This window comes from Ziziphus jujuba, chromosome 2 (genome assembly GCF_031755915.1).
Source record: "Ziziphus jujuba cultivar Dongzao chromosome 2, ASM3175591v1".
Lineage (NCBI taxonomy): Eukaryota > Viridiplantae > Streptophyta > Magnoliopsida > Rosales > Rhamnaceae > Ziziphus > Ziziphus jujuba.
This window is the reverse complement of record NC_083380.1, coordinates 5,691,976-5,763,139: the sequence shown is the minus strand read 5'-3', so window position 1 is coordinate 5,763,139 and position 71,164 is coordinate 5,691,976. Positions and strand designations below refer to the sequence as shown.

Sequence of the window (71,164 nt, the reverse complement as noted above, 5' to 3'; positions counted from 1 at the left end):
AAGGAAAGGGAAAGGAAAAAAAAGAAAAAAGAAAAAAAAGAAAGTGTTTTCCCACGTGGGGAAAAGAAAAGAAAAAGAAAAAAGAAAAGAAAAAGAAAAAGGAAAATAAAAAGAAATGATTTAAAATTAATTAAATAATATTAATAATAATATTATTATTTAAAATAATAATAAAAATAATTTGATTTTACACATGGTTGACATGTGGTATTTCACCATGGTGACACATGGTCACCTTCATTAAATCACACGTGGCACCTCGTTACGCGTTTAAAAATAATATTAAAATAATACGGTGTTTGAAAAACTCTACAGGTCCATAACTTTCAAACCACATGTCCAAATCGGACGTGCCGCTAGTCTACGGACTCGTATCGACGAGCACTTCATAACCATGCATGAGTCAAAGCTCAACCTTGCATGAATAAAAAGTCAACTCGGGCACCCCTTGGACAGTTTGGACCTCAACTTGTTTTGCTCATAACTTTCAAACCGTAGCTCCGTTTTTCAACGTGCTACTAGTCTACGAACTCGTGCCAACTTGTACTCCGTAACCGTACCTCAGTCAACCTAGAATTCCAACCGGGTTAAAAAGTCAACTTTTGACCCCTTCGGTCAACGATCAACAGTCAACCTCTGTCAATGTGCAAAAATTTCCGACATGATTCGGGACGGGGTGTTACAATCATTGCCAGTATCTTCAACATTTTCACTAAGGAGTGGGAATGTTTAGGGGATGCTGGCACCAATGATCTTTATTCTCTTGGTGATGGCTATTCGGTACTAGCAATGTTGATCTCATTGGCTGAGGGTTCTTTGTAGGGTCTTCGGCCTTCTAGGGTGGGCAGATATTTCAGTGAGGAGCGTGGATAGTTTCATTTCCAAATCAATAAAATTATCCACCCGCCTATTTCCTGAATTCCAGCACGACTCTTGGTGGAGTTCCCACTCCTCAAAGTTATTCTAGAGGAGTTCTTTTTTTATCGTGGGGAGCAGCTTTCATCTTTTGAGGGATTTCTTCTATGAATAACTTCCTAACTCGTCCTAGGGAGAATGGAAGTAGTAGAAGACATTGTGTTCCACTTGAAGAAGAATTCACAGTTATATATATATATATATATATATATATGTATCTCGAAAAAATATCCAATGTATACCCAGTACTTTTTGGGTTTTGTTGCTATTGTAAATTTTGCTAATAATCAATGAAAATTTTTCTTTACTCATCTTCTGTTATATCTGAATGACTAGTGTTGTTGCTTTTATTGCTTTAAATGACTTTAAAATAATGTATGTACATCGATTACATTTTTTTTCAATTCAATTTCATAAAAAAGACGTCGAGTGATATATCCACAAATTATCTGAATGCCAATTTCTCAGAATAGTTTTGCCTCTAAGATTCTAAATATTGTATGTTCCTGGCCGAACGATCGAGATAAATTTGTAGGGCCCTTCCCAGTGTGGTCCTAACTTCACGACATTGCATTCTTCTCCTCCAAGAAACGATCGAGATAACTTTCTAAGGCCCTTCGCAGTTTGGTCCTAACATCACAACATTGCGTTCTTCTCCTCCAAGAAAAATTTAGGAAGGACTAAATCCCCTACTCGAAAGATCAGAGGTTAACTTTTGGATTATCATGCTTCGCTACTATTTGCTAATATATTGCCAGTCTGATGGAAGCAGCTTCTCTCATTTCTTTAGTCTCGTCAAGTGCTCGTTTCATTAAGAGATCATTAATTTTCTGAGGTATCCTCTCGTGCATAAACTCCTTGTGATATTTCAGCAGGAGTGACTGCTTCATCTACAAACAAAAGGCAGAATAGTGATTGGTTTGTTTGGGCTCAGATTGTTGTCCTAAATGGCCAAAGGACTCTAGGGAGTTCTTCGGCCCATAAACCTTTTCCATCTTCAAGTCGCTTTTTCAGAGTATTCAATATACACTTATGTCATGCTTCAGCTTGGCCATTTCCTTGACGATGTCTCGAAGAAGAATATCGGAGTTTGATTTCCATTCTTTGCAAAAATTCTTGAATCCTTCGCTGATGAATTGGGACTCGTTATCCAAAATCAGTACTCTCGCGGAACCAAATCTACATATAATGAATTTCCATACCAAATTTATCAAATGGGGCACCTTGATCTACGGATAATCTTCGGCTTCAATCCATTTTCAAGAAATAATCAGTTGCTACCAGAATGAATATCAGTTGTCTAAAAGCCATGGGGAATGGACAAATAATATCGATTCCCTATAGCATGAAGGGCCAAGGACTTGATATGCTCGTGAGCTCGTTTGCTGATGCATGGTGTAAAGGTGGAAACCTCTGGCATTTATCACATTCTTTCAAGACCTTTCACAATCTTTCACTAGAATCGGCCAAGAGAAACCATGTAGTATTATTTTTCGAGACAACGATTTCATCCGGTGTGATTGCCACAATGGCCTTCATGTACTTCGACCATTTTTTTCAATGCTGCAACTGGTCCCAAACACCTCAACAAGGGTCCTTGATAAGATTTTCGATGAAGTTTTTTTTCGAGGATACAATATCTTGGTGACTATCCTCAATTTCCTTGCTTCGGATTTGTCCAAAGGTTGACTACCCCTGTTAATATATTCAATGATTGGCATCATCTAGCTTTTTTCATCAATCTAATCACTGGTCGAAAGACTTTCTCCTTCGGATATGCTTTTATTCAGAAGAAATTCTATAGGAATTGTTCCTTCCTGATTGGACAAGACCGAAGAAGCTATGTTTCTAGTGCATCTGTAAGATTATTCTGATCCCTTGGCAATTGCATTATTTCGGTATCTTCGAACATTTCTAACAATTGTCTTATCTTCTGCAATTAAGCTGCCATTACAGGATTAGTAGCCATAAAATTCCAACTTACCTGGCTTACTACTAATGCTGAGTCACTCTATATATTCAGCTTTCGTGCTCCTAATTAGTAGGCTAAATTTAATCCTGTAATTAAAGCCTCATACCCTGCCACGTTATTTGTGCACTAAAATCTTATACGAAGAGAGTGTTCAACAAGTTCTCCAATTGGAGCTCCCGACACTTTGTCATTTGAAGATATGTCGACGAATAGACTACATGACTCGATCCTTTCTTATGAGGTTCCTATTTGGGATTCAACTTTAGGCACTGCGAGTTCTGCTAAGAAATCATCTAATATTTTAGATTAACTGGCCGATCTTGGGACATATCAACCCTATAGTTTACTAACTCTGCTGCACAAACCGCCATCCTCACAGTTATGCCGATGGCTTGTTTAAGACAGATCGTATCGGATATGCCGATACTACATCTTTTTTGTTGCTTTGGAAATATAGCTTGATTTTCCTAACTATCACGACCAGTGCCAAGACCAATTTCTCCATGCTTGTGTATCTTGTTTCAATATCCGACAATATTTTACTCATTTAAAAGATCCAGTGTCGTTTTCCTCCCTTGTTTTTTATGAGAACCAAACTAACATCCTTGTTTGATACCGCAACCGATGTAATCCATCAACTCTTATAACTTCTATCAGAGACCTTTATATAAATCGGCTTAAGGCTGCAATTGTGTTGTTTAATTTCATTTTTTCTATTCTCGTTCAGAGAGAAGGCATATTTACAAAGGCTTTGATTTGTTTCGAATTTGCTTCGATCGCTCTTTGAGTGACAACATGTCTGAGAAACATTCCTCCTGGAACTCCAAAACTACACTTCGTCGTATTAAGCTTCATCCAGTATTTCTCTAGCACATCGAAAGTTTGCCCCAAATGGTCTAGATGATCCTCCGCTTTAGCTGATTTTGTGAGCATGTCATCTATATAGATCTCCATGGTTTTCCCAATTTGATCTTTAAACATTCCTCCTGGAACTCCAAAACTACACTTAGTCATATTAAGCTTCATCTTGTATTTCTCCAGCACATCGAAAGTTTGCCCCAAATGGTCTAGATGATCCTCCGCTTTAGCTAACTTCATGAGTATCTCATCTATACGGATCTCCATCGTTTTCCCGATCTGATCTTTAAATATTCCTCCTAGAACTCCAAAACTACACTTTGTCGTATTGAGCTTCATCCTCTATTTTTCCAGCACATCGAAAGTTTGCCCCAAATGGTCTAGATGATCCTCCGCTTTAGCTGATTTCACAAGCATGTCATCTATAAAGATCTCCATCATTTTCTCGATCTGATCTTTAAACATCTTTTTCACTAACCTTTGGTAGGTTGCACCTGTATTCTTAAGTATGAAGGGCATTACCATGTAATAGTAGATTCCTCGATCGGTCATAAATGAGGTCATTTCTTGATCTTCTGGATGCATCAGAATTTGATATATCCTGATTACGCGTCCAGGAAGCTTAACATTTCATGTAAAGATGGTGCATCCACCAGGTACCATTCTTTCACTTCTTCGGATAGATTTGCTCCAATTCTAAACTTTTGGTTTGGCTTCTCCTCGTCCAATACTACTTCTATGACAGTCTTAGGACTTTCAACTTCATTTACCTCTTCGGTTGAGGTCTTAAGGTTTCTTGATTGCTATTTATCTCCATAATTTTTTCCTTTCATGGTCGCCACGTAGCAATTTTAGGCACTAACTTGATCATTCTGCACAGCCACAATCTGATTTCCAATGGGGAACTTTACAACCTGACGGTAGGAAGATTGTACAACTCCCATTGAGTGGATCCAAGGTCTCCCAGAATGGCGCTGTACGCTAAATCTGCATCAATCACCATCATTTTCAAAAGCATCGTTTTGCCTTTTGCTAGGATGGCACGATTACTTTTCCCATGACTCGGCTTGTTTTGCCATTGAATCTGACAAGATTCATAGCATTGACCTTCTCTATATTGTTGCTTTTCCACTTCATTTTGTTCAACATTGACAAAAAGATGATGTAGACCGAGCTTCCGTTGTCTATGAGAATTCTTGAAACCAAATTGTTTGCTATGTCCTTTTTGATGATTAGTGCATCATTGTGTGGCATATGCAACCTTTTCGTGTCATGATCCGAGAATACAATCTGGGGGTTGATTCCATCCTTAGGGCTTTTCTGTTAGGGGTACTTACCGAATCTTTCCTCCATCTCGGTGACATGGATCTGTTGTCATCTTCTTTGGCCACTTTACATACTTCTTCCCTTCCAAATGTTCGACCAAGCATTCAGGAGAGACTATCAGAGAATAATGTTTGGGGGGATCGCTAACCTCATCTTGCCTTCTTCTATCAGCCTTTGTTTCTTTTATCTGAAGTTTGAAGGGTCGAGCGGGTTGCTATCGAAGTATCATTCTTTTTATCTCCACCACCGGCTCGCCCTTCTTGACTCTTCTTGCGCTGTCCCTTTTTTTCATCTTTTGGTCATCTTCTAGGTTGATATACTTCGTTGCTTGACACATTGCTTCAATCATGGTCTCAGGGACTCTTTTCATGAGCGACTCGTATAACCAATTTTCCCGTAGTAACCATTTCCTGAAGGCTTCAATTGCAATTAATTCATTGCAATCTAGGATGGTGACCTTTTCTTTATTGAATCTTTGCGTATAAGCTTTCAAAGATTCATTCCTTTCGGGAGTTATGGTGAAAAGGTGATTCACTTCTCTCTTAACTTTCATGCTGAAGGCGAATTGTGCTCCGAAATGGTTCACGAGCTCCTCAAATGAATGAATTGATTCTGGTTTAAAACTATCAAACGAGGTAAGTGTTGCTCCTTTGAGACTAGTAGCAAAGATTTTGCACATTATAGCCTCTCTTTTATAATGGGGCAGTCCGAGTGGGAACATGGCTTGGTGTTTGTGCGTTAAATGGTCCAATGGTCAGCTGCACCATCATAGAGGTCGAATTTTGGTGGGACAAACCGAGATGTTTTAGCTATCCATTTGGTGAATGGTGTATGTACCAGATTTGAGACCCATCGTTGGTTAAATTGGGCTACTCCTTTCTGTCTTTTGACTTCCTCTTGTACAATCTCTCTCAAATCTTCTTTAAAATCTTCATGAGGTGGTTTCTTCATGTTTGAAGTTCCCCTCAACCTGGCCATGTCTCCTCTTCCGTTCCTTGTCATTGTGACTTTTTAAAGCTATATTGTGGAGCGATTAAGATTTTGATAGCCTATCCTAGGGTGACTTGTCTTGGCTTACATCCCTCTTATGCTTTTCCACCACTTCTTCTCTTCTTACTCCTGGAAGAGGGAGAAATTGTTTCCATTGCTGCATCAGTTCTTGATTCGCCTTTTGGGCTTGGTCGTGTGTTGCCACCATCTCCTAAATTTGTGTTTGAAGTGTTTCCACTTCAGTTTTCAAAGCAAGGATTTTTCCCTACCTGGTGAGCTAAACTGTTGATGTCGAAATTCGGTTGGCTTCCAATTCAACAAAATATGGTCACATGGATTGAGGATATGGCAGTAACAGTACATCTGCGAGACAGAGAAATGAAGGACAAGTCACCTAGGCACCGGTGTATTACTGGCCCAAGGCACTTCGACCCTCAAGTCAGACAACAAACAAAGGAAGTTGAAATTGTTTAGAGTTGGTCAATTTCTCATACCTTGAAACGGGATGACTTTGTATCCTTTATAGCAGTTAAAGTTAGAATATATTTAGTAACATAATTAAGGAGGATTTTTTGGGTTCTGTTGACCCGATTTGAATTTGAATTATCTCAGATGATCTACGTTGGATGCTTTTTCTCAGACACATGGCTCTTATTCCACTTGTTGGATCCGAGTCATCTACCTCTAACCAAGCCATTGTAGTACTACTGCTGATGTGTCACTTTTTTGTTCATACGTGGCAATGTTGTCGCTATCCATTTGGACCAAAATTTTGTGACGTGTCCTTGGTTCATTATTTTACCTATACACACACCACCTAAATAAAAAACATCAAATTGATCATAGTTATGAGACAGATATATAGAACCTTCGACCAAAGTTGATCTAATTCTAGCTGAAAGTGACTTTGATCAGTATCAAATATACATAACAATTGACCCAAAGGTATACTATCTGGTCAAGCACCATTTTCAACTTCACAATACAAACTTCTTTTTTATTTATCAAATCTTATGAAAGTAGTTATGCAAATCATCGATTTAATTGCAATAATAATTAAGCAACTCTTTTTTTACGTCAGGAGACTCATGACCTAATATAACTAAGAAATTATACACAATTAGTTTGTTCAAGAGTCATTATCTTTTCAAAACATCACAAAATTTTATGGAATTTGGCTCAATACCCACTCAAATAGGTGTTTAATGATACATACATCCTCCTTTGGATGCTTTTTTTCTTTATCTACCCATATTTTTTGTATTATTTTAACTATACCCTTACTAACAACTTATCCACCACATTCAAGTTCTTTCTGTCTCTCTTTATTATCTTATCATAACTTTTTGCCTTTTTTTTTTTTTTGGGGAACCAATGATTTGAATAAAAATTGTATGAAGTGAGGGGATATTCATCGTTGAGGTCATTTTTTTAACTTTTGAAAAATTAATAATGTTACAATCAATTTGTTTGCCTAAATATTGGGTAAAGGTTGCTATTCATTCAATGATACTATCCACTTTGTAAGTCCACTTGCATTGGGCTGGCCTAAAATTTTGGGGCCTTGGTCTAATTTTATAATTTATCTTTTTATTAACATTTAAAAAATAATAATAAATAAAATAAGCAAAAACAATAATTTTTATTAAATAAAAAGAAATCAAAATTACATGTTTTAATATTTTGACAATTCTAAAAGTTCATTTAAAATTTGCTATTCTAGTATTTTTAGATGCAAATCAGTAATCAAAATACAACAATTAAGTTGTTCTTTCATTAAACTACCAAAATTGTAGCTTTATTGGAAGGAAAAAGAAGAAGATAATTATGATCTAATTTTTTGTTTTGAGAAATGACAATATCATTTAAAAATATTAATGTCTAATTAATAAAAACAACCTAAAATAATAAAAAGGCCTATCTCTTATGATTATTTTTACTAAAACATTTTAATATTTCAATGTTTTAAACGATTTTAAATATTTAAAAAATAGAAAAATTTAAAATATATATTTGTAAACTTGGGGCTGGACCAAAGTGGGGCCTTGTGCCACTGTACACCAAGCCCATGGTCAAACTCCCTCGTACAAATGCCCGAGCCCTATTTTGCTATCTTCATCTTCTTCTTCCATCCCATCTGCTTTTCAAGAACCCAAAACTATATATATATATATATATATATCAGAAGCGAAAATGGCGACTCCACAGCTTCGAGTTATCATCGTCGATTTCATGAAGGATGCTGCTGATAAGCGCATTACTGATCTGTGTTGACACGTGCGAGAAGTGAGGACTTAGCACGGCATCAACCGAAAGCACAATGGCAGGGATTGCGTCAGAAGGATCGTCATGGATGAGCTGAAGGAGCTCGAGAAGGTTGGGGAAGTAATCGTCAACAGGAAGCGCCATACTTGCACGCTGGTGGTGAGGGAGGCTTCTCCTCTCCGTGAGGCCAACCTAGATGGATTTGTTACGTATGGGGTGAGGGTGTTATTTAATTATTTATTTTTAGTTATAGAATTTTAGCAATAATTACTAAATAAAGAAATTGTTGTCTGTTGTCTAGGTCATCTTGGATCTTTTTGGGGACAAGAAGCCTGGAAGACTCGCACAGACATCCCTTTACTACGAACTGCGCGAGAGAAATCGGGATCTGCAACTACGTACCGCTGAATCGGTCGGAATTTTCCATTCGCTCTTTGAGGCCTCGAATGGTAAGATTACACAGTTGTTTAATCCTTGCTTGGATTATCTTTTCTGGCATGTATTTTAGATTTTAGGTCCTAAATATATAAAGTGGATGATCTTTTCTGGCATGTATTTTAGGTCCAAAATAGTAATATAGAATCAAGCTTATTGTGGCTCTATTTTATTCTTGACAATTCTATTTTTTATCTATATAATCATCTTCTCATGGACACCATTGGCTAGTTATACCATATCTGAATTTATATTATGTATTCTTTTCGATAATCTTTTTTAATGTAAATTTTATATTCTCATACATTTCTATCTATGTTGATAATTACTGCATGCGTATTCAAGTCGTTTATCAAATTAGTGTTTTCTAAGGTATACCCTAGTTTCCTATTTATATAGTAATTAATGGTGTGTCTTTCATCCATTATAATGCATTATTTTTATCTATGTTGATAATTATTACATGTAAAAGCCTTTTATCCAATAACTGTTTTTTAAGGTAAATCTTAGTTTCAATGTACTGTTAAATTTATACTTGAATATATGATAATTTTTTTTTTGGTTAAATAGTACTGGAAAAACTGAATAAAAAAAAACTTAAATATTAAATTATCTACTAGTCTTAAACTTTTTAAGACTATCTCCTTAATAATTATTGCAAGTAATTAATTTTTTTCTTTTTAAGTTTTTTAAGTATATTAAAATTGTGTAAACTATACTTAGATGAAGAATATTTTAAATTATGTTCTTTATAAAAGCTGTTTTTAGTGAGATAATAACAATATATATTAAAACTTAACAATATAAAATTAAAAACAATATAAAAATTTTGTTAATTTCTTATTTGAGCTAAGTTTACTAATTTCATTACTTTTCTTAACGTGTATTTCAAATTTCTTATTTTGTTTTTTTTATTTTGTTTTTTTAGGCCTATTTTAGGCTGTTTTACTAATTTACTTTTTTTTAATCATTACTAATTTACTTAAATGTTCTTTTTGCACATATAATCTTTTACTAATTTCTTATTTGTTTAATGGTTGGTTTCTTCAATGCGTTTCATTTTATGTTTTTTTTTTTTTTTTTTGTGTATATATTATTTTATAATAAAAGTATAGCTCCTTTCTTTCTGTTTTTTTTGTTTTTTTTTTTTTTTTTTTTTTTTTTTTTTGGTTTACATTTAATTTTTTTAAGGACATAGGGAAAGGAAGCAAATGAGAGACAGAAAGAGAGACACGCACGGCACTCCAACAAGAAGGAAGAGAACCTCGGGCAATTCCCGCATGATTCTCTTCACCCAACCGCCAAAAATTTCATATTTTTTTATTAACAAAGAGTACAGAGGGACTCAACCTTGCTTTACAAATAATATACATACACCCCTGACATTTTCTTATTTACACATCAATGAAAAGTCTTTTATTGTGTATAGAGGGAAGCCAAAGACCAGCTGTAATTACTACAGAAATAAAAAATGAAAATTATCAGCAAGACTATCATCCAAGTACATGTACAAGTGATTTACCAAAAAAAAAAAAATACATGTACATGTGCAGGTAAGCAAGTCTGTCATGGAAATATACATATCGTAAGATAAACAAAACCAAACGTAATGAGCAAAAATATAAAACTGATAAACTATTGAGGATAAACTGTAATGTCATGGCGGTAGGACTTTAAGCAAATGTCACATAGATCACCACTTACAGTTTTTGAACATGACTAACTAATAAATACGAGAATTTTATTTTTTGAGAGGTAAAAGATAGATCAATTGAGAATGAGGTACAAAACGACAAGAAAAATTATTTATACCTTTGCAAAGTAAGCATGCATTAGGCATGCTTGAATGTAACGTTCTCTCCTTGCCAACCAAAATGCAGACACTTTCTCTGGAGTTAAACAATCCCTATTCCATTCAGATGCCTTTCTGATCGTTACATTAGTTTCCCCATCCAAATTTGAAGTCAGAAACTGAGAATTAAGGAAGACGAGGTTGATTTAATCATGGAATACATCATATACTCTTAAGAATATTAAAAGAGAAAAAAGACAGAGGAAACTCAATGTGGTAGACACCATCCGGGGGATTTGGACTAACAAACCAGCAGGGAAGCCTGCAACCATTTGCAAGTATTTTATTCTTGTTTGGGAATATGAATAACAACCACTTGCAACATGACACAGTTGCAAGCACCATAGTTTTGGAAATCTTTGTAATGGTTCGAAAATTCTAGACCAGAATGCCAATATGCCCGAAAAGCACACATAACTAATGCAATAATGTCATAGTTAGCAGTTGGCAAAGAGCATAACCGTTTTCACATCTTAACATTCAGAGGAAAAACAGATATCATGTAAAGTCCGTTTAATTATGCCTCTTACACCTTTTTAAAATAATAAAAAATCAATTTTATTGTCAACTTTTATTTAAAATTATTTCTACATTAATAAACATTGAAAAATCTGATCATGTTTTGGAGGTTAACACAGTTACGTAACTTATGTTTAAAACATGGATGGAATCAGAGGTCCAAATGTTTTAGGATTTCAATACTACATAACTTTAGTTTTTAAACTTAAACTGATTCATAATAGTTTAAACTCATTCAATCAATAACAAGATACCAGCACAAGATGCAAATTATATTAGCTAATACTTGGTAATGTAAGGTCTTACTTGGATCATGCCAAGCCTTGTCAGATCCCATGCATTAGATGGTGTCTATTATAAACCCCAAGTGGCACCTTCTTTATGCATTTTCACCACCCCTTTTGAGTCACCCTGCTACTACCTTACCTAAAAATTCACATCATTTTTTACGAGTCACCTGCCAAATACCAAGAAGAATGAATTTCCTTTCAGATTACCACCTCATTGTGTTTTTTCTCCTTTAAGTCTTTAATTTTCTTTAGTTTTGCTCTCCTTTTTCTTTTCTTGTTTGTCCTAACTTCAATGACGTTACATTTGCTGTTGGGTCGTTTGTTAAATATTTTGTATACTTGAGTAACTATTTGAAGGATATTCAACATTGACTGGTGTTTTTAGAATTATATATTTGGACAGCAAGTAAAGCTTTGGAATTGGTGAAGAAAATATCTAAGTTTTGCTCCGACTTTGAAGAGAAATCCAGAAGGTTTGAGTGAATTTAGCAACCCATGCGCATGCTATAAAAAGGGAAGCTAGGGTGCCATGTAATGTGAGTTACTCATTGAGTAGAGTAGGCTCCTAGAGAGAGAGATCTCATGTTAGAGTTACTAAATAATGCGAAGTGTTTATGTGTTAGTGTCCCAAAGGTTATCATGTGTGTGGATCCCGCTGCATGTATGGATGTTTTATGCTGTGTCCATGTAATTGTTTTCTATAAGTCATTAATCTAATATAAATGATTTATTTTCCTCCTAACACTGTTCAAGTATTTTATGAAAAAATGACTTAAAGGGGAAACAACCAAATATACAAGCACACTTGGAAATGTAATTTTATTGTACAAACAAATCTAACAATTTTACTGCACAAACAAATCTAACAACATTTACTTCTCTGAGTTACATGCAAATCAAAATTGTCTAAATAATTAAATCACCCATCAGACTGAATCCAAAAGCAAAACCCATGTGTGAAAATTACATGATTTTATGTGATTTTCGAAACCATTACCTGGTAACCATGATCACCAGCAATCTCAATGATGCTTCTTCAGTTCAGTCACTCCCAAAACAATTACCCGGTAACCACAACCTGCAAGGATTCAATCAATAAAAAAAAATAAAAATAAAAACCAACCATCAGACCCCATAAAAAAGCAAAACCCATACATCGTAAATTACAAAACTATGTGATTTCCAAAACAATTATAACCAGCAATTCCAATGTTGGTTGTTCGAGTCAAACCCACAACCACAATTATAAAACAAGAAGAAAATTACAAGAAAAATATGCTAAAAATCAAGTTATTTTCTTTCCTTTTCAAAACCCAAACGGCAATTAAGAAAATTACTCACCTTTACCATTAAACATTTGGGAATCCTCTGATTTGTGCTTTCAAACACCTGCACACCAAAGACAAAGTAGAAGTTAAGATACACAGCAGAGAGTGAAAACAAAAAATAATAATAAACCCTAAAAAATGAGACAAAAGCCCTAAATAGTAATCAGAGGGTAAGAAAAAGTCTCTGTCTTGCCCAATTTCTCTGGGAACGCCGATTGATGGCGTCGCAGACACCTGCCGATCTCATCACCTTTTTCAACAATCTCTGTTCCTCTGTCTGACCCATTATTATTATTATTATTATTTTCCTTCCAGAGAAACAGAAGGGTTTCAGCATGAGAAGTTTCATAATGTAGAAATATAACAAGGGCTAAAAACCAGGGAAAGAAAATATTGCCGTTCCTAAATTCGAATTTTTCTTACCGTTGGTTTTTCAAAATTCAAATTATTGTCAATATTATTATTAATTTTCTCTCTCGCTTTCCTAGCCCAACTAGCATGAGGGTCAGCTGAAAATTGGGCTTGACTGATGGCCATTATATGCCTAATTTCAGCCCAATTTAGTAAAATTTTACATTTGGGATTTTTTCTTTCTTTCTCTTTTTTTTTTTTTTTTTTTTTGGGTGAAAAAGTTTACCTTTCTAATAAATGGAATATGAGGAGGAAGATCCCTTCACTTTATAATCTCCATATTATGCTGAACACAAATTAATATCAAAAATATTTTTTTATCAATTTAATTTTTCTTGTTTACAATACCCCTTATTTGTGATTTTCAAATAGATATTGATATAACCATTTTAATTTTTTTGGACGAACATTTCGAAAGTATGTTTCATAATTGTTTGTTTATATAAGAAAATTACATGTTTATAAAAATAAATAAACAATTAATACACAAATACTAAGTTTAGTGTTAAAACCTCTCAAATACTTAACGATACACAAATACTAAGTTTAGTGTTAAAACATCTCAAATACTAAGTTTAGTGGTGCAATTCATCTTTATTTAAGAAACCTCTCTAGCTTGCGCTAATCACTCTGTGAAATATAATTATTGATGTAAGCCTGTTTTGTGAAAAAAAAAAAAAAAATTTGCAAGAAAATTTGGCAAAATGAAACTGATGTTCAATATCTTTTATGCTAAATAAGTAATATATATATAAACTTGCTAGTAACAATTTTTGTTATTCTTTATTCTTTTCTGCATAAAAGCTGACAGAGAACTTCAAGCTACGGATAAAATATTTGACATCATGATCAGGTAGCAGACACAATAGCATTATCACTTGGAATTTTCTCAATGGCTTCCTTATTGACTTTGTCACCTAAAGTAAAATTGTCCAAGTGACAATGATGATGTTTTAGATGGTAGTGGTGACAGCTTCAATGTTGGATTCGGAATCTCTGCAGGATCCTTATTCATATTAGCAATGAGAAAATCTTTGAATGAAACCAACTTCAGTTAGTTGAACTGAAATACATGTGAGCCACATAAATATAATAATTAATTCTTTGATTTTCATGTTTTTGCAATAATTATAAAATCACAAGTTTAAGGGCTATCCTCTCCTTGATAATGCATTCTTTGTTGGGTTTGCTATGTGTATATGTAGGCTTTATTAATTTGTCTACCATTTTCACAGAGAGAGAGAGAGAGAGAGAAGGTTTTTGTATACTATTTTTATTTCATCTTCAGAGGAAAAAAAAAGACTTTGTATACTTTTTTTATTTTGATTATTTAAATAATCTGCTTAGCTTGAATTTTATTTCCAGAGTGCATTATAGCAAAATTATGACCTGTAGAAATAAAATAGTAATACACACTAAAATGAATCATTCAATTTTCAAAAATTTCAGAGATGCTTTATTGTGGTCTATTTATAAATTATAATTGGAAGGGGTTATGAAAACGAATAGTTTCATATATATGTTAAGTTTCAGAGATCATGAAAGGCAAAAGCTAGATGATTACGATCCAACCCAACTACTGAAGAAACACGCTTCAATTCTCTATTTGCCCTTTATTTTAATCGAATTAATATTGTGCCAATTTTCTCCCCCACAAATCACTATGTGGGGCTTTCAAATTTCATCTCTTTGCAGATAAAGAAAACAGAGAAAGCAGGATTGAAGAAACAAAAGGCATGAAAGAAGCAACAAATTCCAACCATATCCATAACTTCATTATTAAAGTGGGTCTTTTTGGTGGAATAGATTCCAGCAAATTTTCAAAAATGAAGCTGATGATCATTATATCTTACATTAAGCTAATGATATATATTACTGGCTTGTGGTCTTTTTTATTATAGTTTATTCTTTTATGCATAAAAGCAGGTAAAGACATTTTCTCAGTGGCCTCTTCATTCTCTTTTGGACAAGACCAGTTTGTCTTCAAAGTCGGTATTGAGTCTATACTACTATTAATTGTCATCATCACCGTGGAACAACAATGGAGGAACTAGCTTTTAACAATTTTATATTATCAGCACTAACTTTTTCATTCATAAATATATCCACTATTTAATTAAAAAGAAAACAATAATGTATAGAGCCAAGTACTATGTTAAATTGTTTATATATATTACATTGAATTCAAAGTTTCTTCATCCTCTTATAAAAAACGAAGCTTATATTGAGATTTTGTTTTTGGTGTGGCATAAATGTTGTACCTCATGGAAACAATTACATGGATTCCATTATTAACGTTACTGATTCTCTGCTTTATGGCACGAGAATTTCTTCCCAGAATTGATGCTGAGATGGTGAATTGCTTGGATTCAGACAAAGAAGCTCTTATGGACTTTAAGACTGACCTTCATGACCCTGAAAACCGGCTTTCTTCATGGAAGGGAAGCAACTGTTGTCAATGGCAAGGAATAAGCTGCAACAACACTACTGGAGCTGTTATTGCAGTTGATCTCCATAATCCACATGGTTCTTCTAGCAGGCATGACTTCTGGAGCCTCAGTGGAGAAATTAGACCTTCATTGACAAAACTGAAGTCCTTAAGACATTTGGACTTGAGTTTCAGCACATTCAATGACAATCTGATTCCTGAATTTTTTGGATATTTGAAAGATTTGCAATATCTAAACCTGTCAAATGCTGGGTTTAGTGGTGCACTTCCTCCAAATTTAGGAAACCTCTCTAGCTTGCAGTATCTTGATATCGAGTCGTTGGATTTACTTGTTCATAATCTTGAGTGGGCAACAGGTCTAGTTTCACTAAGGCATCTAATCATGAATGAAGTTAATCTTTCAATGGTAGGATCAAACTGGATTAGGACACTTAACAAACTCCCATTCTTAACTGAGTTGCATCTATCTTTCTGTAGTTTATCCGGTTCCATTCCACCTCTTACCTTTGTAAATATAACTTCTCTTGTTGTATTAGATCTTAATCTTAACACCTTCAATTCAAAAATACCTGATTGGCTTGTCAATATTAGCAGCGTTGTTACGTTGGATATAAGCAATAGTGACTTGTTTGGAAGAATTCCACTTGGTTTTGGCGAGTTGCCAAATTTGCAGTTTTTAAATCTTGCTGAGAATGACAATATCAGAGGAAATTGCAATAAATTGTTGATGGGACGATGGGAGAAGATAGAAGTAGTCAATTTATTTTCCAATAAACTACATGGGGAACTTCCCAGTTCCATTGGAAACATGACATTCCTCACTCTCTTTGATCTCAGAAAGAATAATATTGAGGGAGGGATTCCAAGATCCATTGGCAAACTTTGCAACCTGATGCTTTTTCATATGTCAAGTAATAACTTGACTGGAACTTTACCCGGGTTACTTGAAGTAACAGAAAATTGCCTTTCCAGGCGGCCACTACCCAGTTTGCAGTACTTGGATTTGTCGGACAACCACTTGGTTGGTAAGTTACCAGAGTGGTTGGGCCATCTTGAGTGTCTCGTACATCTTCATTTGTCCACTAATTCTTTATATGGTCCCATCCCAGATTCTTTAGGATTACTGCAAAACCTTGTTGATTTGTGGCTACAAAGGAATGAATTAAATGGGACACTCCCAGAAAGTTTAGGACAACTTCCTGAGTTGGATACCTTTGATGCTTCTTCCAATCATTTGATGGGTATAGTCACTGAAACCCATTTTTCAAAACAAGGCAAGCTAAGTTATTTAGCTCTGTCTTCAAATTCTTTCGCCTTGAATGTCAGCTCCAACTGGGTTCCCCCAATCCAACTCTTGTATCTTTTTATGCGTTCATGCCATTTGGGTCCTTCATTTCCTCATTGGCTTAAGTCACAAAAGGATATCAGGTATTTCGATTTGTCAAATGCTAGAATTTATGGTACCATACCCTTTTGGTTTTGGGAAGTTTTCCCTAATGCGGTACTGTTGAATGTTTCCTTTAATCACTTAGAATGTCAGCTACCAAGTTCATTACCATTTCCTAATTCTTAACCAGATATTGATTTGAGTTCAAACCTCTTCGAAGGTCCCATTAGTCTTCCAATTTTCAGGAGTGACTTACGTGATTTGTCCAATAATAGATTTTCTGGTCCTATGCCAAGTAACTTTGATGGTTCAGTTAGTTTTCTCTCTATTTCGAACAACCAGATAGATGGAGAAATCCCAGCTTCTATATGTAAGAGATTTGCCCAAGTCATTGATCTTTCAAATAACAGCTTAACAGGAAGTATTCCATCATGCAAAGGGGAAAGTTCAATGCTCCAGGTATTAGACCTCAGTAAGAACAATTTATCTGGGAATATTCCTGGATCCTTAGGTCAGCTAAGTATGCTTCAAACATTGCACCAAGATGACAACGAGTTCTCAGGAGAGCTCCCATCATCTTTCCAAAACTTATCAAGTTTGGAAACTCTGGATCTTGGAAACAACAGATTAATGGGTAGAATTCCACTATGGATTGGAGCAGGTTTCCAAAGTTTGAGGATTCTCATCTTGAGGTCGAATGCATTTTTTGGAGAACTTCCATCGGCGCTATCAAACTTAAGTTCGTTACAAGTCCTGGACTTGGCAGAAAATCAGTTGAATGGCAGCATTCCTGCTTGCCTTGGAGATTTCAAAGCTATGTCGGAAGTCCAAACCAATAACATTTATTTATTCTATGGGGCACTCAACTTACAATCGGTATCTATGATAATCAGCAAGTATTATGAAGAAAATGTTGTTTTGACTATGAAAGGCCAGTCTCGAATATTCAACAAGATCCTCAACCTTGTAGTTTGCTTAGATCTCTCAGGAAATAATTTGACTGGAGATCTTCCTGGAGAAATAACAAAATTATTGGGATTAGTTTTTTTGAACTTGTCCAGAAATCATATTAGTGGACACATTCCCAAGAGGATTCCGGAGTTGAAGCAATTGTCATCACTTGATCTCTCAAGTAATAAGTTCACAGGTGCTATTCCTCAAAGTATGGCATCACTCTCATCTTTGGGCTACATGAATTTGTCAAACAAGAACTTCTCAGGTAGGATCCCTTACAAGGATCATTTGACAACTTTTGAAGCATCCTCTTTTGCTGGAAACCCAGGACTTTGCGGTGATCCACTTACTTTAAAATGTCCAGGCGATGATCCGGATAAGTATACTACAAGTGGTGAGTCTGGTGACAGCTTTGTTGATAAGTGGTTTTACTTCGAGTATTGGATTGGGATTTGCGGCTGGAATTCTGATAATGGCAATGAGAAAATCTTGGAGTGTTTTCTACTTTGATGTTGCAGATGATGTTGTTGAAAGGATTCTATATCTGTGGTTGAAAGATAGAACCATACAACAGAGGACAAGAAGGCATCACCAGGGAAGATAGAGTTTCTTGATTATCAGGCTACAGAAAGAAGGGCGATCTCTGTATTCAGATTTTCCTTCAATTACTGGAAGCTTAAAGAGCTATGCATATAACTTCCTCTTGCTTGAATGAACAAATAAATCTTTTATTTACTTTGAAGATGATCATTCAAACCAAAAAGACTTGGTTTTGGGTGACAACTCTGTATTTTGTTTTTGCAATTTAAAATTTTGCATCTGCTTCACAGAAAAAAAAAAAAAAATCAATATCTCAATAAAAGCAGAGGAGTATAAAATTGTATGATAACTATATCTATATATTGGTGTCCCAAAAATAAATTGGAGTATATGTACACAAGCCTGACTAGAATTTTGTAGTCCAACAAATTTTCTATCTCTGTTTAGACTTCAGAGATAACTGGCCTTACAAACAGCTATTTTTGATGGGCTACAGAGTGAGTGCAAGTACAGAGTGCCTGATAAAAAAAATAAATAAATATAATTTGCCAGTTTAAGCATTCGTTAGCATGTTATGATCATTCCCTTAACAATACTAGTATATATCAGGTGTTGACATACTTTGTGTTACTTATAAAACCACAAGTTTAAGGACTAACTAGTTTTTTTTTCCCCTTAATAATGTGTTTTTACTTGGATTTACTATGGTAGTATATAGGCTCTGTTACTTTGTCAACCATTCTCAATACCACTTTTATTCATTTATTTAAATTAAAATCTGCTTAGGTCTAATTTTCGTTTCCAAAATAAATTTATACGGATTATGTTATTCTACCAGGTGAAAGTAGAAATTAAGTATTTATTAGTTAACATGGATGATGGATATAAATATATATATATATATATAGCTTTAGATCAATCATTTTTTAAACATTTCCACATATGTTGAACCATGACAGATTGTAATTGAAGGGGGTGGAAAGGAATAGTTTTTTATGTTAAGCTCCGGCCATGACAAGTAAAACATAGACGATTATGGCCCAACAACTAAAAAAACAATTTTCAAACGTCATAGTATAAACTACAGAATGGTTTAAAGGGTCCATTTAATTACCTTTTATTTTAATCAAATGCTGTAACGTCATGTCCCACTAAATCACTCTGTGGAATGTCATTATTAAAGTAAGCCTGCTTTGTGGAATGAAATTGCAAACAATTTGCAAAAATGAAGCTGATCATTATTATCTATATTAAACAAGTAATATATAGTCTTTCTTGTATTCTGCATAAAAGCTGGCAGGGAACTTTGTCACCAAGAAAGCTAAGAATAAAAAAATTTACACCGATATCAGATAGACTCAATTGCATTATGGCTTCCTTATTGATTTGGTAAGAAGATATGATAATAGAAGATCGTCTGAGTTCTACTCCACCTACTGTAAATTGTCTAGGTGATGATGATGATGATGTTCTACATAATATTGGTTACATCTTTAGTGTTGGATTGGGAATTTCAGTAGGATTTTCTAGTTCCTTATTCATATTGGGAATGATAGAATCTTTGAATGAAGCCTATAAAATCTTTGAGCGAAGCGTACTTCAGTTTTATATTATATCAAAGACTTAAGCCATTGAAAATAAAAAAGCCTACTATAGAATGCTTTAAAGGTTTCTTTTTTGTACCTTTTATTTTAATCAAATGCTATGCCCATTTTCTTCTACTAAATCACTCTGTGGGGCTTTCCAAATCTATATTCCATTTGCAGAGAAAGAAAAACAGAGAAAGCAGGTTTGAAAAATCAAAAGGGTATTAAGGATGCAACCAATTCCAACTATATGCCAAATGTCATTATTAAAGTAAAAGCCTTTTGTGGAATAAACTGCAACAAATTTTTGAAAAACGAAGCTGATGATCATTATTAGATTTAGTTGTAGTCTTTTTGTATAGTTTATCATTTTCTGCCCAGAATCTGGCAGAAACCACTCACCAACAGAGCTAAGAAAAAGAAAAGGAAGCGATTTCCTCATTGGCTTGGAAAAAGAACCTGCTTGTCAACAAATTCATAACGGGTTAATACTATTTGTCATCACCACGTAATACCGAAAGTGAATTGATCGGAACAACAGAGGAGAACATAGTTTTTAAAGGTTTCTGATGGAGTTAGTTAGAGACAATGCTTTTGGCAATTTTAAATTATTAATCACCACTAACTTTATCATGGATAAATACAGCCACTACTTCACATTGCTTTATATGTTACTTTGAATGCAAAGTTTCTTCTTCCTCTTCACCAAAACACCTTTTTTTTTTTTTTTTTTTTTTTTTTTTTTACATAAAGGTTGTTCCTATGATGGGAACAGTTGCGGGGCTTCCATTAATGTTACCGATTCTCTGCTTTATAATTATAGGAGAATTTCTTCCTAACACTGATGCTAAGTTGATGAATTGCTTGGAGTCAGACCGAGAAGCTCTTATTGACTTCAAGAATGGACTTCATGATCCTGAAAACCGGCTTTCTTCATGGGAGGGAAGCAACTGCTGTCAGTGGTGGGGAATAAGCTGTGAGAACACTACTGGAGCTGTTATTTCAGTGGATCTCCATAATCCATATCGAGAAGCTGAAGCTGGTTTGGATTCTTCTGGCAGGTATGCATTCTGGAACATTAGTGGGGAAATTAGATCTTCATTGACAAAACTCAAGTCCTTGAGACATTTAGACTTGAGTTTCAACACATTCGATGACAACCCAATTCCTGAATTTTTTGGATCTTTGAAAAATTTGCAATATCTAAACCTCTCAAATGCAGGGTTTAGTGGTGCAGTTCCTCCAAATTTAGGAAACCTCTCTAGCTTGCTATATTTTGATTTGAAGGACTCTAGGAGATTACATGTTGATAATCTTGAATGGGTAACAGGCCTTATATCTCTAAAGCATCTTGTGATGAATGAAGTTGATCTTTCAATGGCAGGATCAGACTGGATTAGGACACTGAACAAGCTTCCATCGTTAACTGAGTTGCATCTATCTAGTTGTATGTTATCTGCTCCCATCCCACCTCTCACCTTTGTAAATTTAACTTCTCTCGCTGTCCTAGATCTCAGTTACAACTCCTTAAATTCAAAAATACCTGATTGGCTTGTCAATATTAGCAACCTCGTTTCCTTGGATTTAACATTAAATAACTTTTATGGAAGAATTCCACTTGGTTTTAGTGACCTCCCTAATTTGCAGATTTTAGTTCTTAATAGTAACTACAAGCTTACAGCAAGTTGCCATCAATTGTTTAGAGGAAGGTGGGAGATGATAAGAGTTCTTAATTTAGCAGGCAATAAACTTCATGGGAAACTTCCTGCTTCCATTGGAAACCTGACATTTCTCACTGACCTAGCCCTTGGTGCCAACAATGTCAGGACCCGTTCAAAATTCCTCACCGGAACCCTAGACAACCCCTGATCCAAGGGAAACCCTACCGGACCCTCCAATGGAAAATTTGGCAGAACCTCCCCTAAGGGTTGGACTTACCAACAATTTCCTGCACTGAAAACACACTTCTATATACATCCTCTTATTACTCCCACGTTACTGCAATATAATTCCACAAATTTACAGCACTCCAAATGAATAACAGTAAATCAGTGCATAAATAACAACTACATGTCCAATACAGTATACAGAGCATTATACAAATAAATGTAGAATTAATACAATGACAGATGAAGCAATACAAGATGAAGAGAAAAAAGGAAAGAAATGCTTCTTGGACTTCTGGTAATGAACTGAGACGTCAGGCTTGCCCCGAACAATCAACGTCTCCCAACCTGGACCTAGGGGAACGAAATTTTAAAAATATGAGATGCTAATCATCTCAGTGAGTGACCCTAACTACTGTACAATTATAATATTAATAATAATTATAGTACACTTGATTAATTAAGAATATAAAAATAAATAGATAATAATTAATTGAAGATAATATTTCTCTCAAAACTCTCACCATTCACTCGGTTGGAAAAGTTCCCCTTTTAAAACATTTTCGCAAAACCCGATTATTCTTATGCCCAAAAATTAAGGAATCGTTAATTTAATAAATAATAATTAAATAATCCAAATATAAATAAAATGTAATAAAACACAATAAATAATTTTAGAACACTTTAGGGTTTGAAATTTCTATCCGAAAATTTATACTTGACGCACTACACCATATACCAGTGATGCTCTCCGATACTCAGCGTCCCGAGCACCGACTGGCGGAGGGATTAAAGAGAGAAACTTGCATACGGTCGCTTCGGCGTCCCGACAGCGCCGCTGCTGAAACCGTCATCCCGGCCACAGAGGGGGGCAGCTATGGCCAATATCAAACTTGCCTACCCTCGGTCCAATGGCAACTCACAGGAGACATAAAACTTGCACGCTAATCCACATATACAGCCAGAACACCAATACTGTATGAGTGCGTCTAAAACCAATTATTAAATTTATTATTAAAGTACCAATTTTCCAAAATTCACCGTGGGAATTACACCATTTTTCAAATTCACAATCCCACATTTTCCTTTAACATTTCCGGTATAAAACCACCGATAACAATATACAAATAATTTTTCTCGTATCACAAAGTCCACCAATTAATATTTCACGGGCATAATTATAAAATTTGAAGCCACCAATTTAAACAAATATTTTCCTTGAAATATTTAAACCAATCATGCCCAAAAATAATATTAAAATCTAGATATAATTAATTAATGAAAATACCTTGCTCATGCGTAATAAATACAATTAAATCACAATAATAATAATCGAAAATTTCTTAATAACCCAAACTTCCGTTTAGCACCAATGGGTATATATATATATAAAATAATATTTTTTCCACAATTATATTTAAATTCCACCACATGAGCATAATTCTAGATACCAAATTAACACCAAATAAATATAATTAATCACCCCAAAATAGTTTTAAATGTGGATCACTCACCTGGAACACGCAATTAACCCACGATCCACCATAGGACCAATTCGTCAATCCACACGTGCTCCTAAAATAACAATTCACACACAGTCAAATAAAATAATATTTTATTTGGGTAAATAATACCCGGTACCCCGGGGGTTAAACACAAACGTTAACCAAAATTGATGAGTAATATACCGAATCAAAGCTTGAGTGACGAGGATTATGAATCCGGTCTTACTTCCCGGAGATCGGACCGGTGGTGGCCGAAATCTTGCCAGAAAGCTCTTGGCCTTTAGAGCCTTGATTCTCCCAAACCGTCACGAATTGGAGGAAAAGGATACCGGATCTGGGTTCAGGGGGTCGGAATTAGTGGGGAAGGACCGGCGGTGCAACTGGGTACTTGCCAGAATAGTGATTTCTTCGGTGAGCCGTCGAGGTCACCGGCAACCGTCGCCTGCGGCGGCTCGTCCGGTGGCCGATGGCTGAGATTTTTGGGAGTTTTATAGATTGAATAAAGAGGGTTCCAACGGGACCGGCAATGAGGCAAACAGAGGCCGGATGGCGAAGAGATTTGGGTTTGAAGATTTTCGGCCCCTCGCCGAAAAATACTCCGATCTCGGCACGTCGGAGGTCCGGTAACCGTGAAATTTGGTGGGCCGGCCGGAAATGAGGAGATGGTGAGGGTTGGCTGGCGCGTGTGGGCTGAAAATGGCCAAAAATGGGTCATACGGCAGTGGCCGGTGGTGGAGGGGAAAAATCGCCGTCGCCAGAAAACGCTCCGATCCGGGCGCATCTCCGGTCGGTTGGCCGTGAAATTTTAGGGGTTGGCCGGGAATGGAGAGGTGCTCTTGCCTGGCTGGCGCGTGTGGCAAGATTCAGCCGGAAAAGTTTGCAACTCCGGCGGCCGGTGGTTTTTTCTCTCCCTCTCTCTCCTCTCTCTCTTTCTCTCCCCTCCCCCGCCGTTTTGCCAAAATAAAAGCCACCGTGGGTGACACTATTCATCCACATGGACCTCTCAGATGTCGACACGTGGCATCAATGTTTACTTAAGCCAGATATATTAAAATATTACGGTATTCGAAAAACTTCACATGTCCATAACTTTTTAACCAGGTGTCCAATTTAAGCGTGCCATTAGTCTATGAACTCGTATCGACGAGTACTTTACAACCATACAAAAGTCAAAGCAAAATTCTACAACCATAAAAAGTCAACTCCCAGCACCTTTTGGACAGTTTGAATCTCGACTTGTTTTGCTTATAACTTTCAAACTGTAGCTCCGTTTTCAACGTGCTACTAGTCTACAAATTCGTGCCAACGTGTACTTCGTAACGGTACCTCAGTTAACCTAGAATTCCATCCAAGTCAGAAAGTCAACTTTTGACCCTTGGTCAATGGTCAACGGTCAAAGTCAACAGTCAACGGTCAACCTTGGTCAAAGTTGGAAAATTTCCGTTGTACTTTAGGATGGGGTGTTACAAACAATGTTGAGGGTGAGATTCCAAGCTCAATTGGAAAACTCTGCAACTTAATGTATTTTAGTATATCAGATAATAACTTGACTGGAACCTTACCAGAATTCCATCAAGGCATAGAAAACTGCCTTTCTGAAAGTCTATTGCGCTTGAAATTGTCACAAAATCACTTGTTAGGTAGCTTACCACAATGGCTTGGTCATCTTAAGAATCTTGTCCATCTTGATTTGTCGAATAACTTTCTATATGGTCTTATACCAGATTCTTTAGGATCACTACAAAAATCTTTCTGTTCTGTGGCTAAATGGGAATGAATTGAATGGTCCCCTCCCAGAAAGTTTGGGACAACTTTCTAAGCTGTCTTCTTTGGATGTTTCTTCCAATCAATTGACGGGTATGGTTACTGAAACACATTTTTCAAATCTCAGTAAGCTAAAATATTTATGCCTATCTTCAAACTCTTTCACCATGAATATTAGATCCAATTGGGTTCGGACATTCCAAGTCTGGCGTCTTGACATACATTTTATGCCATTTAGGTCCTTCGTTTCCTGCATGGCTTAACTCACAAAAGGAAATCAATGATTTGGATTTGTCAGATGCTAACATTTCTGGCTCCATTCCAAACTGGTTTTGGGACATTCCTCTAAGCTATCATCGTTGAATATTTCTTACAATCGATTAGAAGGTCATCTGCCAAGTCTTCTAAACTTGGCATCAAACGCAGTGGTTGATGTCAGCTCAAACCTCTTCAAAGGGTCCATTCCTCTTCCAAGTGACGATTTTTACTTTCTCGATGTATCCAAAATTAAACTTTCTGGTACTATTCCATATAACATTAGTGGTTCCCTAATTTTCCTCTCGATTTCCGACAACCAAATAACTGGAGAAATCCCAGCTTCTATAAGCAACAATCCTAGTCTTCAAGTCATTGATCTTTCCAATAACAACCTAATAGGAAGTATTCCATCAGTCTTTGTGAATTGTTTTTACATTAAAGCACTGGACCTTAGTAAAAACAATTTATCTGGAAGTATCCCTGTTGACTTAGGCTTCTTAAGTATGCTTCAAACATTGCACCTAAATGACAACAACCTCTCTGGAGAGATCCCATCATCTTTCCAAAACTTAGCAAGTTTGGAGACGTTGGATCTTGGAAACAACAGATTAACAGGTACAATTCCAGCATGGATTGGGAAAGGTCTTGAAGGACTAAGAATTCTCAGATTGAGAGGCAATGCATTTTCGGGAGAACTTCCACCGGTGCTATCAAATTTAAGTTCAATGCAAGTCCTGGACCTGGCAGAAAATCGGTTCCAAGGTAGCATACCAGCTAGCTTTGGAGATTTCAAAGCTATAACACGAGTCCAAAACATAAACCGCCATCTACTCTATGGGATGTTTGGAAAACTTTATGAAGAAAACTTGGTTGTGAATATGAAAGACCAGTCTTTGATTTTCAGCAAGATCCCCTCCCTTGTAGTCAACATGGATCTCTCTGGAAATAATTTGAGTGGAGATCTTCCAAAAGAGATAACAAAATTGTCGGGTTTAGTGTTTCTAAATTTGTCAAGAAACCGTATCAGTGGACACATTCCAGAGAGCATTTCAAAGTTGAAGCAATTGTCATCACTTGATCTCTCAAGTAATAAGCTCTCAGGTTCTATTCCTCGAAGTTTGGCATCACTCTTATTTTTGGGGTTCCTGATTTTGTCAAACAATAACTTCTCTGGTAGGATCCCTTATACAGATCATATGACAACTTTTGATGCACCCCTTTTTGCTGGAAACATTGGCCTTTGTGGTATTCCACTTGATGTAAAATGTCCAAGTGATGATGAAGATGATGTTGATCCAGAAAAGGGATTGAATACTTCGAAGAATAGTAGAAGTGGTGACACTTCTACCGATAAGTGGTTTTACTTGAGTGTTGGATTGGGATTTGCAGTAGGAATTCTTGTTCCTTATCTGGTAATCGCGATGAAAAGGTCTTGGAGTGTAGCATACTTCAATGCTGTTGAGAAAGTTGTAGATAGAATACTATTCCTGTGGTTGAAGTATAGAACTAGACAGCAGAGGAACCAAAGAAGATGAGAGTATGCTTTCTTTCTTCACTTTGTTATCTTGAAATGCATACTCTGCTTTCTTTGTCACTAGTTTATGTCAACTCATGTTACTCATGTTACTTGTCAAGTTCCCTTTTCACCTAATAGCTCTTATAATTTCATTTATAAATTGTATTATGTTTATTTGACTCTGTTTCTCATCTATTAACCGTCACTTCTGTATCTATATTTCAATCTTCAAAGTATTGTTTTCCTAGTTTATAATTATTATTTATTTTTCTATTTTTATGTAGAAGGGAGAGGGAAGTATGTACTGTATTATATTGGAAAATCTCAATTTTTATGCAAGTACAAATTGTGAAGGTTCAGTGATATGATAGAGCTCTAAGGAAAAGGTTGTTGTTCCTCATGACTTCAAGATGGGAAAGTGAGAAGCCTCACCAAGTATCCAGAGGAGAAAGCAGTATGAGTTTAGGACACTGTTGATAGCCTAAAGGAATAAGATAATGTGATATATATATATATATATATATATATTCTGTTGTTTCTCTATCCCAACCTCGTTGTAATTTGTTATTATAAAATAGAAACAGAAAAAATGTGAATAATGGGATATTTTATTATGCTTCTGTACATTAGGTTTTATAACCTTTTCTAGGATACATAATAGGTAATAAATCCCCTAATTCTAAATATAAATAAAATAAAATAAAACTGATTCCTAAATATCTGTACAGCTCATAACTACCTAAAAAAAAAAAAAAAACACATAATCAAACACATATGTACAAAATCTTCCAACACTCCCCCTCAAGCTGGCATGAATATATCACTCATGGCAAGCTTGCTAACTAAGTTCTCATACTGCCCTCTAGGAATTCCTTTGGTAAGAACATCCGCTACTTGGCTCATGGTGGGTATGTAAGACATACATATCACACCGCTGTCTATCTTCTCCTTGATGAAATGTTTATCCACTTCTACATGTTTTGTTCTATCTTGTAGAACTGGATTATGAGCTATGGAAATAGCTGCCTTATTATCACAATAGACTTTAATAGGTGCTGGTGTAGGAATCTTCAATTCTTCTAGGAGTCTTTTGATCCATAACACTTCACAAAACGTATGTGCAACAGAGCGGAATTCTGCCTCTGCACTACTCCTTGCTACAACATTCTGTTTTTTGCTTCTCCAAGTGACCAAATTCCCTCCTATCAAAGTGCAGTAGCTTGAGGTAGATCTTGTATCATTTATATCACCTGCCCAATCTGCATCTGTGTAGGCTTCAACTTGGAGATGACCCTTACTTTTGAACAAAAGTTCTTTTCCCGGAGTTCCTTTTAGATATCTCAAAATCCTGATCACAGCTTCAAAATGAGTAGATCCAGGTGAATGCATAAATTGACTTACTAGACTACTGCAAAAGCTATATCAGGTCTTGTGTGCAATAAATAGATTAGCCTTCCCACTAGTCTTTGATAGCGTTCTCGATCAACCACCTCAGTTGTTGTTGCTGCTTTTAGCTTCACATTTGGGTCTATTGGAGTTTCTGTAGCTTTACAACCTGTCATCCCTGTCTCTTTGAGCAAATCAAGAATGTATTTTCGTAGGTTGATGAAAATTCCCTCCTTGGACCTTGTAAACTCCATCCCTAGAAAATACCTAAGCTTTTCGAGGTCTTTAATGTCAAATTCAACCTCAAGCTTATTCTTCAGCTTGTTAATCTCGAACAGATCATTTCCAGTTATTATAATATCATCTACATACACTATCAAAACCGCTATCTTACCCTCGGTGGAGTTCTTGAAAAATAAAGTATGATCAGCTTGGCTTTGTGAGAATCCGTGCCTCCTTACTACATCCTTAAATCGTTCAAACCAAGCTCTTGGTGATTGTTTCAACTCATATAAGGATTTTTTTAAACTGCAAACTTTGCCTCTTCCAAGACTTTCTTCAAATCCGGGTGGTAGGTCCATATATATTTCTTCCTTTAGGTCTCCGTTCAAGATCTTGTAGAGTTATCCGAGATGTGGGAAAAAGGTTTTCAGAATCTGTAAAGGTGTTTCATATTTGAAATCTTTAGATGGCATTCTATTTATTAGATAACAAGCAGTTAGGATTGCATTTCCCCATAGATATTTAGGTACATTCATAGAAAACATGATGGCTCTAGCTACCTCAAGAAGATGTCTATTTTTTCTTTCAGTAATTCCATTCTGTTGTGGTGTATCACGACAAGTTGATTGATGAATAATACATTTTTGGGTCAGAAATGCTCCTAAATATTTATTAAAGTATTTAGTCCCATTATCTGATCTTAAAATACTAATCTTGGTTTGAAATTGATTTTCAATCATTAGGAAAAATTCTTTAAATCTTTGTTCAACCTCTGATTTCTTTTCCAACAAGTAAACCCAACACACTCTTGTATGGTCATCAATAAAAGTTACAAACCATTTTTTGCCAGAAAGTGTAGTAACCTTAGAAGGACCCCAAACATCACTATGAAACAAATAAAATGGTTTTGAAGCAAGATAAGATTTTATTGGAAATGAAACTCGATGATCTTTAGCCAAATGACAAGACTCACAATGAAGTTTCGAACAATCAATTCCTTTAAATAATTTAGGAAATAAATATTTAAGATATGGAAAACTAGGATATCCTAATCTTTTATGCCATAATATAACTTGATCATAGACAGGGTTTGAACTAGTACTACTTAGGCCATGAACTTTTTTATTACCAGTAGCGGTTTCATCAAAGTAGTAGAGCCCATTTATCTTTCTAGCAGTTCCAATCATCTTCCCCGAGTTCTGGTCCTGAAAAATACAAATGGAAGGAAAGAAGAGAATGGAGCAATTAGTATCTTTAGATAGTTTGTTGACAGAAAGAAGACTGCAGGCAAGTTTTGGAACATGTAAAACAGATTTTAGAGTAATTTTTTCAGAAATTTTAATGTTTCCTTTTCCTGCAATAGATGACAAACTACCTTCAACTATTCTCACTTTATCAATACCAGAACAAGGATAATAGGAACTGAACAGGTTAGAGTAACTTGTTATATGATCAGAGGCCCCTGAATCTATGATCCAAGGATATGATTTTCCTAGAACTGAGAGTGCCAAAGAATTGCTACCTGTTTGTGCCATAGAACCGACAGGAGTATTAAGTGATGAATAAGATTTTAGAAGTTTAAGAAGATGATCTAGTTGTTCTTTACTGAATGGAGATGATTCTGCGTCGTTTGCTAAGGGTAAACGCTGTTTACCAGATTTGCTCATCCTTCCGATGGGTGGTCTACCGTGCAACTTGTAGCAATTCTCTCGAGTATGGCGAGGTTTCCCATAGTAATCACAGCGTAGGTTATACTTGTCTCCAACCCGCTGATTTTGGAATGACTTTCGACTGACTTGGGCTTTGGATATAATTAGGGCTGATCCTTCCACAGGTTCGGTTGTACTTGCAGTCTTCTTCACTAGCATCACTTGTCTCCGGCTCTCTTCTCTACGTACTTTTGCAAAGATGTCACCAATTGGGGGCAAAGGGTTCCTTCCAATAATCCGGCCACGAACCTCATCAAATTCAACATTTAAACCTGCAAGAAACTTGAAGACTCGGCCAACATTCACCATCTTCTTGTAGTAATTGCAGTCATCGGGTGACTTCCACTCATAATCATTGAATAAATCTAGGTCCTGCCAAATTCTCTTAAGAGAATTAAAATATTTAGTCACAGAGTCCTCACCTTGGCGAATATCTCCAAGTTGTAGAGTTAATTCATAAACTTGGGATTGATTCTCTAAATCTGAGTACATTTGTGAGACATTATCCCATAATTCCTTGGCTGTAGAATAGCAGAGATAATTTGCCCCTATCTCTTCAGCCATAGAATTAACCAACCATGTCATTACCATGGAGTTTTCAGCATCCCAAATAGCATAGGCTAAATCATTCACATTGGGCTTCTTTGTGTCTCCTGTGATATAGCCAATTTTCCCTCTTCCTCTGATATACATTCGAACAGATTGTGACCACCGGAGAAAATTGTCACCATTTAGTCGGATTGTAGTGATCTAAAAAGGGTGATTTTCAGGTAAATTCCGGGCAATCTGAGGCTCAGATTGAGAAGATTGGGGCTGAAAATTGGATGTGATTTCGGACATTTTTAGTGCAGAAACGCAGAAAGTACTATTTACGCGAGGAACTGTTCACATGGGGTTATTGTTCATGTATGATTACTGTTTACGTAGGTATTGTTCATGGCACCACACTTTTTCACAGATAGGTTTAACCTGCTCTGATACCATATAAAATAGAAACAAAAAAAAATATGAATAATGAGATATTTTATTATGCTTCTGTACATTAGGTTTTATAACCTTTTCTAGGATACATAATAGATAATAAATCCCTTTAATTCTAAATATAAATAAAATAAAATAAAACTGATTTCTAAATATCTGTACAGCTCATAACTATTTTAAAAAAAAAAAACACATAATCAAACACATATGTACAGAATCTTCCAACAGTTATTTTATATAGCTTATGTTCAAATCACTATAGCACGAAATGATAAGCAATTTTTTAAGCTTATGGAATTTATGTTTACTCGTTTGCCAATGATACTTGGTTGTGGAATATGCTCTTCTTACTATTTTCATGAGACATTAAGAGAGAAAGGTGGTGACATTTTAAAACTTAAAAAAGCAGTTCATTAAATTTTCAAAATTAAAAGAAATGAATTATATTTAAATCAAATTTTAAGGGGGGTAATACCGTATATTCCCTTTTATAAATGCTATATATTCTTGACCAAAACTTTGACAAAATGGTCCAAAGCTGAGCAAGGTAGTGATTACTACACGTAGTAAAATTTAGGAAAAGACAAGTGTAAAACTGTCAGATGGGAACGTTTTTACTTATTTTGTCAAATGGACTTTTCCTACTGAACAAAAAAAGAAAAAGATAAAAATTCAGTTGATTAATATATATATATATATATATATATTACCAAATTCAATAATTATGATTCCAATACGGATGGGAATATTTATCTTAAAAAAAAAGAACAAGAAAATTCGTACTAAAATTTAAGTAGGTGATCTGTTCTGTTCGGACAATAATGACCATTTACATCGTATCTTTTCTTTCTTAAGTACAACATCTGGTCAACCCATCTTCGACAGACTTTGACAAAATGGTCCAGACCAGACAGAGCAAAGCATAGAGAGCAGAGTAATCATGGATGGAGAGCAAAAAGTGGTGTGTGTAACAGGAGCTTCCGGTTACATAGCTTCGTGGGTGGTGAAGCTCTTACTGGAACGTGGATACACTGTCAAAGCTTCTGTTCGAGACCCTAGTTGGTTTTCTTTACTCTTCCTTTTTTATTGGCTTCTTCAGATTTATATCAATTAGTCTCGTAAATAGTTTTTTATTCCATATCCTGGGTTTTGATTGTTTGTTGTTTATTGTTAGGAAAAAAATGTAAAACAAAATAAAACCCAGAATATAAAATCTGAGGAAATGTTGGTCTTGTGGTTTTGTAGTCAAATCCTTGTTTTGGGTGATGAAAAAAATAAATAAATAAATAAATAAACAAAAACCTTAAAAATAATATTGTCTCTTTTTTTTTTTTTTTCTTTTTTCCTCCCCAATTTGATGGAGTTGAGAGTTGAAATTGATTGAGGTTTTTATGTTTTGATAATAGCTTGTCAAAGGGTATAGTATTCTGTATGTTGAAACATAAAGAAAGCACATGGAAATGAATGGCTTGACTGCGAGCAAGTTCTAATTACACATGTTTATTGCATATGAAATCTCAGTTTTTAACTCCTGATTCTGTATATGTATGTCATAGATGATCCAAAGAAGACAGAACACTTGCTTTCACTCAATGGAGCTAAGGAAAGACTACATTTGTTTAAAGCTGATTTATTGGATGAAGGAGCTTTTGATGCTTTAGTTGATGGCTGTGAAGGCGTTTTCCATACAGCATCCCCTGTAACCTTTTCAGTCAATGATCCACAGGTTAATTCTTTGACTGCAATGCCCTAAACATTTTTTTTTTTCCCTGGGTTTTCGTTAGTCCATTACTTATATAATTATGCATAATTTTGTAATTTCAGGCAGAGCTAATTGACCCTGCAGTGAAGGGAACATTAAACGTTCTGAGATCATGTGCAAAAGCCCCTTCTGTAAAGCGAGTGGTTGTGACATCTTCCATGGCTTCAGTTGGATTCAATGGAAAACCTCTGGGCCCTGACGTGGTAATTGATGAGACATGGTTTTCAGATCCTGCATATTGTGAGCAGATGAAGGTGTGTACTATATCAATATGGGCTAAGCTTTTATTATCTCTTTCTAAGTTTATCAATTTACTTCCACAGAATAGCTTATATAAACTTCTTTTCAGACACCATTTATGCAAAATTTATAGCACTACTATTTATACTACGATGATGAGTTTAGTAAAAACAGCATAGAATATAAAGCCATCATTTCTATTTATATCTATTTTTTAGTTCTTTTTTATTGTTAGCAAGGATATAGTAACAGAGAAGTAAAGGAAATCATGCGTCAATTTTCCTATATGTTTATTGTGCTGTATATATTTTTCTTTTCCAGCTTTGGTATATGGTTTCAAAAACTCTAGCTGAAGAGGCTGCTTGGAAATTTGCAAAAGAAAATGGGATTGACTTAATCACACTACATCCAGGACTTGTGATTGGTCCTCTCTTACAGCCAACCGTTAACTTCTCTGTGGAGCCTATTCTGAATCTTACAACTGGTACCCTGTTGCAACTAATCCTTTTTCTTGCATGAGTTGAGGCATCATCACTTTTCTTGATACAGCTGATGTATAGATATATATATATATATATATATAGATAGATACTTTGACCTTTCTAGAGTTCCTGAACTTTAGACATTGACGGCTGGTGGAACCTTGTTTTCCATTTCTGCTATTTTCTTGTTCTTTTGGGTGCAGGAGCTCAAACCTTTCCCAACATAGTTTATAGATTTGTTGATGTTAGAGATGTTGCATATGCACATATTCAAGCATTTGAAGTTCCTTCTGCCAGTGGAAGATATTGTTTATCTGGACGAGTTGCACACATGATTGAGGTTTTGAAGATTTTGAAAGAACTCTACCCTTCCTTGGACCTTCCAGAAAAGTAAGTTTCCATTTGCAAGTATTAAGAGTCATGCTTCTATGGTGCATTTCGCAAATGCAATCAAGCTTTACCTATTTGCCTTATTAGTTTTTGTCAGTTCATGGTCATTTTTTGTGGTAAATATAATGTGTTTCTACTTGGTTGTGATTGTGTTTTTCTATGCTAAGGCTCCAAGTATACTAATCTACTGTCATACAGTTTTGTCCCTGGTGTGTATTCAGAATTTTGCGTTACTTGCCATATATTAAATGGATGACTAGCATTGAAAGAGAGAAAGATAATGAGACACAAAAATAAACTCACAGAAACACAATTCCAATACTTTCCATGCTTTATTGGGTTTTGCAATCACCAAGCAGTCTTGGTGGTTGCTCAAACGATTTCATGTTTCATTATAATGTATATTGGATTTCTTTCCTCACATATTAGGTCAAAATTCTCTATCTGTTATTCTTCTTTACAATGAAATTTGCTGATATGCAATAAACTTTGAAGTAGAAAAAAATTCTGTTTTTCATTAATTTCAGGTGTGAAGATGACAAGCCCTTCATGCTCTACGAAGTATCCAAGGAGAAAGCAAAAAGTTTGGGTGTGAATTTCATTCCTTTGGAAGTGAGTCTTAAGGACACCGTTGAAAGTCTAAAGGAGAAGGGTTTCATTAATGCTTAGATCAACGTCTTTGAACAAGATGTGTTGGAAAACAATAACAAGTAGATCATATCTTGTTTTGTTACCCCAGTCTGCTGTAATTTGTTAACAGAAAGGTAATTTGAACCTGTTTTCTAGCATCCTTGTTACTCTCAAATTATTTAATTTGTCTCCAATGTTCTTTATAATTTAGCTTCGTTTTAAGTTTTTCAGTAAAAGTGGGAGTTTCTTATCATCTACAAGCCGTGTATCACTGTTGCAATAACAGGTTGGTACAAGTTTTCAGCTTTATGGAACTTGATTTTAGCCCCATGAATGCCTGTGGAAACTGAGAAGTTCAACCATGTTAGCTTCACTGCATGGAGTACAAAATAATCTGAACTTCCAGCTTTTTAGGAAAATCCAAATGCATCAGTCTAGGAAGCATGGAGAAGTGCTTAAAACTTTGTTTACTTCAAATCTGAGGTATTATTGGAAGTACTTGAGTGGGCCATGAAAGATTCTTCATTTAGTCTTTTCCCTCCATCTCTTAGGAGCTAAATAAACTGAAAATCTGATTTCGAAGAAGGAAACACCATTTCCGTGGGGCTACACACCATCACTACCCTGTTCTTAAATAACTTGTATTTTTGCATTTAGCTAGAAGTGGTGAAATTCTTACCTCGACTATTAGACATATGGTATGATATGGTATGAGTTGAGTTCTTGCATATGTTAAGATCTTATTTTCCTGTCACCAAGCTAAGGAATTTGCAAACACTGAAACTATCATGCTGCAGTTGTTTACAAGAATTCCCAAGAGACTTCAAGAAGTTAGTCAATCTCAGACATCTTGAGAATGATCTATGTGATGGTTTGATTTATATCCCACATGGACCGGGAGAATTAACTAACCTCAAGACTTTTAAGAAATTTCACGTTGGATTTCTGCAAAACATAAAAATAAAAATAAAAATTTAAAAATTTCATATTGGGACAACCCCATTGGTTCTACCCTTAGCTGCAAAATAGTAAGGAGGATGCGCTTAATGAACTGGCTATTAGAAAAATTAAGACATGGAAAAGATGATAGCATGGCATATAAGAATGCAAAAATAAAGGAAAAATAAGATGTTAGTCATTTGTCATTTTGGCCACATAGAAGTGATGATGCTGATGCAAATGGGGCTGTTGATTATGAAATTACATTGGAAAGCCTGCAACCACACTAAATCTGAAATGCATTGAGTTATTGCTCTGGTTTTACACCTCCAAGTCAGTCTCCTTCGACTTACAAGACTTGTCACATTCGTCTTGGTAGGATGTAAGAAATGCCAAAATTTGTTGCCACCGAATCAACTTCTTTGTCTAAGTCCTTGAAGTTGTTTGACTTGCATTCTTTGAAGTATATTTCAAACAACATTTGGCATCACCAACAGCGCTACTATCAAACTTAGAAAAACGTCCAGCTTCGAGACTTGCCTAATCCAAAGGGATGGTGGAAGGATCGTCTAGGTACTGGATGGTGAAGACTGAAGAAGTTGATAGCTGTTGTTTACCTTCATTTTCTTGTCTTTCTGATCTAATTTTCAGGGACTGCCCCAAATTGACTTCCATGCCACTTTACCCATATCAGTAAGATCTTGGGTTAAAATAACACTTGCTGCCTTTCAAACAAACAATGCTAATAAGTATAGTAAGCGTCTCCTCTCTCAAATTTGAAGCATATTGAGATTTCTAGCATTGAGGATGAACAATCTCTTCCAGATGGGCTAAAGGTGCCTCTCTTTTCTCAAATCCCTGTGGATTCATTATTGTCCAAAATTAAAGTACTTGTCTCCTAATATTCAACATCTATGAATTAAGAATTGCCGAGAGATTGCTGACCTAGATGGGAATATGTAGGAAGGTCTTGAGAGCCTCCATGGTCCCTATCTTTGGGAGCTTCAACAATTGGAAACTCTACTGCATGACCTCCACACATCATCACTGTACAAGATCTTACTATCCATGGCTATAAGATTGATTAATGGCTATTCCAGAATACATGGTTCAGCAACCTCAGATCACTTAGACATGTCGAAATTTTTTCTAAACTTGAAACAATTGACATTCCTACCACAAGGAATCTATCAGCGCAGCTCTTTGCAATCACTTTCTATTACTAAGTGCCCAAATCTTATCTCAAATATGTCAAGAGGAAAATAAGGGAGGATTGGCATAAGGTTGTTCACCTTCTGGACTTGATTTTGTATTCGGCTGATTCTACCATTCATCATTCTTAATCATCTACTTTTTCTGGTAATCTGTAATAGTTTATAGCTTCATGCATGCATTATCTTCCTTTTTAATACACTTCCTTGGATTTGTGTTTCAATTTGCATTCTTTTTCTTTTTTGTTGGTAATACCTGGTTGGAAAATATATTTAAGAGGTTTCAATTGGCAACTGCATTTGTGCAATAAATGAATTTTCTAATGGTGATGGAGGTGATGTTAAGGTGGTAAGTACTACAATTAATTATCATTTTTTTCCTTTTATTTTAGTTTTTGGCACTCAATAAGATACAAAAATATTAACCTACAGCATAATCATGACAAGTTGATGGGCTTTCCTCCACCACTATTCAATTATCATTTTCATTCTGACTGTCGTTGTACTTCATATATGCTTCCAATTTTAGGAAAATTCAAATACGCAGATCAATCTTTCTATAGCATATTCTATTAAGTAAATGTCCTATAAAGCTGGCTTTGAAATTACATTTTCTCATTCGGATATGCTTATCTTTTTAGCATATACATTGACCAAACTTTCACAAACAGTCATGTAGCAAATTGGCAAAAAGACAATTGTAAACGGACGAGATAGGATCGGTTTTTCCCATTTTGCCACATGGAGTTTTCCTACCATAAAAACTTCAATTCATTTATTATGTTATTACAAGTTTTGATTCAATGATTGCAACATGGACAGGAATTTTTCTTTTTTAAAAACAAAAAACCACAAAAAGTGAAAATTTGTAGTGAAAATTTAGTAGTTGATTTGAAAATGGGTTTGGTCAATGGCCTTTTACATCTAATCTAGTTTGCACACCCCCTAGACAGAAGGTTCAGAGCAGAGCAAAGAGAGAGAAAGTGAGAGGGGGATCATGAGAGGAGAGCAGAAGGTAGTGTGCGTAAAAGGAGCTTCCGGTTACATAGCTTCGTGGGTGATGACAGCAGGAGATTCTTATTATCTACAAGTTTTCATTCCTATGGATCATGATTTTGGCCTCATAAATGCCAGTGGAAACTGAGAAGCTCAATCATATTAGCTACACCGCATGGAGAACAAAATGAATTCAACTTCCAACTTCTAAGTGAAATCCAAATTCATCAACCCTGGAAATTGGAAGCACAGTGGAAGTACTTGAAACTCTGTTTACTTGAATTCTGAGTGGACAGAACATACATATTGTTGAAATATAAACTTGATTTTTTATTGTTTTTTTTAATAATTAATTTTGTGGGCTTTAGTTACTTAGAGTCCAAGTTTTCTTAGAGTCCAAGTTTTAGAAATTTCTTTTATGGTAATTTTATGATGTTTTATGTAGGTAGGGTTAATTATTTGTATAAATATTGTTATGTTTTTTTTTCTTGTGTATGCTGCAAGCCACAAAAGCTGAGAACCATTAAATAAACCAGCAGTGGTTTTTTTTTTCCTTCTTCGGTTGTTTTGCTCTCTATTTTGCTGCTCTGTTTCTGTTTTTGCTTTTGGTGTTTTGTTTTCATCCAACAGATATTTGTCTAATTTCCATGTACTTTGGAGGTACCAATTTTGAGTATTACTCCTAATTTAGTTTCCTCTCTGATTCCGTTATGACAAGTTGAATTTTCCTCCACCAATATTCATACATAATATTTTTAGGAAAATCCAAATACTTTAAACTTTCATACATAGTATATTTTGTAAAGGAGATGTTCTACTAAGTTGGATTTGAAATTACTCATGCTCTTTTTGACATTTATATTGACCAAACTTTGACAAATGGTCCTGAGCTTGGAATTGACAGATGGCCCACGTAATAAATTTAGAAAAGGACTAAAGTGTAACAGCAAAGATAGGACCCTTTTTTTGTCATTTTGTCACGTGGAGTTTTTCTACTTAAAATACTTCAATTCATTGTTATGTTCATACAAATTTTTTATTCAATGATATTCCAATGCTGATTGGATTTTTTCTTTACAAAGCAATAACAAAAAGGATATAAAAAAGGAAAATTTGTACCGAAAATTTAGTAGGTGACCTGTATTTAGGACAACGTTTTTTAGTAGATGAGTTTGGTAAACGTTCATTGGCTTTCATTGCTTTCCTATAATTACCACAGAATGAGAGAGTGCGAGAGAGAAGAATCATGAGTGGAGAGCAAAAGGTGGCGTGCGTGACAGGAGCTTCCGGTTACATAGCTTCGTGGGTGGTGAAGCTCTTATTGGAACGTGGATACGCTGTCAAAGCTTCTGTTCGAGACCCAAATTGGTTTTCTTACTCTTCCTTTTTTTTTTTTTTTTTTTTTAATTGCCTTGTCCGAATTTTAATTTTCAAAAGCCACTTTAATGGTAAATTGTGGGTTTTGATTGTTGTTTACTGAGATAGAAGAAAGGTAAATCCCAAAGCATTGAATCTGAAGAGCAAGCTGTGGTGTATGTATGTGTTCTGGCTATTGAATTTCAGAAAATGTTGGTCTTATGGTTTTGTAATTAAATCTTTAATTTGGGTGTTAGAAACAGAGGGGGGGGGGGGGGGGGGGGTGAAGAAACGAAACAGCAAAATAATTAAATTAAATTAATAAAAACAAAACAAAGAAAAACAAACAAAGGAAGGTAATTTACATCTATATTGTCCAAAAATATGTTATTTATATCTATGCCTTTTGATCTTTATATCGATTTTCAGTTGGTCCCATGAACATTGCACTTGTCACATACGCCTCCTAAACTTTGCAGAAATTCAAACTTATGTGAAATTCCAATGCCCCCGTACATATGACTGTAGGCAATAGTTGCAAAGTTTTCAATAGTTTGGGGACATAGGTAAGAATTGCAAAGTTCAGAGGAAAATCGCAAATCGGTGCAAAGTTTAGGTACCAGGGTCAAGAAAGGAAATATATATATATATATATATATATATGTATATGTATATATCCTTTTGAACGTTTTCCTAATACTATTAGAAATTCAGCCCAATTTGAAGGAATTGAGGCTAGAATTTAGTGTGGTTGTAGGCTTTGGAAGCTTGTCAAAGGGTATGATGTTCTGTTGTCGAAATTGAAAGAAAGCACATGGAGATAATTATTCAAGTTTGTTGCATATGTTGTGGTTCTCTGACCACTTTAGAGAAGAAATATGAGAAGAAAAATAAAAAGAATTCTATTACTCTTTTGGAAATAGAATACAAAAATAAAAACTTCTCTCATGGAGGATTCTCACGTGGAACACCTCTCTACACTATCAAATTCTCTATGGAATTGCTCACTCTTCTCTCAAGCTCTCTCTGGAACTTAAACACTCTCTCTCTCGGAGTTTACTCTCAATACTCCTCACTTGGGATGATATTGATCTTTCTCTCTTGGCTTGCCTTGCATGCAACGAGATGAACCTATTTATAGGCTTACAAGGTCGGTTGCATGGCCACAATCTTCAACAGCTTCTGACAGTAGCCCACAATTGTTGAGCAAGTTGGAGTGCGGTGTTAAATGCAGCAATGGCCTTTGTCAAAGATGGTGGCTGAGCAGTCTTCACACTGTCGGTGCAGTGGTAGTGCGGCTGGACTTCACAATTCTCCCCCTCCAGCCGCATTTAAACTAATGGTCATCTGCCATCCATTCCGGCTATGTCTCTGCATAGCTTCAGCTTCTCTTGAGCAACAACTTTTGTTAGCATATCTGCTGGATTCTCTTTTGTGTGGATCTTCATTAGTTTCAGCAACTGTTGATCTATTACTTCGCGTATCCAATGATAGCGGATGTCAATGTGCTTTGTAAGGGAATGATACATTGAGTTTTTGCTCAAATCCATGGCACTTTGGTTATCACAATGTATCTTGTAGTCTTCTTCCTTGATGCCCAATTCTGTGAGAAAACGCTTTAACCACAACATTTCCTTACCCGCTTCCGCTGCGGCAATGTACTCTGCTTTAGTAGTGGATAAAGCAACACACTTCTGAAATCTTGACCACCATGACATAGCTCCCCCCACAAAAGTGTAGAGATAACCTGATGTAGACTTTCTATTATCAGGGTCTCCGGCCATATCTGCATCTGTATAACCTTCTAAGATTGGATCACCTCCCTCGTAGCACAAGCACAGCTTCGTTCTACCTTTAAGATACCTGAGAATCCATTTGACTGCTTCCCAGTGTTTCTTTCCAGGATTTGAAAGAAATCTGCTGACAATACCTACTGCGTGAGCAATGTCTGGTCTGGTACACACCATTGCATACATCAGACTTCCTACAACTGAAGAATATGGTACTGAAGCCATCTCCTCTATCTCTTCTTTGAATGAGGGGCACAATCTCTTGCTCAACTTGAAATGATTTGCAAGTGGAATGCTGACCGGTTTGGCTTTATCCATGTTGAATCTCTTTATCACCCGTTCAACATACTTCTCTTGAGATAGCCATAACCTTTTATTCTTCCTGTCTCGGATTATTTGCATTCCCAAAATTTGTTAAGCTGGTCCTAAGTCTTTCATATCAAAGGACTTAGACAATTCTTTCTTCAGCTGACTAATCTTCTTGCATCTTGTCCAACGATCAACATGTCATCCACATATAGCAAAAGTGCAATGAAGTTTCCACCTGAAAATTTTTGGATATAAACACACTGGTCTGCTGCAGTCCTTTTATAGACTTGACTCACCATGAATGAGTCAAACTTCTTGTACCATTGTCTTGGTGCTTTCTTGAGGCCATACAAGCTCTTCTTCAGCTTGCATACGAGGTTTTCTTTCCCTGAAACTTCAAATTCTTCTGGCTGCTCCATGTAGATTTCCTCATGTAAATCACCGTGAAGAAATGCTGTCTTCACATCCATCTGTTCAAGCTCTAGGTTTAGACTTGCTACTAAACCAAAAATGACTCGAATTGAAGTCATTTTTACCATTGGTGAAAAAATCTCATCAAAGTCAATTCCTTTCTTCTGAAGAAATCCTTTGACTACCAATCGAGCTTTGTGTTTCACCACCCTTCCGCTGCCATCTTTCTTGAGCTTGAACACCCATTTATTCTTTAGTGCCTTCTTTCCTGTTGGAAGCTCAACCAACTCATAAGTATGATTTTTCTGCAAGGATTCCATCTCATCTTGCATTGCTTGCAGCCACTTTTCCTTCTCTTGATGAGAAACAGCTTCCTGGAAACTCTCTGGCTCCCCCTCTTCAGTAAGTAGAATATAGTCAGATTCTGGAAATCTCTTTGATGGAATTCGGCCTTGCTCAGATCTCCGAACTTGTAAACCACTAGTTTCAGGAGGTGTACCATCATCTGACCGCTGTGATGGCCCTGCAGTTGCTTGAGAGGATTGAGTCTCCCCTTGCTCATTATCCCCTTCTTCCTCCTGGTCTGCTTCTGGTATATCTTCATGCACCTCATTATCCTCTGTGGCTATTTGTGCTGGTGCTGGATTAGGAGACATTCTAGGCTTTTCAATGTCTTCCATTGTCTAGTTTTCATGGAATACTACATCCCTGCTTCTAATAACCTTCTTTGTTTTTAGGTCCCATAACCTGTATCCGAATTCTTCATCTCCATATCTTATAAAGATGCATGGAGTAGATCTTACATCGAGCTTTTGTCTGAGCTCCTTGGATACACGTACATAAGCTAAACAATCAAACACTCTTAAATGAGAGTAGGAGGGAATCTTACCCGACCACACTTTCTCCGGAATTTCAAAATTCAACAGTATTGACGGTGATCTGTTGATTAAATAGCAGGCGGCATGAACAGCTTCTCTCCAGAATGGCTTTGGCAGCTTAGTCATACTGATCATACTTCTGACCTTTTCCATAATGGTTCGGTTCATTCTTTCAGCTATTCCATTATGTTGTGGGGTGCGAGGGACCGTCTTCTCATGTCGAATGCCGTGTTTTCTGTAGTAGGCATCGAACTCCTTGGAAGTATACTCGCCTCCATTATCTGAGCGGAGACATTTTAGCTTCTTTCCTGTTTCACGCTCTACCATGGTATGAAACAGTTTGAAGTAATCCAATACCTGGTCCTTTGCCTTCAAGAAATATACCCATACCTTCCGAGAAGCATCATCAATGAAGGTCAAGAAATACTTGTTGCCACCTAATGATTCCACCTCCATGGGACCACAAACATCAGAGTGCACCAGACTAAGTAACTCTGATCTTCTCGATGCAGAGGAGCTGAAGGAGACTCTATGTTACTTACCAAACAAGCAGTGATTACAAGGATCTAGTGCAGCATCCTTGCAAACAGTGATAAGCTTCTTCCTTGCCAAAGTGGACAATCCTTTTTCACTCATGTGACCGAATCTCTGGTGCCACAGATTTTGAGACGCCTATCCTTCTGCAATATTGATGCTATCTGCACATATCTTCACATGAGTTTTGTACAGTGTTCCACAAATATGTCCTCGGACCACAACTATGGCACCTTTCGTCATTTTCCATGTGCCTTTGCTGAAGTAGTTGTCATAGCCTTGCTTGTCTAAGGCTGCTCCCGAAAGTAGATTAAGCCGAAGATCTGGAACATGACGGACATCCTTCAAAGTTATTGTACAACTAACATTCGTTTTTACCTGAATATCACCAGTTCCCATAATTTTTACGAAACTGGAATTTTCCATCTTTACCGTACCAAAGTCTCCTGCTTTGTACGTTTTGAAGAAATCTCTATGTGGAGTGACATGGTAGGATGCTACAGTATCGACTACCCACTCAACATCTTGGGTTGATATATGAAGGTATGTCTCTTCTTCGGTGGAGCAGAGCGCCACTTCTCCTGTAACAGTGACTAGTGTCTCTCCATCCTTCTTCGGCTGATTACCTTGGAGTCTCTGCTCTCTCAACAACTTTCTACAGTTCTTCTTCATGTGACCCTCCAGGCCATAATGATAGCACTTATATGATGATTTTTTGCCGTCTGTAGATCTGTCTCTGCTCTTGCTCCTGCCTCTCCCCCTATCTCGACCACCTCTTTGCTGTCTTCCTCTCTCTATGACGAGGGCATGTGACTGATCCATGCCAATGTCCTTTCTCCTGACCTCTTCATTAAATAAGGCATCCTTAACCATAGACATAGTAAGATTGCCATTCGGGGCCGAATTGCTGAGAGAGACTACCAATGTCTCCCAACTATCTGGAAGAGAGCTTAGAAGTAGGAAGGCCTGATCCTCATCCCCTAGTTGGTAATCCACAGCAGATAGTTGATTTACCAAGCTCTAGAACTCACTGGTATGCTCGGCTACAGAAGTTCCACTCTGTAATTTTAGATTTACCAATCGCTTAAGCAACAGGGCTTTGTTCAGAGCAGTTTTGGCCTGGTACATGTCCTCCAATTTTGTCCAAAAGGCATATGCATCTGTTTCCTTCGCTACATGATGGAAGACATTGTGGTCGATCCATTGCCTGATCTGACTGATCGTTTTCTTGTTTAATTTCTTCCATTCTGCTTCTTTGCTGGAATTGGGGTTTTCTCCTTTAGCTTCTATAGGATCAAACAGATCCTTACAATTGAGGAGATCTTCCATCTGAGGTCTCCAAAGTGTATAATTTATGGCAGTGAGCTTAACCATAGCTCCCGAAGATGATTCTTCCATTGACATTATGGCTTGACCAAAAATGGAGCCAAATTTGGAAAAACGAAGTTAACCGTTGCGTCCGGAACTGCCAAAAATGGTGGACTTGACTCTTCCGGGGTCAAAATATAATTACCAGAAATTTTAGGGCAAAAATGTAATTTCATAAAAAATTCTGGGTCAACCTGTAAATACAGAAACTAAAGGGCCAATCTGTAATTTCCAACAATTCAGGGGCTGTTCCGTAATTTCAGAAACTTCTGATGACATGGCAGACTATGTTGACCTGTCAACACGTGGCAATTGCGTGGCTGACGACGTGTCGAGTAGCGTGGCAAATGACGTGGTTGAGTGCGCTGACGTGTCTGCTGACGTGGTAGTCTTAACCTCCAGACGGCGCGTGAGGCGCGTGATCTGCTGCAGAAAATTTCAGACGGCATGTGTGGGCGCGTGAAGCTCTGTGTTTCTCTTCGGCGAACTTGGTTGTTCTCTTCTCGTCGAGTACTTTCACCTGGTATTGTCAAATTAATTATTTGAGCAACTTTTCGAAACACCAACTTGAAGAACAGAGGCTCTGTTTCTTCAAATTTTGAACCCAAGCTCTCGACCTGGAGCTCTCATACCACTTGTTGTGGTTCTCTGACCACTTTAGAGAAGAAATATGAGAAGAAAAATAAAAAGAATTCTATTACTCTCTTGGAAATAGAATATAAAAATAAAAACTTCTCTCGTGGAGGATTCTTACGTGGAACACCTCTCTACACTGTCAAATTCTCTCTGGAATTGCTCACTGTTCTCTCAAGCTCTCTCTGGAACTTAAACACTCTCTCTCTCGGAGTTTACTCTCAATACTCCTCACTTAGGATGATATTGATCTTGTTCTCTTGGCTTGCCTTGCATGCAACGGGATGAACCTATTTATATGCTTACAAGGTCGGATGCATGGCCACAATCTTCAACCGCTTCTAACAGTAGTCCATAATTGTTGAGCAAGTTGGAGTTCGGTGTTAAATGCAGCAATGGCCATTGTCAAAGATGGTGGCTGAGCAGTCTTCACACTGTCAGTGCAGTGGTGGTGCGGCTGGACTTCACAGCATATGGAATCCCAATTGAACTCCTATTTCTAGATATGTATGTCACAGACGATCCAAGGAAGACAGAACACCTGCTTTCCCTCGATGGAGCTAAGGAAAGACTACATTTGTTTAAAGCTGGTTTATTGGATGAAGGGGCTTTCAATGCTATAGTCGATGGCTGTGAAGGTGTTTTCCATGCAGCATCGCCTGTACTCGTTTCAGCCAATGATACACAGGTTAATAATATTAGCTCTACAATCAATTCCATCATGAAATTTTAAAACAGAGACTGCAATGCTTTAACATTATTTTTTCAGATTTTCATTCACCTAGTAACAGTAGATTTATACCGTATTTTGTTGATTTTCAGGCTGAAATAATTGACCCAGCAGCGAAGGGAACACTAAACGTTCTCAAATCATGTGTAAAAGTCCCTTCTATAAAGAGAGTGGTAGTAACATCTTCCATTGCTTCAGTTGCTCTCAATGGAAAACCTCTTAGCTCTGATGTGGTTGTCGATGAGACCTGGTTTTCAGATCCTGTATATTGTGAGCAGCAGAAGGTGCATACTTACGGGTTAAAGATTTTTTTTATTTTTATTATTATTTTTAATAATCTCTTTCCAACTTTCTTGTTAATTTACTTCAACAAATATCTCACATAAACATTTTTTTTTTAAGATACCATTTATTAGAAATTTATAGTCAATGATGATTTTACCAAAAATAGGTTATAGTATATAAATCTTATATCATTGTAATTGGATCTCTTTTTTAGTTCTTTTTGCTATTAGCTAGGATATGGTGAGTGAAAATTAAGTAACTTATGCATCAGTTTTCCTATATGTTCACCGTGCTGTATATGTGTTTTCTTTCTTTCCCAGTTTTGGTATATGGTATCAAAAACTTTAGCTGAAGAGGCTGCTTGGAAATTTGCAAAGGAAAATAGGATTGACTTGGTCACACTACATCCAGCGCTTGTGATTGGTCCTCTCTTGCAGCCAACTATTAACCTCTCTGTAAAGCCTATTCTGAATCTTATAACGGGTACACCGTCTTGCAACTAATCCTTTTTCTTGCATGAACGAGGCAGAATTTGATGCAAAGCTAGAACCACTTTTCTTGATACAGCTGATGTATATATAGATACTTTGACCTTTCAAGAGTGCCTGAAACTTTGGACGTTGACATTTATATCAACTTGCGCACCTTTATTTCCTGCTACTTCATAAAAGTATAAATATATGATTAAAAAAGAAAACTTATTAGCTCTGTTAGTCCTTGAACTATATCCATAGATGCACTTTGTTCCCGTACACTTTTTTGTTTTTTTTCTCGTGCACGTTGGTCCTTCTGCTATTTTGTCTACTTTTTAGCAATCTCGAGATATTTAATGCACTTGATGCAACATGTGGGAATCTTGTGAGATTGTCTAATATTATGATGTCATTGTTTTTATTGTTCTAGTAAATGTATTATATGATATGAAAATAGTTTTAAGGGCCAAATTACACCTTAAAAGGTTTAAGGAGTAAAATGCCTAAAAAATTTATAAAAAAAGTTTAAGAGCCAAAGTGGAATTATGAGTATAGCCAATTAACAACCCAAATAATAATATTAATAACAAGAAGCAGGCTTCCTACTCAACACTATTGACTATAGAACCTAGTTTCCGTTTCTGCTTTTTTTTTTTTTTTTTTTTTTTTTTTTTTGGTCTTTTATGTGCAGGAGCTCAAACACTCCCCAATGAAGTTTACGCATTTGTTGATGTTAGAGATGTTGCTTATTCACATGTTCAAGCATTTGATGTTCCATCTGCCAGGGGAAGATACTGTTTAGTTCAATGCGTTGCACACCTTATTGATGCTTTGAAGATTTTAAAAGAACTCTACCCTTCCTTGAACCTTCCTGAAAAGTAAGTGTACATTTGCAAATATTATAGCTTCTCTGCTGCATTTTTCAAAAGCAGTCAGGCTTGATCTATATTGCTTATTACTTCATATCTAGTCATGTTAAGGATCCGGGTTCCTTTTTACCTGATGGGAGCTTCTGAACTTTTACCTTACATTGTAAACGCCTCTAGGATGATGTATGTCTACTTGGTTGTGCTTATGTTTAACTTTTCTGCTAAGTATACTAATCTGCTTTCCCCTGATTTGTATTCAAAACTTGCATTCCATGTATTAAATAGATAAACAGCATTAGAATAGAGAAAGATAATGGAACACAAATATACACACAGAAACACAGTTTCAATGTCAGATTGCATTTCTTATCATGTTTATCAGATTGGATTCCTCTTATATCATATTTATTTTGGTGCCTAAATGAAATCTGCTGCTATGTGATAAACTTTGAAGCACAGCAAAAATTCTGATTTTCATTGCTTGCAGATGTGAAGATGACAACCCCCTACTGCCAATCTATCAAGTATCCAAGGAGAAAGCAAAAAGTTTGGGTGTGAATTTCATTCCTTTTGAAGTGATTCTTAAGGACACTGTTGAAAGCATAAAGAAGAAAGGTTTTGTTAATTTTTAGATTGATGTCTTTCATCAAGATATGTTGGAAAACAATTACAAACAGGACGTATTATATTTTTTTTTTTTTTTGGGTAATAACAGAACATATCTTGTTTTGTTACCCCAGTGATATGTTTGAAAACAATAATAACGGATAGAACATATATTGTTTTGTTACCCCAGTCTTCTGTAATATGTTAACGGTCAGGTAATTTCAACCTGCTCCCTAGCTTCCTTGTTTATCTCAAATTGTTTCATTTGGGTCCAATATTCTTTATCACTTAGCTGGTTTTAAGTTGTTTTAGTAATAGTAGGAAGACTTTCATATTATGTACAAGTGCAAATCACTGTAGGAAATAACAACTTTGTACAAGTTTTCATCCTTATGGAACTTGATTATATTAGCACCATGAATGCCAGTGGAAACTGAGAAGCTCAATCATAATAGCTTCGCTGTATGGAGAATAAAATGAACTGAGCTTCCAACGTTTAAGGAAAATCCAAAATAAATCAATCTATGAAGCATAGATGAACTTGAAACTCTGTTTACTTGAAAAATCTGAGGGATTATTGGAAGTTCTTAATGTTAGATCACCGCTTATCCCTATGGCTAGTAAAAGGCAGGTCCAACAATATATATCTTAAGGTTAGTTTCCAATAGTTGAGTGTGCCACACAAGATTCTGCATTTCTGTCCTCTACCTCCATGTGCAACCACACCCAAATCTTAAAAAATTGTCTTTAAGTTATTACTGTGGTGTTACAGGTCCAAGTTGGGTTCCTTTGCTTACAAGACTTGGCACGTTGATCTTGGTAGGATGTAAGGAATGCCAAAATTTGATGCCACTGAATCAACTTCCTTTTCTGAAGTCCTCAAAGTTGTTTGACTTGCCATGTTTGGACAATATCTCAAACAAAAATGTAACCAACGACTTGGATTTGCAAACAACGCTACTATCAACCTTTCAAACCCTTAGGTTTCAAGACTTGCCTAATTGGTCTGAAGGATCATGTAGCAGTAGTATTAGATGGTGAAGAAGATAATAATAGTTATTATCTTCATTTTCTTGTCTTTCTAAATCAACCATCGAGGACTGCCCCCTATTGACTTCCATGCCACTTTACCCACATCTGAAAGATCTTCGTTTGAAAAAAATACTTGCTTGAAGCCTTTCAAACAAACAATGCCAGTGAGTGTCGTCAGCGTCTCCTCTCAAATTTGAAGCATGTTGAGATTTCTAGCATTATGAATCTACACTCTTCCAGATGGGCTAAAGTGCCTCACTTTTCTCGAATTCCTGTTGATTCATTGTTGTCCAAAATTAAAGTACTTGTATCCTAATATTCAACATCTCACCTCTCTTCAACATATATGGATAAGGAATTGTCAAGATATTTCTGACTTAGAAGGGATCAATATATGTGGGGATGTCATAAAAGCCTTCATGGTCTTACCATCCTGACTATAAGAAGTTTGATAGCTATTCCAGAATGGTTCAGCAACGTCAAAGCTTTTGCTACTATTCCAGAATGGTAAATACTATTACTACTAGTCATAGTAGTGGCAGCATAAAGCTTTTGCTCTACGCCCATTATTGGGTATCCCCTTTGTGTTTAATTTTGTCTTATAGTTAATAAAAAAAGCAGCAATGAATCAAAGTTCATTAGCTTTCGTTCCACATTAGCACTCTGCCCAAGCTTGCTTTCACACGCACTAACCGAGAGCCTCCTTGTAGCTCACCTGGGTAGCTCAGAGTGTATGCAAGCCAAAACTTCCTTTTATACTTGTTACTGTCGGTTGCTTTAGCCGACTCTCACATCATCTAGACTTCTTCATTCCGTGCTCTCATTCTCAATTTTAGATATTTTCTTCACAAATTTCAATGCTTTACTTGCCAGCCAAATATACCAAATATACTAGTTAATTCTAGAGCCTTCTAAGTCAACATGATCCTTTAGGGGATTCTTATCATCTACAAATTTTCATCCTTACGAAACATGAACTTGAGATTCTATAGCATATTTGGTAAAAGAGATGTTCTGTGAAGCTGGATTTGAAATTAAACTTTCTCTTTTTGACATTTACATTTGATGGAATTTGTTTGAAGGGTATTTTGATTTAGGTGACAAAGGAAGGTAGAAATAAGTTGAATTATTTGAGTAAAAGATGGGATACTCTTGGTGGAGAAAGAAATATAAAATATGACTTTTTTTTTTTTTTTAATGTAATTGCTATATATGTTGTGCAAGCAACAACTTCCTATTTACACAAATAAAAGGTTGGTTCATTGGCCAATTAAATCATTCATGAATGTTCTAGAAAATCAAGTTAAACTTAAATATTTATACACATGAATGTTCTAAGAAGTCAAATCAAAGTAAAACACTTACACATACTAATATTCTAGGAAATCAAGTTAAACACTTACACAAAATATCTTCATCAATCTCCATGTCTTACTTGCCACTTAAGTAGTTCTAGAAAAGTATTTATTTATTTTTAATTTCTCTTTATAAATATGCAGCATTAATTGCAACAACATTGACCAAATTTTGGCAAATGGTCCTGAGCTTGTAAGTCAGAAAAAGCCCACGTAACAAATTTAGGATAGGGCTAAAGTGTAACGGCAACGATAGGAACGTTTTTTTGTCAGTTTTTCACGTGCAGATTTCCTACTGAAAAGACTTCAACTCATTGACATGTTTTTACAGATTTTTTATTTAATGATTTTCCAGAACTGATTGGAATTTTTCGTTAAAAAGAAATAACAAGAAGGAAATTTGTTACCAAAAATTTAGTAGGTGGATGTGTAGTACAACTTTTTTTAGTACATGGGTTTGGTAAAAATTCATTTTTCCATTTTTGGCTTTTTTTGCTTTCCTATAATTACAACATCTAGCACCGAGAGAGAGAGAGAGAGAGAGAGAGAGAGAGAAGAATCATGAGTGGAGAGCAAAAGGTGGTGTGTGTAACAGGAGCTTCCGGTTACATAGCTTCGTGGGTAGTGAAGCTCTTACTGGAACGTGGATATACTGTCAAAGCTTCTGTTCGAGAACCAAGTTTGTTTTCCTACTCTTCCATTTTTTTTTTTCTTTTTTTTTTTACAATTGCCTTTTTCAGATTTTACTTCTCAAAAGCCACTTTTTTAAATGGTTCTTTGAGTTCTAAATTATGGGTTTTGATTGCTGATTACTGAATTAGAAAAAAGGTAAATCCCAGAAATATATAATCTGAAGAGTAAGTTGTTGTATGTTTTCTGGTTATTGAATTTCAGCAAATGTTGATCTTGTGGTTTTGCAATTAAATCTTTAATTTGGGTGTCAGAAACAGAGAAGGAAAAAAAAAAAAAAAAGAAAAAAGAAAAAAAACCAAAAACAAGAAACAAACAAACAAACAAATAATGGTTTGTTTACATCTATGGCTTTGAATAAATTTTCAATTTGCCCCATGAATTTTGCATTTGTCACATATGCCCTCTAAACTTTGCAGACATGAAGACTTATGCTCGATACATATGACTATAGGCTATAGTTGCAATGTTTTTAATAGTTTAAAGGACATAGGTGACATAGGTGCAACCCCCTCCTCCAAAAGAAAGGTCTCCTTTTGAAGTTTTCTTAATGGTATTAGAAATTCATCCCAATTTGATGGAACTGAGGCTAGATCTGAGAGAGTTTGTAGGTTTTGGCAGCTGGTTAAAGGGTATTATGTTCTGTATGTTGAAATTCAAAGAAAGCACGTGGAAATAAATTGTTCATGTTTGTTGCATATGGAATTCCAAGTGAACTCCTGAATATATATGTCACAGATGATCCAAAGAAGACAGAACACTTGCTTTCGCTCGATGGAGCTAAGGAAAGACTGCATTTGTTTAAAGCTAATTTATTGGATGAAGGAGCTTTTGATCCTTTAGTTGATGGCTGTGAAGGTGTTTTCCATACAGCATCCCCTATACTCCTTTCAGTCAATGATCCACAGGTCAGCAATATTAGTTCTAAGATCAATTCCATCATGAAATTTGAAAACAAAGACTGCAATGCCTTACATATTTTTTCGGATTTTCGTTCACCTAGTAATAGTAGATTTATGCATTATTTTGTCGATTATCAGGCAGAACTAATTGACCCTGCAGTGAAGGGAACACTAAACGTTCTCAAATCATGTCTGAAAGTCGCTTCTATAAAGAGAGTGGTTGTAACATCTTCCTTTGCTTCAGTTGCCGCAAATGGAAAACCTCTTACTCCTGATGTGGTAGTTGATGAGACATGGTTTTCAGATGTTGCATACTGTGAGCAGCAGAAGGTGCATACTTACATGTTAAAGTGTTTTTATTATAATCTCTTTCACTGGGATATCTTACATAATAAACATATTTTTAGATACCATTTATTAGAAATTTATAGTTAATGATGTTTTTTAGTAAAAATAGGAAAAAATTATAAATCTTTTTTAGTTCTTTTTGCTATAAGCTAGGATATGGTAAGTGAAACGTAAAGTTTCTTTTGCATCTTTTTTCCTATATGTTCACTGTGTTATATACTCTTTTTCTTTTTCAGCTTTGGTATATAGTTTCAAAAACTTTAGCTGAAGAGGCTGCTTGGAAATTTGCAAACGAAAATAGGATTGACTTAGTCACACTACATCCAGGGCTTGTGATTGGTCCTCTCTTGCAGCCAACTATGAACCTCTCTGTAGAGCCCATTCTGAAGCTTATAACTGGTACCATCTTGCAACTAATAATTTTTCTTGCATGAGCGGGGCAGAATTTTATGCCAAGCTAGAACAACTTTTCTTGGTACAGCTGATGCTAATATATATATACTTTCACCTTTCAAGATTGTCTGAAATTTTAGGTGTTGACATTGATGTCAACTCAAATGCCTTAATTTCCGACTAGCTTTATTAGTCCTTAAACAATATCCATAGTTGCACTTTTTTTCATGAACTGTTTTTTTTCTTTTCTTTTTTTTTTTGGCGCTTTGTTCCTTAAACTTCAATTTTTGGTGCACTTTGGTCTTTCAACTATTTTTGTTTACTTTTTTAGCAATTTTGAGTTGTTTAATGTATTTAATGCAACTTGTAGATATCTTGTGAGATTGTCTAATATTGTAATGTGATTGGTTTTTCTTGTCCTAGTAAGTGTATTGTATGCTAAAAATAGTATCGAAAGCCAAAGTGCACCATAAAAAGTTTAAGAACTAAAATGCTTAACAAAAACTAAAATAAAAAAAGAAAAGAGTTTAAGAACCAAAGTGCCGTTATGAGCATTGCCAATTAATAACCCAAAAATAATAATAATAATAACAACAACAACAAGCAGGTTTCTTCCCAAAACTATTGAGTATAGAACCTAATTTTCCATTTTTGCTGGTTTTTTCTTTTCCGTTTTATTTTTTTGGTCTTTTAGGTGAAGGACGTCAAACATTCCCCAATACAGTTTATGGATTTGTTGATGTTAGAGATGTTGCTTATTCACATGTTCAAGCATTTGAAGTTCCTTCTGCCAATGGAAGATATTGTTTAGTTGAACGTGTTGCACATCTTATTGAGGCTTCGAAGATTTTAAAAGAACTCTACCCTTCCTTGAATCTTCCCGAAAAGTAAGTTTACATTTGCAAATATTATAAAGCATGCTTCTCTGCTGCATTTTTCAAAGGCAATAAGGCTTGATTTATACTGCTTATTAGTTCATGTCAGGTCATGTTAAGCATTGGGGTTCCTTTTTACATATGGGAGCCATTAAACTTTTACCTTATATGTTAAATGCCTCTAAGATGATGTTTGTCTATTTCGTTGTGCATATGTTTAACTTTTCTATGCTAAGGCTCCAACTATACTATTATACTGTCAAACTGTGTTTACCCTGCTTTGTATTCGGAACTTGAATTACTTTCCATGTATCAAATGGATAAATTGCATTAGAATAGAGAAAATGGTAACAAAAATACACACAAAGAAACACAGTTTCAATGCTTTCCCTGATATATCGGGTTTTACAATCACCAAGCCATCTAGATGGCTTCCAACTGTTTCATGCTTCATCATAAAGTTTATTAGATTTCATTCCTCTCATGTTAGATGAAAATAGTCTATTTATTTTGGTGCTAACAATGAAATTTGCTGATATGTGATCTGAAGCAAGAAAAAAAAAAAGTTATATTTCTCATTACTTTCAGATGTGAAGATGATAAACCCCTATCGCCAATCTACCAAGTATCCAAAGAGAAAGCAAAAAGTTTGGGTGTGAATTTCATTCCTTTGGAAGTGAGTCTTAAGGACACTGTTGAAAGCTTAAAGGAGAAGGGTTTTGTTAATGTTTAGATTGATGTCATTGAACAAGATATGTTGGAAAACAATAAAAATCAGAACACTCTTTTTTCTTTTGGTTTGCTGCACTCAATGAATACAAAAATTATTGTAAATCAACTTATTAAAATATTATTGCGCATATTCACTAGCCTCTTCAGTGGAACCTTTTGATGATTTTTGAGTGTGGTTTCTCTTTCTTTAAGATCATAAGTAATTTAAAGCTTTCTTTGACATAGTTTTTGCTTTTATTTCTGCTTCTAATGATTTGTAAAGAAGCCATTTTTTATTGGCTTTCGTTAAAAGTTCTCCTGGAAATCTAAAGCACTTCTAGTAAACTACTCAAAAATTCCCAGAAACAACTTTTAAGATTTAAAAGCTACCGTTGGCTTCTTAGGAGCAATGCCAATAAGAGCTTTAGTATGCAAGTTTATACCATAGTATTATTATTGGATATCTTTTTAGGGTTTATTTTTGGATTATAATTAACAAACAGCAGCGTCGAATACAAAGGTCATTAGATTTTAACAAAGAGCAGGGTCGAATACAAAGGTCATTAGATTTTAACAAACAGCAGTGTCGAATACAAAGGTCATTAGATTTTCTTCCCCATTCATTAGAAGTTTTGAATATCTTCCAAAACCAAAAATAAAATTATAAAGAAATTAAAAAGAGTGGAAAAGAAGAAGATAGATATTTGTCTAATTTCCATATATCTTGGAGGTACCAAGTTTGAATTCATATCAAGTAAAATTTTCCTCCGCCAGTGTTGAATTGTCATTTTCAATCTGATTGTCGTTGAACCGCCTTCCTGCCTTTTTTATGAAATTCCAAGTACATCAATATTTGAAATTACATTCCCCATTCGAATATGCAAGCTTTTCTTGCTCTTTTCAGCATTTAAAGTGACCAAACTTTGACAAATGGTCCTCAGCTTGGGAGTGAATGAATAATGGTCCATGTAGCAAGTTGTCAAGAAAAGACTAGTGTATATGGTCAAATAGGAACGTTTTATGTTATCCCATTTTGTCACATGGAGTTTTCCTACTGAAAAAAACTTCAATTCATTGATAATGTTTTTTCAAGTATTGCAACACGGATGGGAATTTCGATTTAATAAGAACATTTAACAAAAATAAAAATAAAAGTTTAAATTTGTACTAATAATTAATTGGTAGAAGAACCGTGGGACAACTCTATTTTTTAGTACATCGTATATTCTAAAAATTTATAATCAATTACATAATCATTACTTTTCTTTTCCATTATAACAACATCTGGAGAAGATATTTTGGACACACTTCGATAAAAGGGTCAAGAGCAGATCAAAGCGCAGAGAGAGAGAGAGAGAGAGAGAGAGAGAGAGAGAGAGAGAGAGAGACAGTGCAAAAGTTGGTGTGTGCAGCAGGAGCTTCAGGTTGCATAAGCTTCATGGGTGGTGAAGCTCTTATAACAACGTGGATACACTGTCAAATCTCCTGTTCAAGAACTAAGTTGGATTTCTACTCTTCCCCTTCCTCTTTTAATTGCCTTGTTCAGATTTATATTAAATGGTTTTGTATATGGCTTTTAATGTTTTGATTTTTGTTTACTGAAAGAAAAAAAGATAAAATCTAGGTTATAGAAACTGGAGAGCCAGATTTTGCATGTATGTGTTCTGGTTGTTGAATTTCACGAAATGTTGGTCTTGTGATTTTGTAGTTAAATCCTTGTTCTGGGTTTATCTCCTTTTGAAGGTTTTCTTAATGCCATTAGAAATTCGTCCCAATTTGATGGTTTGATGGAAGTGAGGCTTGAATTGAGTTAGGTTTTTGCTTTTGATAGTTTGTCAAAATGATATAATGTTCAGTACGTTGAAACAGTAAGAAAGCACATGGAAATAAAGTGTTGTGGTTTATTTGCATATATAATCTGAGTGAAACTTCTAATTCTGTATATGAATGTCACGCTCACAGATGATCCACACAACACAGAACACTTGCTTTTGCTGTTTGGAGCTTAGGAAATACTACATTTGTTTAAAGCTGATTTATTGGACGAATGAGCTTTTGGTGCTTTAATTGATGGCTATGAAGGCATCTTCCACATGGCATCCTCTGTAGTCCATTCAGTCAATGATACAGGTTAATAATATTAGCTCTACTATCAATTCCATTTCTGCAAATAATGTAGCAGACTTCCTACTGTAGACCATTGGCTGCTGGAACCTAATTTTCCATTTCTGCTATGTTCTTGTTCTTTTGGGTGCAAGAGCTCAAACATTCCCCAATTTCGTTTATATATTTGTTGAAGTTTGAGATGTTACATATGCATATATTCAAGCATACGAAGCTCCTTCTGCCATGGAAGATATTGTTTAGTTGGAAGTGCTGCACGCTTTATTGAGGTTGTGAAGATTTTGAAAGAATTTTACCTTTCCTTGAACCTTCCTGAAAAAGAAGTTTTCATTTGCGAGTATTAAAAGCATGCTTATGCGGCATTTTGCAAAAGCATTTTTAAAAAGTAGCTCTATCTTATCCTTTTTCCTTTCCTTTCTCCACTGAGAGTATCCCACAATATCTTTCAATAAATATCTTTAGTGGTATCAGAGCCTAGTTAGTTCATAAACTGGGCGTAGTTATTTTCACTCACCATGGCCAAGAACACCTTCCGTACAATTCTAGATCCAGTCTTTAGCGGTGAAAACTACGATTTTTTGTCTATAAAAATGACCAGTTATTTTAGATCCCAAAAATTATTACGGGGTATTGTCAGTAAGGACTACACTATTCCTGCTGATATTACCATTCTTAATGAGAATCAACAAAAAGATTCCCAAGCTTTGTTTGTTTTGCAACAAGCGGTGGCGGATGAAATCTTCCAAGGATTATGGGAGCTACAATAGCAAAGGAGGCATGGGATAAGCTATAGGAGAAGTTTCAAGGCAAGGTTAAGGTACGTGCCCTAAAACTACAGACTCTGAAAAGAGATTTGAAAATTTAAAAATGAAAGATAATGAGACCGCTAAAGATTACTACTCAAGAATAAAAGAACTAGTTAATCAAATGAGAGCCTATGGGGAGAATATTTTTGAAAAGAAAATAGTAGAAAAATTTTTAATTAGTTGCACAGAAAAATATGATGCAATTATTACTGCTATAGAAGAATCAAATGATAATGAAAATTTAACAGCAAGAGAATTAATGGGCTCTCTAGAAGCATATGAGAAAAGACTAAGTAGGCGAAATGAAAATTCTTTGGAAAACGCCTTTCAATCTAAAATAAAAAGGAGGTCTCAAAATATTAAAGATGGATGGAGAAAACCACAAGAAAATTCTAGAAATAGCACATATCCTACTTGTGATATTTGCCAAAAAAAAAGTCATTTGGAAAAAGACGGTTGGTTTAAAGGAAAACGACAGTGCAAAGTCTGTAGAAAATTTGGGCACGTAGAAAAAGATTGCCGCTTTAAATTCCATCAGTTGTGTTTTTGTCGATGTTGAGGCTCCAGGTATACTGGTCTACTGTCTAACCGTGTGGCCTCTGGTGTTTATTCAGAACTTTGCATAACTTTCCATGTATAAAAGGGATAAAATAGCATTAAAAGATTGAAAGATAATGAGACACAAAAATACACACAGAAACTCAGTTTCAATTCTTTCATGCTTTATCAGGTTTTTCAATCACCAAGCAATCAAGATGGTTTCCAATTGTTTGTTGCCAAATGATTTCATCATGATTTATATTTGATTTCTTTCCTCTCATATGAGATCAAAATTGCCTATCTATTTTAGCACTTCCAACAAAATATGCTGATATGTGATAAACTCTGAAGTACCCCAAAAAAAAAAAAAAAAAAAAAAATTCATTTTTCATTACTTTCAGGTGTCAAGATGACAAGCCCTTCATACCAATCTACAGAAGTATCCAGGGAGAAAGCAAAAAGTTTGGGTATGAGTTTCGTTCCTAGGGAAGTGAGTCTTAAGGACACCGTTGAAAGCCTAAAGGCGAATGGTTTTGTTAGTGTTATATATTATTGTATTTGAACAAGATATGATGGAAAGCAACAACAAACAGAACATATCTTGTTTTGTTACCCCAATTTTCCATAATTTGTTAACACTTAGGTAATTTGAACCTGTTCCCTGTCATCCTTGTTGCTCTCAAATTATTTCATTTGCGTCCAATATTGTTTATCATTTTGCTGCTTTTGAATTTGTCAGTAACAGTGGGAGACCCTCATCATCTACAAGTTTTCATCCCTATGGAACATGAACTTGAGATTCTATAGCATACTTTGTAAGGGAGATGTTCAATGAAGCTGGATATAAAATTACTCTTGCTCTTTTTGACATTTACACTGACCAAACTTTGGCAAATGGTCCTGACCTTGGAAGTGACAGATAGTCCACGTAACAAATTTAGAAAGGACTATGTGTAACAGAAAAGATAGGAACGTTTTTTGCCATTTTGTCACGTGGAGATTGCCTACTGATAAGACTTCAATTCATTGATATGTTTTTAAAGATTTTTTATTCAATGATACCCCAATACTGATTGGTATTTTTCTCTAAAAAGAAATAACAAAAAGGAAATGAAAAAGGAAAATTCGTACCAAAAATTTAGTAGGTGATCTGTAGTACAACTTTTCTTAGTACATTGGGTTGGTAGGTCATTTTTCCCATTTCTGGCTTTCATTGCTTTCCTATAATTACAACACCTAGCACAGAGAGAGAAAGAGAGAGAGAGAGAGAGAGAGAGAGAGAGAGAGAGAGAGAGAGAGATAATCATGAGTGAAGGAGAGCAAAAGGTGGTGTGTGTAACAGGAGCTTCTGGTTACATAGCTTCGTGGGTGGTGAAGCTCTTATTGGAGCGTGGATACACTGTCAAAGCTTCTGTTCGAGACCCAAGTCTGTTTCCCCACTCTTCCTTTTTTTATTTGTTTGTAAACTGCCTTATTCAGATTTTTTTTCTCAAAGGCCACTTATGTAAATGGTACACTGAGTTCCAAATTATGGGTTTTGATTGTTGTTTACTGAGATATATAAAGGTAAATCCCTGAATATGGAATCTGAAGAGCAAGCTGTTGTATGAATGTGATCTGGTTATTGAATTTCTGGAAATGTTAGTCTTGTGGTTTTGTAGTTAAATCTTTAATTTTGGTGTTAGAAACAGAGAAAACCCAAAAACCATACAGACAAACAAGGGTTATTTACATCTACACCTCTGATCCTTGTATCAATTTTCAATTTGACCCAAGAACTTTGCATCTGTCACACCCCTAAACTTTGCAGAAATTCACACTTATGCCCCCATACATATGACTATTGGCTATAGTTGCATAGTTTTTAAAAGTTTGGGGGACATGAGTGACAATTATAGAGTTCAGGGCAAATTGCATATCGGTACAAAGTTTTGGTGACATAGGTGCAACCCCCCCCCCCCCCAAAACCAAAAAAAAAAAAAAAAAAAGAGAAAAAAGAAAAAAGAGGGTCTCTTTTTGAAGGTTTTCTTAGTGCTATTAGAAATTCATCCCAATTTGATGGAATTGAGGCTAGAATTGAATGATGTTGTAGGTTTGGTAGCTTGTCAAAGGGTATAATGTTCTGTATATTGAAATACAAAGAAAGCACCAGGATATAAATTGTTCATGTTTGTTGCATATGAAATCTCAATTGAACTCCTACTTCTTAATACGTATGTCACAGATGATCCAACGAAGACAGAACACTTGCTTTCACTCGATGGAGCTAAGGAAAGACTACATTTGTTTAAAGCTGATTTATTGGTTGAGGGGGCTTTTGATGCTTTAGTTGATGGCTGTAAAGGCGTTTTCCATATAGCATCCCCTGTACTCCTTTCAGTCAATGATCCACAGGTTAATAATATTTCTCTACCATCAATTCCATCATGAAATTTTGAAAACAAAGGCTGCAGTTCCTTTACATCATTTTCTCGGATTTTGGTTCACCCAATAATAGTAGATTTATGCATTATTTTGTTGATTTCCAGGCAGAACTAATTGACCCTGCAGTGAAGGGAACACTAAACGTTCTCAAATCATGTGTAAAAGTCCCTTCTATAAAGAGAGTGGTTTTGACATCTTCCTTGGCTTCAGTTGCCGTCAATGGAAGACCTCTGAGCCCTGATGTGGTAGTTGATGAGACATGGTTTTCAGACGTTGTATATTGTGAGCAGCAGAAGGTGCATACTTACATGTTTAAGTCTAATTTATTTTTATTTTGTTTTAATCTCTTTCCAAGTTTCTTGTTAATTTATTTCATTGTGATATTTTACATAAACCTTTTTTTTTTTTTATATATATATACCATTTATCAGAAAGTTATAGTCAATGATAATTTTAGTGAAAATAGGATAGAAGATAAATCTTGTATCATTGTATTTAGATCTCCTTTTTAGTTCTTTTATCTCTTAGCTAGGATATGGTAAGTGAAAAGTAAAGTGACTTATGCATCAGTTTTCCTATATGTTCACTGTTTTAAACTAGGATATGGTAAGTGAAAAGTAAAGTGACTTATGCATCAGTTTTCCTATATGTTCACTGTTTTAAATATAACTTTTCTTTTTCAGCTTTGGTATATGGTTTCAAAAACTTTAGCTGAAGAAGCTGCTTGGAAATTTGCAAAGGAAAATAGGATTGACTTAGTCACACTGCATCCAGGGCCTGTGATTGGTCCTCTCTTGCAGCCAACTATTAATTTCTCTGTAGAGGCTTTGCTAAAGGATATAACCGGTACCATCTTGCAACCGATCCCTTTTATTCCATGATTGATGCAGCATTTGATGTGAAACTAGATCCACTTTTCTTGATACAGCTGATATATATAGATACTCTATCCTTTCAAGAGTGCCTGAAGCTTAAGACGTTGGCATTGATGTCAACTATGTAACTTGATCTCCCACCACTTAATAAATGTATGATTAAAACAAAAAAAGTTATTAGCTATATTAGACCTTGGACTATATTCATAGTTGCACTTTTTTCCCCAAACTACATATACATATATATATATATTTGGCACTTTGGTCCTTAAACGTTAATCTTTGGTGCACTTTGATCTTTCAGCTATTTTTGTCTACTTATTAGCACTTTTGAGATGTTTAATGTACTTGATGCAAAATGTAGGAATCTAGTGAGGTTGTTGTCATTGTTTTCCTTGTTCTGGTAAGTGTGTTGTAAGACTAAAAGTAGTTTTAAGGACCAAAGTGCACCATCAAAGGCTTAAGGACTAAAATGCCAATATGAAAAAAATAAATAAATTGAGAACCAAAGTGCAACTATGAGCATAGCCAATTAATAACCCAAAAAATACAATAATGGTAATAACTGGAGGGCTTCCTACTCAAAACGATTGACTATGGATCCTAATTTTCCATTTCTGGTGCTTTTAAAAAGGTACGGGAGCTCAAACATTCCCCAATGCAGTTTACGGATTTGTTGATGTTAGAGATGTTGCTTATTCCCATGTTCAAGCATTTGAAGTTCCTTCTGCCAGTGGAAGATATTGTTTAGTTGAACGTGTTGCACACCTTATTGAGGCTTTCAAGATTTTAAAAGAACTCTACCCTTCCTTGAAAGTTCCTGAAAAGTAAGTGTACATTCGTAAATATTATAAAGCATGCTTCTCTGCTGCATTTTTCAAAAGCAATCAGGCTTGATCTATATTGCTCATTAGCTCATGTCAAGTCATGTTAAGCATTGGGGTTCCTTTTTAAATTCTAAACTTTTACTTTACATGGTAATGCCTCTAAGATGATGTATGTCTATTTGGTTGTGCTTACGTTTAGCTTTTCTATGCTAAGGCTCCAAGTATACTAATCTACTGTCAGACCATGTTTCCCCTGATTTGTATTCAGAACTTGCATTACTTTCAATTTTTTAAATGGATAAATAGCATTAGAGTAGATTAAGATAATGGAACACAAAAATACACAAGAAACACAGTTTTAATGCTTTCCCTGATTTATCAGGTTTTCAATTACCAAGCAGTCTATATGGTTTCCAACTGTTTCATGCTTCATCATAATGTTTATTAGATTTCATGCCTCTCATATTAGATCAAAATAGTCTATATTTATTTTGATGCTTACAATGAAATTTGCTGATATGTGATAAACCCTGAAGCACAAAAAAAAATTATGTTTTTTATTACTTCCAGGTGTGAAGATGACAACCCCCTGTTGCCAATCTATCAAGTATCCAAGGTGAAAGCAAAAAGTTTGGGTGTGAATTTCATTCCTTTTGAAATGAGTCTTAAGGACACTGTTGAAAGCCTAAAGGAGAAGGGTTTTTTTTAATGTGTTTAGATTGATGTCTTTGATCAAGATATGTTCGAAAACAATAACACACAGACCATATCTTGTTTTGATACCCCAGTTTTCTGTAATTTGTTAACGGTTAGGTAATTTCAACAGGTTCCTTAGCATCCTTGTTGATCTGAAGTTATTTCATTGGGTCCAATATTCTTTATCATTTAGCAGCTTTTAAGTTACTAACAGTGGGAGGTCTTATTATCTAAAAGTTGTGTGCAAATCACTGCGGGAAATAACAACTTCGTAGATGTTTTTATCCATGTGGAACTTGATTTTAGCCCCATGAATGCCAGTGGAAACTAAGAAGCTAACTTTTAAGGAAAAATCCAAATGCATCAAGTACTTGAAATTCTGCTTACTTAAAATATGAGGGATCATTGTACATGCTTAATATCAAATCACTTTATCTCTAAAGCTACAAAAGAGCAGATCCAACAATGTATACCAAGCTTGTTTGTTTGGAGTATATTTCTAACAATAATATAACCAATGATTTGGCTTTGCCAACAGCACTTCTATCAACCTTGGAAATCCTTTGGCTTCGAGACTTGCCTTATTGGTGGAAAGTTCATGTAGTAGTAGTACTGGATGGTCAAGAAGGTGATAGTTGTTGTTTAGCATCATTTTCTTGTCTTGCTGAATTAACCATTGAGGACTACCCCAGATTGACTTCCAAGTGGCTTTATCCATATCTGAAAGATCTTGGGTTGGAAAAAACTTACTTGATCCTGTCAACATCTCACCTCTCTTCAACATCTATGGATTAAGAATTGACAAGATATTGTTGACTTGAATGGGATCAATATATGCGGGAAGGTCTTAAAAGCCTTCATTGTCTCTATTTTTGAGAGCTTCAATAATTGGAAACTCTACCAGTTGGGCTTCAACACATTACCACTCTACAAGATCTTATTTTTTGTGACTATAAGAATTTGATGGCTATTCCAGAATGGTTCAGCAACCTCAAATCACTCAAACAAGTTGAAATTTCCGAACATGAAAAATTGACATTCCTACCTTAAGAAATCTATCAGCTCACCACTCTGCAATTGCTTACTATTTCTTAGAGGTCAATCTTATCTCGAAGATGTCGAAGGGGAACAGGGGAGGATTGGCATAAGGTTGCTTACTTTCAGAAGTTGATTTTGGATTCAACAGATTCTACCATTCATCATTCTCAACCATCTACTTCTGGTGATGCATTATAACTCCATGCATGCATATGCAATGTCTTCCTTCTTTTTTTTTTTTTTTTTTTTTTCTCCCGGTATAGAACCTGGTTGGAAAAGATATTTAAGAGTTTTGGATGATCAGCAGCTGCATTTGTGCAACAATAAATTCTCTAATAATGATAATAAATCGGTAAGTACTAGTACTACCGCTGATCATCAACAGTCAACATAATCCACCTAATATAACCCAATAGAATAGAATTTTATACATATACAATCAAACTTAATGCTTTCTCTACAAGAAACTTTATGGTAATTCTCAAATATGGTTTCTCTTTCTTTAATATCATATATAGTTGAGTGTGTGAGTTTATACTGTGGCATATAATAGACAGTATTATTGGATATCTCCTTTATGTTTAGATGTTAGTCTAATTTCCATGTATTTTGGACGTACCAAGCTTGAATTTTACTCTGATTTAGTTTCCTCTGATTCAATGGTGACAAGAAAAAATTTCCTCCACCATTATTCAATTATTATTTTCAATCTGATTGTTGTTGAACTTCATACTTGTCAGTTTTAGGACAATCCAAAATACATCAAATCTTTCTATAGCATATTTTATAAAGGTGATGTTTTATAAATCTGGCTTTGAAAGTACTTTCACATTGGAATATGCTTTTCTTGCTCTTTTAGCATTTATATTGACCAAACTTTGACAAATGGTCCTGAGCTTGGGAGCCAATAATTGTCTAAACGGTCATATGTTTTGTCTCATTTTTTGTCACGTGGTGTTTTCCCGCTGAAAAAACCTTCAATTCAATTATAATGTTTTTATTACAAGCTTTGGTTCAGTGTGCAACACGGATGGAAATTTTCCTTTAAAAAGGATAAATAAAAAAAGAAAAAAGTTAAAATTTGTGCTAATAATTAATTTAGTAGCTGGAACTGTGGGACCACTTTTTTTTTTTTTTTATAAAATACATCGTTTACTCTAAGAATTTATAATTAGTTATAAAATTATTACTTTTCTTTCGCATTCTATCAACATCTAGAGAATATATTTTGGACACACATTGATAAAAGGTCCGGAGCAGAGAGAGAATCATGAGTGAAGGTGAGCAAAAGGTGGTGTGTGTAACAGGAGCTTCCGGTTACATAGCTTCGTGGGTGGTGAAGCTCTTGTTGCAACGTGGATACACTGTCAAAGCTTCTGTTCGAAACCGAAGTTGGTTTTCTTTACTCCCTTTTATTTTTTTTCTTTTTTTTCTTTTTTTGTCTTTTAATTGCCTTGCTCATTTATATTAAATAGTTCTGTTTATGGTTTTCAATTCCGAATTCTGGGTTTTGATTGTTGTTTACTGAAAGGGAGGAAAAAAAAAAAAAAAAAAAGGTGAAATCCCAGAATATAGAATCAGAAGAGCTAGCTTTTTTTTTTATGTATGTCTTCTAGTTGTTGAATTTGACGGAATGTTGGTCTCATGATTTTGTAGTTAAATCCTTGTTTTGGGTTTGTCTCCTTTTGAAGGTTTTATTAATACTGTTAGAAATTTATCCCAATTTGATGTTTTGATGGAAGTGAAGCTTGAATTGAGGTTGTAAGTTTTGATAGCTTGTCGAAAGGGTATAATGTTCTGTATGTTTTTGTATGTATGTGTTCCAGTTGTTGAATCTCACGGAATGTTGGTCTTGTGATTTTGTAGTTAAATCCTTGTTTTAGGGTTGTCTCCTTTTGAATGTTTTCTTAATACTATTAGAAATTTATCCCAATTTGATGGTTTGATGGAAGTGAAGCTTGAATTATAGTGAGGTTGCAGGTTTTGATAGCTTGTCGAGAGGGTATAATGTTCTGTATGTTGAAACAGAGAGAAAGCACATGAAAAAAAAATTGTTCATGTTTATTTGCATATGGAATCTGAGTGGAACTTCTAATTCTGTATATGCATGTGACGCTCATAGATGATCCAAAGAAGAAAAAACACTTGCTTTCGCTTGATGGAGCTAAGGAAAGACTACATTTGTTTGAAGCTAATTTATTGGACGAAGGATCTTTTGATGCTTTAGTTGATGGCTGTGAAGGCATTTTCCATATGGCATCCCCTGTATTCTTTTCGGTCAATGATCCACAGGTTAATAATATTAGCTCTACTATCAATTCCATCATGAAATTTGAAAACATAGACTGCAGGGCCTTAGCATTATTTATTTATTTATTATTTTTGGGTATTCGTTTGCCCAGCACTTGTAAATTTATGCATTATCTGGTTGATTTTCAGGCAGAACTGATTGACCCTGCAGTGAAGGGAACACTAAATGTTCTCAAATCATGTGCAAAAGTCCCATCTGTAAAGAGAGTGGTTGTAACATCTTCCATGGCTTCAGTTTTATTCAATGGAAAGCCCTTGAATCCTGATGTGGTGGTTGATGAGACATGGTTTTCAGATCTTGAGTTTTGTGTGAAGCAGAGGGTGCGTACTTATGTTCATGAGTTTTTTTATAATCTGTATCCAAATTTCTTGTTAATTTACTTTAATGGAATATCTTATATAAACTTCTTTGTAGACAACAGTTATGAGAAATTTATAGCATTTGTATTATATTTCAGTGATTATTTTATAAAAACATGATAGAATATAAATCTTGTATCATTGTATTGTTTTCCTCTATTATCACTGTGTTATATATTCTTTTTGCTTTTCAGCTTTGGTATATGGTTTCAAAAACTTTAGCTGAAGAGGCTGCTTGGAAATTTGCAAAGGAAAATAGGATTGACTTAGTCACACTAAATCCAGGGCTTGTGATTGGTCCTCTCTTGCAGCCAACTATTAACTTCTCTGTTGAGCCTATTCTGAAGCTTATAACTGGTACCATCTTGCAACTAATCCTTTTTCTTGCATGAGCGAGTCAGAATTTTATGCAAAGCTAGAACCAGTTTTCTTGGTACAGCTAATGTACATGGATACGTTGACCTTTCAAGAGTGCCTGAAGCTTTAGATGTTGACATCAATGTCAACTCATGTGCCTTGATTTCCTGCTACTTCATAAAATTATAAATATATAATGAAAAAAATAACTACCAGACTTCTTATTCAATACTATCAACTACTAGAACCTAATTTTCCATTTCTGCTCTTTTTTTTTTTTTTCATTTTTTTGGGTGCAGGAGCTCAAACCTTCCCCAATGTAGTTCATAGATTTGTTGATGTAAGAGATGTTGCTTATGCACATATTCAAGCATTTGAAGTTCCTTCTGCCAATGGAAGATATTGTTTGGTTGGACGTGTTGCACACTTTATTGAGGCCGTGAAGATTTTAAAAGAACTCTACCCTTCCTTGAACCTTCCTGAGAAGTAAGTTTACATTTGCAAGTATTATAAAGGCATGCTTCTATGCTGCATTTTGCAAAAGTAATCAAGCTTGATCTATATTCCTTATTAGTTCATGTCAAGTCATGTTAAGCATTGGGGGTTCCCTTTTTACATTATAGTAGCTTCTAAACATTTAGTTTGCATGGTAACTGTCTCTAACATGGTTGATTGTGCATGTTTTTAAATTTTCTATGCCATGGCTTCAAGCACACACAAAAACCACAGTTTCAATGCTTTCCATGCTATATCATGTTCTTCGATCACCAAACAGTCTATATGGTTTTCAACTGTTTGTTGCTCAAATGATTTCATGCTTCATCACAATGAATATTAGATTTCTAACCTCTAATATGAGATCAAAGTGTCAATTTTTTTGTTCATATAATGAAATTTGCTGATATGTAATAGACTATTAAGGACCAAAAATTCTGTTTTTCCATTATATTCAGGTGTGAAGACGACAAGCCCCTCTTGCCAATCTACCAAGTGTCCAAGGAGAAAGCAAAAAGTTTGGGTGTGAATTTCATTCCTCTGGAAGTGAGTCTTAAGGACACTGTTGAGAGCTTAAAGGAGAAGGGTTTCGTTAATGTTTAGATTGGTGTCTTTGAGCAAGATATGATGGATAACAACACCAAAACAGAACATATCTTGTTTATCATCTCATGCTTTTGTAATTACTTAACAATATGAAATAATGATTACTATATAAATAAATTAAGCATCAAATCTCCTACATATCATACAAACAATATTTTTGTTTGCAAGGCAATGCTAGGCTTATGTGCTACTTATGAATGTTACTTTTAGAAACGTGTTTCATAAGGATGTAGGTCATAATGATATATCTGACTTTTTTATTTTTATTTTTATTTTTTTGCTAATCAATAATCATCCATCCTTTTTCCTCTCGTATATGCATGCATTATTATGGACATTTGCAGATGGGACCGTTTTGTCCCATTTTTGTCACGTGGAGTTTTCCCTACTGAAATAAATAAATAAATAAATAAAATACAATTCATTGATAATGTTTTCTATAAGTTTTGATTCAATGAGTGCAACAAGAATGGGAATTCAATGAGTGCAACAAGGATGGGAATTTTTCTTTAAAAAGAAAAAAATAATATATATATATATATATAAAATTAAAAATTAAAAAAAAATAAAGAGTTAAAATTTGTACTAATAATTTAGAAAGTGGACTGTGAAGCAATTTTATATTATTTTATTTTTTTGAGGACGTGGTTTAGTCAATGGCCATGTGCGTCGTACGTAGTACTTTTCAATATTCTAAAAATTTATCGTCAACATAACATAAACTGCATAATCGTTAACTTTTTCTTTCCCATTACAACAACATCTAGCGAAGATATTTGGGACACATTTTGATAAAAGGGTCCAGTACAGATTAGAGCAAAGAGAGAGAATCATGAGAGGAGAGCAAAAGGTGGTGTGTGTAACAGGAGCTTCCGGTTACATAGCTTCATGGGTGGTGAAGCTCTTACTGGAACGTGAATACACTGTCAAAGCTTCTGTTCGAGACCCAAGTTGGTGTTCTTTACTCTTTCTCTCTTGGTTTGTTCAGATTTATATTAAAATAGTTTTCTAAATGGTTTTCAATTCCAAATTCTGGGTTATGATTATTGTTTACTGTTAGGGAAAAAAAAAAGATAAATCCCAGAATATAGAATCTGAAGAGCAAAGTTTTGTATGTATGTGTTGTGGCTGTTGAGTTTCAGGAAAATGTTGGTCTTGTGGTTTTGTAGTTAAATCCTTGTTTGGGGTATGAGGAAGAGAGAGACAGGAAAAAACAATCATCCCAATTTAATGGGTTGAGTGAGGTTGTAGGTTCTGTTTGTTGGAACAGAAAGAAAGCACATTGGCAAGAAATTGTTCGTGTTTATTTGCTTATGGATGTTGTAAGAAGTAGCCACGTTGCTGATATGACGTGAACAGTAACCACTTTCTGTTAAAAAAAAAAGAAAAAGAAAACAACAAAATATATAGTTTTGTCTCTTGTATAAATATCAATATAACTAATGAAAATAGCTGTATCGAAGTTTCCAGAAAACTAAACAGAGTTCTTTCTTCTCTCTCTCTCTCTCTTCTCTGTTTTTCTTTTTCATTTCTTTTCTTTCTTTAACTTCCAGATTTTCTCATGGTATCAGAGCTGATATTTGATCCGTAGATCTGAAAATGGTGAACTCTGAAGGTACAAAAATGGTAGATTCTTTAGGCAATTCAATAACAGATCGTTTTGATGCTTCGTTGATTACGGTGTCTCCGTTTCCCAGCAGTATTCTGAAGTTGACAGATGAAAATTTTCTCATCTGGAAGTCTCAGATTCTACCAATTCTGAGAGGTTATAAGCTTGAAAAATTTGTTCTTCTTGATGAGCCTCACTTTATGCGCGATTTTGTCTTTGGTGATCTGGAGGTAAATGATGACAGCCTTTCAAAATTTTCATCTGAACAACAACTATGGATCTTGCAAGATCAATTTTTGCTTGGCTGGTTGGTTTCGGCCATTACAGTTGAGGAACTTGGAGATCTAATTGGCTTAAAAACTTCAAGACGACTCTGGGTTACAATTGAAGAAAATTATGCCTCTCAATCTGAAATTGCAATGCTTCAGCTTAGGAACCAATTGCAAACCACCAAGAAAGGATCTATGAGGATTATCGATTATTGCAAGAAAATGAAGAAAATTGCAGATCAATTGTGTGCTGCTGGTTTCTTTGTGTCTGAAAAGGAATTGGTTATGTGTATTCTCACGGGATTGGGACCAGAATATGAGACCATTCGTGTCAATTATACCAGTCGGCCTCCATTACCAAGCTTACAGGAGGTAAAGACTTATCTTTCACATTATGAAGCAACTCTTGAGCAAAATACTACTCTGAATGCATTTAATTCTACAAATCTTGCTAGTGCCTTTAATAATCAGTTGCAGTTAGGCTCTCACACTTCCTCTCCTTTGTCTAATATTGATCACTCTGCTAGTAATGGTCGTTCTTTTCTACATACTTCTGGTAATGTTGATTCTGGTTTTGGTAAATTTGGTGAACGAGGAAGGTATGATGATAGTAGAAATAGAGGTTTTTATGGCAGAGGAAGAGGTCGAGGTCGCAGTGGTAGATCTTGGAAACCACAGTGCCAAATTTGTGGCATTTATGGTCATTTAGCAAATGTGTGCTATTATCGTGATTCCAATACTGGTCATTCTGTCTTTCAAGGTTTTTCTGGTCCTCCTACTGCTCAGGCTAATTTTCCTTCTGCATTTCAACATACTGGTGTGAATGCTAATTTTTCTCAGTTTTACAATCCTTCATCTGTTTTTGGTGGTGTTTCAACTCCATTTTCTGGCATGTTGCAACCTGGAGTGTATGGTTCTACTGTTCCTCAATTTGGTGCTAGTTTTAATAATTCTTGTCCAAGTGGTGGAGGCATGTTTCCCGTTGTTGCTTTTAGTACAGCAGTATATATCATCAATCGGTTGCCTACTGCTATTCTTAGTTCTAAAAGTCCTTATCAAATGTTGTTTCACAAACTTCCAGATTATGGTTTTCTTAAAGTTTTTGGCAGTGCCTGTTATCCATTTTTAAGGCCTTATCAGCAGCACAAGTTTCCGTTTCATAGTGAAAAGTGTGTCTTTCTTGGCTATAGTGCTGATCACAAGGGCTATAAGTGCTTAAGCAAGACCGGGAAGATTTATATTGCTAGGAGTGTTATTTTCAATGAGCAGGATTTTCCATTCTCTACTGGTTTTCTACAGCATCTGTCCAAGTCAGTACCTCCAGCT

General features: G+C 35.4%; 4 protein-coding genes and 2 pseudogenes across 7 annotated transcripts; all 6 read left to right on the top strand.

Moving 5' to 3' along the window:
- The first annotated feature begins 15,374 nt into the window (after positions 1-15,374).
- Positions 15,375-18,555, top strand: LOC132800677 (receptor-like protein EIX2; annotated as a pseudogene).
- A 2,377-nt stretch (positions 18,556-20,932) lies between these two features.
- On the top strand, positions 20,933-27,025 carry LOC132799309 (probable leucine-rich repeat receptor-like protein kinase At1g35710; annotated as a pseudogene).
- Positions 27,026-32,098: 5,073 nt separating this feature from the next.
- LOC132799177 (phenylacetaldehyde reductase-like) lies at positions 32,099-35,485 on the top strand. Of its 2 annotated transcripts, XR_003057555.3 has the most exons (7): positions 32,099-32,362; positions 32,861-33,030; positions 33,129-33,320; positions 33,628-33,790; positions 33,992-34,178; positions 34,706-34,942; positions 35,095-35,485. XR_003057555.3 is itself a non-coding variant. In XM_016039826.4 (6 exons), exons 1-6 carry the CDS (start codon positions 32,245-32,247, stop codon positions 34,845-34,847), a joined length of 972 nt encoding a protein of 323 aa, XP_015895312.1. In that variant the 5' UTR covers positions 32,100-32,244; the 3' UTR covers positions 34,848-35,014. The 2 variants fall into 2 exon arrangements, 1 of the variants encoding a protein (XP_015895312.1); XM_016039826.4 differs by lacking the exon at positions 35,095-35,485 and having other exon boundaries at positions 32,100-32,362; positions 34,706-35,014.
- A 3,715-nt stretch (positions 35,486-39,200) lies between these two features.
- Positions 39,201-48,222, top strand: LOC132800826 (phenylacetaldehyde reductase-like). Its single transcript, XM_060815159.1, has 6 exons — positions 39,201-39,318; positions 45,752-45,921; positions 46,056-46,247; positions 46,569-46,731; positions 47,413-47,599; positions 48,078-48,222. Exons 1-6 carry the CDS (start codon positions 39,201-39,203, stop codon positions 48,220-48,222), a joined length of 975 nt encoding a protein of 324 aa, XP_060671142.1.
- A 2,608-nt stretch (positions 48,223-50,830) lies between these two features.
- LOC125418117 (phenylacetaldehyde reductase) lies at positions 50,831-62,935 on the top strand. 3 transcript variants are annotated; one of them, XM_060814013.1, is made up of 12 exons: positions 50,831-51,262; positions 52,012-52,181; positions 52,314-52,505; positions 52,760-52,922; positions 53,617-53,803; positions 54,380-54,467; positions 59,266-59,398; positions 60,197-60,366; positions 60,501-60,692; positions 61,080-61,242; positions 61,906-62,098; positions 62,669-62,935. In XM_060814013.1, the coding sequence occupies exons 1-12, from the start codon at positions 51,145-51,147 to the stop codon at positions 62,805-62,807; spliced, it is 1,908 nt and encodes a 635-aa protein (XP_060669996.1). In that variant the 5' UTR covers positions 50,831-51,144; the 3' UTR covers positions 62,808-62,935. The 3 variants fall into 3 exon arrangements, with proteins under 3 accessions (XP_060669996.1, XP_060669994.1, XP_060669995.1); XM_060814012.1 differs by lacking the exons at positions 50,831-51,262; positions 52,012-52,181; positions 52,314-52,505; ... (1 more) ...; positions 53,617-53,803; positions 54,380-54,467 and adding exons at positions 55,052-56,002; positions 56,465-57,443 and having other exon boundaries at positions 58,374-59,398; XM_060814011.1 differs by lacking the exons at positions 59,266-59,398; positions 60,197-60,366; positions 60,501-60,692; ... (1 more) ...; positions 61,906-62,098; positions 62,669-62,935 and having other exon boundaries at positions 50,914-51,262; positions 53,611-53,803; positions 54,380-54,686.
- Positions 62,936-65,040: 2,105 nt separating this feature from the next.
- LOC125418168 (phenylacetaldehyde reductase-like) lies at positions 65,041-68,100 on the top strand. The gene is made up of 6 exons (XM_048474477.2): positions 65,041-65,223; positions 65,955-66,124; positions 66,272-66,463; positions 66,697-66,859; positions 67,159-67,345; positions 67,813-68,100. Exons 1-6 carry the CDS (start codon positions 65,103-65,105, stop codon positions 67,955-67,957), a joined length of 978 nt encoding a protein of 325 aa, XP_048330434.2. The 5' UTR covers positions 65,041-65,102; the 3' UTR covers positions 67,958-68,100.
- The last annotated feature ends 3,064 nt before the right edge of the window (positions 68,101-71,164 follow it).

Excerpts from the sequence above, each read along its gene's own strand:
- LOC132799177 (XM_016039826.4), top strand. The coding sequence starts at position 32,245 with ATGGATGGAGAGCAAAAAGTGGTGTGTGTAACAGGAGCTTCCGGTTAC. Across the intron at positions 33,321-33,627 it reads CATATTGTGAGCAGATGAAG|CTTTGGTATATGGTTTCAAA; the intron begins GTGTGTACTATA and ends TTTCTTTTCCAG. Across the intron at positions 34,179-34,705 it reads TCCTTGGACCTTCCAGAAAA|GTGTGAAGATGACAAGCCCT; the intron begins GTAAGTTTCCAT and ends CATTAATTTCAG.
- LOC132800826 (XM_060815159.1), top strand. The coding sequence starts at position 39,201 with ATGAGTGGAGAGCAAAAGGTGGCGTGCGTGACAGGAGCTTCCGGTTAC. Across the intron at positions 46,248-46,568 it reads TATATTGTGAGCAGCAGAAG|TTTTGGTATATGGTATCAAA; the intron begins GTGCATACTTAC and ends TTTCTTTCCCAG. Across the intron at positions 47,600-48,077 it reads TCCTTGAACCTTCCTGAAAA|ATGTGAAGATGACAACCCCC; the intron begins GTAAGTGTACAT and ends CATTGCTTGCAG.
- LOC125418117 (XM_060814013.1), top strand. The coding sequence starts at position 51,145 with ATGAGTGGAGAGCAAAAGGTGGTGTGTGTAACAGGAGCTTCCGGTTAC. Across the intron at positions 51,263-52,011 it reads AGCTTCTGTTCGAGAACCAA|ATGATCCAAAGAAGACAGAA; the intron begins GTTTGTTTTCCT and ends TATATGTCACAG. Across the intron at positions 54,468-59,265 it reads TGAATTTCATTCCTTTGGAA|AGAGAGATAATCATGAGTGA; the intron begins GTGAGTCTTAAG and ends AGAGAGAGAGAG.
- LOC125418168 (XM_048474477.2), top strand. The coding sequence starts at position 65,103 with ATGAGTGAAGGTGAGCAAAAGGTGGTGTGTGTAACAGGAGCTTCCGGT. Across the intron at positions 65,224-65,954 it reads AGCTTCTGTTCGAAACCGAA|ATGATCCAAAGAAGAAAAAA; the intron begins GTTGGTTTTCTT and ends TGACGCTCATAG. Across the intron at positions 67,346-67,812 it reads TCCTTGAACCTTCCTGAGAA|GTGTGAAGACGACAAGCCCC; the intron begins GTAAGTTTACAT and ends CATTATATTCAG.